The following is a 70,838-nucleotide window of genomic DNA, read 5'->3' on the forward strand; positions in this document are numbered from 1 at the left end:
GTGTGGGGGAGGGACGGAGAGAAGGGTCTGTGTGTTTGGAGGCGGGGTGAGTGGTGTGTCCCTGTGGTTCCATTTCGTGGTCATTTTGGGGTTGTTTGGGCCTTTCGGGGGTTGCTTTGGTTTTGGGCTGCATTGGAGTCATTTTAGGGCTCTTTTGGAGTTATGTTGTAGGCAAAACCGTCGTGCAGTGGGTGAGCAACTGGCTGGCGGGTCGAGCACAGAGGAGCAGTCAGTGGGGTTCCGTCCAGCGGGGGGTCTCTGCCGGGCTCCCTTCTAGGGCCGGTTCTTTTCAGTGTCTTTATAAATGGCGTGGTTGGACAGGAAGGCGTTCTGAGCAAGTTTGGTGACAGTGCTTAATATGGAGGGGAGAAGCAGAGGAGGCTGAATGGCAGCCTCATAACTTTTGTGTATGGGTAGGACCCCAAATGAATGCAAACCCCCCCAAACAAAAGGCACCAAAAAAGGCCCCAAATGGGATCAAAATGGTCCCAACAGACTCAAAACTATCCCTGAATGACCCCCCAGCAGCCCCAAGTTAACCTCAAAGTGGTCCCAGATAGCACCAAATTGCCCACAAACAGCCCCAAGTAACACCAAACAACCCTCAAAAGGGACCTCAGATGGCCCTAAAATTATCTCAAAAACCAGCTTGAAATCACCCCAAATGAACCCAAAATCAGCCCTAAGATGGCCCAGATGGATCCAAAATGACCTCAAAAGCACCCTTCAAGGTAAAACCAAAATGATCCCCTGCCAGAAAAGCTCCGAAATGGTCCCCAAATTCCACCTCCCCCTCCCACCCCAGCGGGGCAAAGCAGAACTCTTTTCCCCCCCCCCCAAGTGCCACCTCCAGGATCCAAAAGTGGGTGTCAGCACCCATGGCAGGGGCAGGGCCCCCATAGGGTCCAATAAGGTGAGTCCATCCCACCAGGTGCAGCAGTTCCTGCAGAGTTGAGAGCAGCTCAGAGCTGGGGGTTCCTTCCAGGAGAGTGAAAGAAGACATGAGGAGGCTGAAGTGTCCCAGAGACCCTTCTTTGAAAAAAAAAAAGGTGGGGAGAGACCTCCCCACAGAAACCAATAACCAATATATGTAGGGGTCCATTTCCCCACCCCTCAAATAAAAAAAGAAATGAGGAGACTCTCCCCAGGAATCCCAATATGTGTAGGGACCCCTTCCAGGAGCTCCAAAACAGGGGAGGCCTCCCTTGATGACACCAGTAACCAAAGGAATCCCCCCAAAAAACTGAGAAGACCCCGCAGGGTCCCTATTATCTGTAGGGACCTCCCTTAATTACTCCAATTAAACATGAGGCCTTTCCCCCCATGGACTACAAAACCTGTAAGGACCCTTCCCTCCCCCCCCTCAGGGACCCTGATAAGACTCTTCCCCTCAGCATCCACTGCCTGTGCTGTCTGCTGCCACCACAGCTCCTCCAGCAGCCAGCGTGTGCTCTACTGCCCCAGGTCCATGGGATGCGACTGCTCCAAATCTACTCCAGGGGGCCTGAGGGAGGACAAAATAACCCCAAAACACTAGTAGGATCCCCCTTCCCCCTCTAAAAAAAGAGCAACTAGGAGCTGGAGGCACCCCAAAAGTGGTGTGTCCATACACTCCTCCAGTAACACAGACTTCTGGGGCTGCTCCCCCCTACATAAAGACTGCCCCTCCCCAAAAAAGGACCCTATGGGAAGTGGGAAGGTCACATAGGAGCCTATGGGAGTTCCCTAGATGTCCCCCACCCCAGAAGGGGTTTCAAGGACTCCATAGGATTCCCTATGTGCCCCCCTAAAAGTAGACCCCCCATTGCCCCACATGGCAAAAAGAACCCCATCAGAGTGGAAGTCCCACAGTGGGCTAAGCTGATCCCCCAAGTGCCTCCCAGCCCAAAAAGGACACCATGGGGTGGGGATTTTACAAAGGTCTGGGGGGGTTCCCCAGATGCCCCCCAAACCAAAAAGAAATCCATGGGAGAGGATGCCAAAGGTGTCTAAGCATTGTCCAAGTGCACCCCACCCCAAAAGGATCCCTTGAGGGGGGAGGTCCACAGGGCTCCATGGAGATTCCCTGGGCGCCCTCCAGCCCAAAAGGAGGCCATGTTCCCCCACCCCTTTCCCATGGGAGTTGACGGCTCCCTTTGGGGCCTATGGGGGCTCTCCAGATGCCCCCCTCCACCATGACAACCCCCTATAAAGCCCCCCATCGTTCTATATTGACCTTCTCTTTTTTTGGGGGGGAGGGAGGTAGGGGTGGGGTGCGTCCCACTGCTCCCACTCTTGAGAAGGAAGAGCAGCTCAGCAGCATGTCCTTGGGGTAGGGAGTGTCTGGGAGGGGTGAGGGTAGCAGCCTCAGGAGATTTCTCACCCAGCAGCAGCGCCGTGAAGGTATGATGCCCCAGATCTATGTGGTCACCTGGTGGGGGCTGAGGAGGTGACATTCTGGGGGAGGATTTGGGACATTTGTTTGGTTGGCGTTTTTTTTTTTTTGTGTGTGTGTGTGTGTGTGTGCTTTTGGGGTCTTTGTGTATTTTGGGGGTCTTAGGGGGCCTTTTGGATGAGTTGGGGGTTATTTTGGGAGTTTGGGCATTATTTGGAGGAATCTGAGGGGGGCTTTAGAGGTCATTTTGGGGTATTTGGGGATATTTTGGGATTATTATGGGGGAATTGGGGCAATTTGGGGGAGTTTGGGGGCACTTAAAGTTTACATTAGAAAGGGCTGGGGTGATTTGAGTTTGTTGCAGTAATTCGGGGAGATTTGGGGGCGTTAGGGGTATTCTGGCATATTTACGAGGCAATTTCAGGGTTATTTTAGGGGTTTTTATGACATTTGTGGGTGATTTTAGGGGGTTTGAGGCCATTTTCATGTTATTTTGTTGGGATTTGGGGCATTTGGAAGTTATTTAGGAGGACATGGGCATTTTGGAATAGACTTGGAGGGGGCTGAGGCATTTGGGAATTATTTGGGGGCTTTTGGATTATTTGGGGGCATTTTTTGAGTTATTTGGGGAGGAATTATGGACGATTTGGGGGGGTATCTGGAGGTGTTTTGTGGGGTGGGAGGGCTGTACCTACAGGATGAGCTCCAGCACATTGTGGGGCCGGGGGGGGGGAGGGGGGGTGCAGACCACCACCATCCACCTGAGGACCAGTGCCATCAGCCCTGCCACCAACTGTGCCACACACTGCTCAGGGGAGATGGGGGGGTTGGCACAGGGGGCTCCCCCCTCACAGCCCTGTGTGTCCCCCCAAGATGTCTCCATATCCTCTATGTCTCCCAGTGACCCCATGCCCCCCCTGACGTCTCCATGTACCCACCCTTACCTCCAGGGCCCCTTTATGTCCACCAGACCACCCTCACGTGCCCAGAGCCTCCCTCCCGCTCATGTCCCCCACTGTTCCCATACTCCCCCAGGAGACCCCCCACACGCATCTCTGGGACTGCTCCAGGTCTCCCAATATCCCATTTGCCTTCACTTCAGGCCTGCCCAGGTCACCTGATGACCCCTCCCCTTCCCCTACCTGGACCACTCATTCCCCACGGAACCCCCTAGACCTTCATGGCTCCTCTATTTTACTTTGGGGCCCTCCATGCCCCCCCATAGCCTCCGCACCCATCCCTTTGGCTCCCTACTAGCCCTTCCTCACCTCTGGCCCCCTTGACCTGTATGACCCTCCCACGCCCTGCACCCCTTGCCCCGTCTCCCCCCCCTTGCCTCTGCCCTTTGCTGCCCTGTCCTCCTGCAGGAGAGGAGGGTGGGATGGTGTGCTGCACGCAGTGCCTGCAGGAGCTGTTGGGCCACCATGGAAGTGGCTGGTTCCAATGTAAAGCACAGTGTTGTCTTTGAGTCTCTACATCCAATAAAGAAGAGGGAACCGCCCATGGGGCAAGAGGTGCACTCTGTACCCACCCAACACGGTGTCTGGGGCCAAACCTGAAGGTTCGGTTCGTTCCAAACCCCTTCTACACATACCCATTGGTTTGCTCCGTTCTGATCCCCCCACACCCAATGGTTCCCTCCATTCTGCATACACCCAGTGACTCACTCCATTCTGACCCCTCCCACCCAATGTTATGTTCCATTCTGACCCCCCTGCACCCAGTGGTTCACTTCATTCTGATCCCTGCCCCCCCCCCCCCCCCCCCCCCCCCCCCCCCCCCCTTCCTCACACACACACGGTGGTTTGCTCCATTCTGGCTCCCTCCACTCTCAAGCCATTCTATGACTTCTATGAAATTGGGGACTATGGGGGGGCGGAGGGGGACGACTGGGGCTTAAGTGGACAGTTTAGAGTCGGAGGGGGGAAACTCAGGGGTCAGCTGAAGGTTTAGGGGCGATCCTGGGGGTCGCAGGGGTCTCCTACTGCCCCGCCGCCGCGGAGCTGCCCATGCGCGAGGCGCTGTCCTGGTGCTGAAACGCGCGGCCGCCGCCGCGGCGCTGTTGGGCTCCTGTTGATGTTCGCCGATTAATGTCAACGAGCCGGGTTTGTTGTTATTGTTCTTTTGTTTGGTTTTGTTTGGTTTTGTTGTTTGTTTGCTTGTTTGTTTGTTTCTTCATGGAGGAATTCCGTTCCACATCTCTGCTTCTGATGTCTTCTCAAAGTGTTCATCAGAGAGTGGTGGTGAAATTTTGCTGTTCCTGCATTTCATCCTTGAAAACAGTTGTTCACAGATGTGCATACTGCCAAAAAGCAACGGCAGGAGAATGGCATGACTGTGAAGCAGGGGATCTTGTTCTCTGGCAAGACAGGTGTTTTGCAATTCTGATGAAGAGGCACGATCCCTGTTCTGAGTTGAAAATCTGATTGCAATTCAATATGTTCCATTTGAAGATTGGCAGGTGATATATTTATGGTGACTGGAAATTACCCGTTCCACTGCATGTCCTGTGCATCTATGCAACTTCACACCTGGGAGGGATCAGGACCGCATGTTGTCCTGCTTCACACTCACACAGTGATTAAAGTGAAAGGAGTCTACTTAGCTGGAATCAGTAACTCTGTTCTCTGCACTTGCACACTGCATTCTTCCTTGCATTTCCATTCCAGGGAACAGAGAACCTTAGTGTGGCAGTTTAACAGCAGCAGGGAGCTCAGCACCCTGCTCACCCCTGGCCCCTTCAAAACAGAATGGGGAGAAAATATGATGAAAAGCTGACAGCCTGCAAAGTAAGTTAAGGACAGGGGAGCAAATGCACTGGCATGCACTGAGCACTGGCAAAAGAGGCGCAGCAAAGGGACGGTTAGCTTACAGCTTTTTGACAGCAGGTGGGAAGCCTGGGCTAGCTTTGGAGCTGGATCTTACTTCAAACATGGTGCTTTTTGAGGAGGGAGTCAGTAGGACACAGCAAGGAGCAGCAGCTCCTGAAGGCTTGAGAAGCCAAAAACAATAACTCAGGCATAGGCCAGCAGCCATGGATCCATCCCCGTGGTCCCTGCACATGGGGAGCACAATGGGTTCCATTTCTCAGGAGGGGCAATAGGAGTTGAGAAAGAGCCCAAGCAGCATGCATGTCTGCAAAGTCCAGTCCAGACTCCTTTCTGCAAGGAGCACACGCTGAAAAGTCCTCCAGATGTGAATACAGTCTGCATGTGAAAATGAAGAAGAAATCGATGGTGGGGAAGTTGGGAAATGTAAATGCCAAAGCATTGTTGATGAAGATGAGTTCAGCTGGCATGCATGCAGCAAGAGCCTTCAGGCCTGTACTGTTGGTTGGTATGGGCAGAGGGCTTGCTGTCACACTTCATTTTTAGGCACATCTCAGTTGGCCCTCAGCAGTGGAGGCCAGGAGTCTGCCCCAAGTTTGAGACACATTTTGTGTCTATGATCTGTTTTGGTGAGAGTGGTTTGAGTTGGGTTATTTATATAGAAACATTTAGATTTGGTGGGAAATTTTGGTGGTAGGTGAACAGTGGGTCTGGATAATCTTGGAGCTCTTTTCAACCTTGGTGATTCTGTGATTTGTCTTTGACAATTTGTGTCAACGTTTCATGTACAATACAGTGATAAGCAATAGATAGAACAATGTTAGAGTTAGTAGAATCAAAACTAGGTGAAGCGTGGAATTAAAAGCTCTTGTTGCCATTGATGACATCCTTCTTCACTCTTCCTGGACATGGTGTATCTCTTCTGTCATGAGGAATGGTGATTACAGGTTTTTCTCCATTATTTCAGATGCATTCTAGCAGTTGGCACAGGTCATCATAGCAGTAGCTAGTTCACTAATATAAGATTCGTTCTGATGGGACTGAAAGGGGTTGGCATCAAATACTCAATATATAGTTAGACTGAAGCAGTTGATATGATGTAACTGGAGCTGAATCATTCAAGTTGTATCCCATAATTTTAGTAAAACTGTTACCAAAAATCATAGCCAAGAACACTCCAAACCAAATGAGGGTTTAGAAAGCCAACATCAGTTTATTGCAGTGCTGGGTGCATGGAGGATTCCTCTCCTAGCATGCAGGCCAAGGGATGAAAGCAAGCTCATTATATACACTAAAAAATGAATATTCTCACAGTTCTGGAGAAGTGCTTGCCTATTTCCAGGAAGTCTAATGCATGTTCTAAGACATTGCAAAACTGCCTCCAGCAAGGTGCTGAATTGGGGGAAGGGTCTCAGGTGAGCTCTCTCTTTGCCTGTGTATAGAACTGATGTTGAGAAACATCCTTTTTTTTTTTTTTTTTTTTTCTTTTTTTTTTGTCTTCCCCAGGAATATTTCTCTTTGGAGCCTCTTTGGTGCCCAGCCTTGCTTATCTTGTCTGCCCTTGCCCAGCTCTCCTGGGGCTGCCAGCCCTCTGGCTCCAGTCAGAGCTGTCTGCGTTGAGGACAGAGCAGTGCTTCCCCTGTGCTTCCTGCCAGGAGGAGCAGCTCTGCTGCCATAGGCAGCTCTCCACACGCTGGGGTTACCTGACGGCCTCGTCCCAGGGACGCTGCCTCAACTTGGAAGCAGCTGAAGAACAAAGCTTTTACCGCCTCTTCTTGTCAACGGGACCTTCAGACTGAGCTTCCTTCTTTGCAGCGCTGCCCTGCGCCTTCTTAGCCCTGGATAAAGCCTCACGGGGCACAGAGAAGCAACAACCTCTTCAATAAAAGCACAAAGTTAAACCAACCCAGCACAAACGTGCTGTTTGGAAGTGAGAGTATTTTGGAGCTGCTTTTATTTCCCAATATCCTTGTCTGAGCAAAGAGCCTCTGTAGAGGCAGAGCAGTCTCAGTGCCAAGGCAGGAAACAGCTGGAAGGCAGAGAGCACTGCCCGGCCAGCGTGATCCTGGGGGCATCGCAGGGTGCCAGGGAAGGGGATGGGGGTGCTTTGCTCCAGGGCTCCCTTTGTCACTTAGCCCAGGAGGCATCAGCTCCGGATGGCATCAGGCAGCTGCTCTGGATTTTGCCATGAGATGGAAGCGCTTTCCCTGCCCCTGGATAAGGAGGATTAAACAGTGAAAACCCACACGGACCCCATTGCAGTTGGGTTGCTGCTCAATTCCCACCCCTTTCTGCCCTGCTCTCCCCATGGGGAAGCACAACCATTCCTCCAGTGCCAGGAGAGACCACAGCACAGACGTCACGAGCTGGCAGACACACAAAGATGTCACAATTACACGTGGGCACATTTTATTCTCTTGATGCACCATTTCTGCTCAACAGCCAAAGCTTTATGGATTCAAAACCAGTAGCCTTCTCCCCCTCCCACTCACCCACCCACATTTTTTTGCCTGCATATCCCCTTTAGCACCTCTCACCCACTCTTAGATTTCTAATTTGAGTATTATATCTGTTTGGAGTCTGTTTTCTCAGAAGAAGCCAACAGACAACTCATTCTTTTTTTCTTTTTTTTTTTTTTTTTCCTCCCAAGAACCATATAAATTACATGCAAAACATTGTACATAGAGATTAATATCAAAATGCAATACAGATCAGGTGCACTTTAAGCTGGACTCTAGGATATGGCAAACACACCAGGGTACATAGTTTTGAAACCACCTTTTTTTTTTTTCTTCTTTTTTTTAATGTCATGCATACCACATAATATTCAGTCTTTTGTTTTATATTTTTCTGTTTTTATACAAAAATACCAGTGCTTATTATACTAGTTACTGGAAAAGAAAAAAAACTCAGCTCTGAGTGCCCTCTTCAAATGAAAATTTTGTCATGAGAGCGCTGGATAAATATATATATACACACACAAATGTTGTTTTAATACTGTATATATATATATATATATATATATAAATATATATATACACACACATACATATATATAAATATATATATATATAATTAAGGGTAGGAAATAAACTAAAGGCAGTTCTAGCCATGGGCTTCTTCGAACAAAAACCGGTTTTCTTTTCATTGAGCAGGACGATGAGGGAGGCAGGGAACAGCCCTGGCAAAGAGGCGGCGGGTAGGAAGAGCTGCGTGCCACAAACGGCCCCTGTGCTCCGGGGTGACGATGGCACGGCGGCCGGACACAGCGGCGAGGAGCAGCTGCTGGTGCTAGGAGCTTCCTTCCCCGCAGGGACGCGCGGTGGAGCTGCTCCGTCCCCGCAGCCCCCGGCACGGAAGTGCGCTCCCTGGGGCTGGGAGGGGGCTTTCCTTCCCCTTGGCCCCGAGTCCTGGCGCAGCAAGCAGCAGTCCTAGAGGGGTTGAGCACTGCAGGACTCGGCCACGGAAAGCCAGAGGCTGCCTATGCTAAAATTCAGTTTATTTATTTTTTCCCTTCTTGAGACTGTTTCAAAATTCTCCTCGATGCTTATTGCACAAAACCTTTGAAAATTAAGTACAGCCCCTGTGTAAATCAAAGAAAACCTCATCACAGAATGCAAATGCCTATGAATGGCTGTTCGGCACTGCACACAGGACGTGATGTAATGTCTTTGGTACCAATCTGCCCATTTACTTCATGGAAAACACCACCACCAGAGACCCTGTCATTAAGAACTGGATGCAAAATTATGTTCAGAGTGTTTTAATAACGAAGCATTCCAAGGCAAGTTAACACAGATCACAGGGTATGATTTCAGTTCCTGTCTGGCAATGGCACTCATCGCAGTTCAAACAAAGCGAAAAACAAAATCTCCCCCTCTTCCAAGGCATGTCGCAGAGTCCCCACAGTCCATGCTGCTGCCCATGCCTCTCCAGCAGAGCACCCATCTCCCCAAATGTTTGTTTGTTTTTATAATGTCCTCAATAACTTAACCCAATAATCGTCTGCTGCCAGTATATCATTGAAACCAAATAAGAAAAAAATACTTTACATGAAAGATGTATGCACAATAAATGGCTTACCTTAAGCAACCAGCCATACCAACATGATTTTTATATATATATATGCACACACACACACATATATATATATAAAAACTTGTCCTCCAACTAACATCTAGTATAAAGATGGCTGCTCAGAGAAAAGGAGGCTGACTGGCATCAATGGCAACACGCCGGCACTTGGAATTGCCATCGCAGTCAGCAGCCACTGCAGATGCAGGACCCTAAGATTTTTATTATTATTATTTTTTATTTTTTTTTACTTTAAACAAAATACATATGGCTGACGTAAAAATATCAGTTTCTGATCTAAAGAAAACTAGACTTCTTTTTTTGCATAATATTTATCTATAATGATTTCTCCCCTCCTCCTAATATGGAAACTAGGACAACAATAAAGTATCAACTAACAAACAACCAGACCCCTATGGCAACCTGCTGGTCACAGGCCTCTGGGAGGGAATTAAGCACCTCCAGAGTTGGCTTTGTGTTGTTTTTCATTGGTTTAAGTCTTTTTTTTTTTTGGTTCTCCTGTTTGTTTTTAAATAGGTCTGAGGTAATTAAAAAGAAAGGAAAAAGAAAAAAAAAAAAATAGCACCCTCCCTCCCCCAACACATATAATAAATATTTATGTAAGCCTCTAAGATTTTTTTTTTTGCAAGCACTTAAAATAGAAAAAAAAAGTGATCTTTCGAGCAATGTCACCTTCAGTACGGAACCAAACCCCACGAGCCGCACACCGCGAACCTTCCCCACACCGCCGCACAGCGGCACGCTGCGCCTTCCTGCCCACAGCATTTGTTCATCTCGCATGCAGAGGAAGGGGAGGACAACAACGGGTTTGTCTGCGCGGGCAGGGCTGGTGTCTCAACACTGAATTTGCAACTGAGATGGGCAGTGGTGGCAATTCCTCCTCGCTGCTGGCAGTGAACTGAACCCAGCCTTCACGCCCCCCTTGGCAGCGCTGGGCAGGGCAGCAGGGCCTGACCTCGGTGCCTGGGTCCTTCCCTGCTTCCACCCCAAGGGATGGCTCAGCGCTGGGCTGGAAACAAAACAAAGACACTTGGTTTTTGCTGTTGTCATTAAGGAACACTTATTTCTTGGCAAAGTAGTGGGCCCTCGCGTGGCAGGCGGTGCTGCAGGCAGTGCTCGGAGAAGGCACGGGAGATTCTGCTGTGCGTTCTTAACGGAAAAGGAAAGAATAAACCAGCCAGAGCACCCCTCACAGATACCTACAGGGACAGAGGCCGGGCAGACAGCACAGCTAGTTACAGCCATGTTCTCTCTGCTTCCAATCAAACCTACTGGGACAAGGGACAGAAGGCAGCAGAGCTCTATTCAGCCCTGCATACTAGTGGACAACGACCAAGGGACCGCACTCACGGGGAAAGAAATCAAGCCCAAGCAAAGCAAAAATCCTGCCTCCTGCCCACTCTTGGCTTGGCAAGATGGCTAGAGCCAGGACACACAGGACACAACCTACAGCTGCCGCCCTGCAGAGGAACAGTTACTATAGACCAAGGAGAGGCAGGACGCAGGGTGAGGAGAGAACCTCCAGCAAGCAAGGCCCACAGCACTTCCGGAAGAGCTGCAGCCGACCAACAAACCCAGCACCAACATCAGCTGCAGGAGTGCTGTGGAAACCAACAGGTCTCCCCACAGCCACAGAGATCCTTTTCCTTCTAGGGCACAACTCAACTTGTTCTTATGATCTGAGAGCCACCCCAGCCACACCAACAACATTTATTCTCCATTCACACTTAAGAAGTGACACGCAGAACCAGTGGGTCCAGCTGGAGCATCCCCTGGGTTCCTCCTCACCTGACACAGCTTTCACTGCGAGGCTGATGATTACTCAGCCCAGGAGGAGTACAGACAATCCAAAGCAGGCAAAAGTCCCTCTGCTCCTGACAGTGGGAACTGCTAAAGCTCCCCAGAGCTCTCGCCAAAACGCTGCACAGGTGATCACGAGCAAAAGAGACGCAGCTCCTCTAACAGAAAGCACCCCGTTTCTCACTGTTTCTTCTTCACCATGCTTGACCTGCCATTCACCTCCACCTTACTTCATGGCGGGGAGAAAAAGGAAAAAAAAGAAAAAATAAAATCAAGCCCTCACAACCAAACCAAGCCACCTTCATTCCTTGTCTACCAGAGACTGCTTTGGAAACAGACAGCAATGTGTGCACACAAGAGGAGGAGCTGTAAAGGCTGGGTACCATTTGTCAAGGTGGAAGACTGGTGTACATCCCTGTCTGAGCAACCTGTGAGTAAACACCTTCCTCCCGACTGTTTTTTTTTTTTTTTCTTTTTTTCTTTTTTTTTTTGCTTTTGTTTTATTTTTAGGCTTTTTGCACTACAGTGCTAACTCCCCCAACTTCCCACTGTGAAGTAACTGGGGGCAAATCCCACAAGCAAAGAACAAACCCCCAACACTGGAAGAAAACCTTAAAAACCACAAGTGAAAAAGAAAGTCACAAGTGCACCTCAGCCCTCAGGCAGGGACTGTGCATGTAAGACTACAACAATTTGAGCTTCCTTGGAACATGCATTTTTCAACGTGAAAACCCCCTGCAGGCACATGGAGCCCAACTCTCAGAGAGGAAATAACCTGGCTGTTTCACTTGGGCAAGTACCACTGAAAACTAGGGGCGAAGATGCACGATGTCCCCTCTTCTAATTCTCAGCATCATGGTACTCTGGTTCCCACAGCTAAATCATAGAAAAAAAAAAAAACAAAAAAAAACAAAAAAAAAAAACCCCAAATGATATACTTATGAGCAGTTTGACACAAAGTGACTGCAGCTTGTGATCAGTTACTGATGGCAACATCACGCTGGACGTGGGGCGAAGGTGGAGGAGGGCGGTGGGAGGGGGGTTGAAGTTCTAAGGTCAAACCGATGTCTCCAAGCTGTGAAAGAGGCTTTCAGGCTCCACAAAGTTGACCTCGGTTTGATCACTGTCCACTGCGTTGTTATTTCTGTTGAGGGATGAAGATCCACCCAGGCTGCCCCCACCTCGCTTTTTGAGTCCGTCGGTCTCGGGGTCATCTTCGGCGCTGTCAAGGAATGGTGTTCGAGGCTCATCTTCCTCCAGGATGAACTCCGGGTGTGTCATGAAGTTATGGATGGAGCTTCTGGACTCAGGTTTCTCGAGGCCTTCATACAAGGAGCTACGGAACGCGTTCACCACCTTGATCTGCCAGCAGGCGAGGGTGCAGAGCATGGGGATAAATAAAAGAGGGGTTAGTAGCAGCCATGAGGCTGGAGCTCCCGGGAGAAAATACAAAAAAAAAAAAAAAAAAAACAAAGGGACAGTAAAACAAAAAGGACAACAACAACGATCACCACCACGGAACAGACAGGTAAGTCAAAATGAGAGATCTATGGTGAACTAGGAGGGCCAACACGGACCAGACCAGGCACAAGGTGTGTGATGGGGAGTCAACTGACTTTCTTGCTTCAGAAGCTGCAAGAAAAGACAAAAAAAACCTCAAAAACAAACAAACAAAAAAAAAAAAACGAAACGAGATCATTTTGAATGAACAGAAGCCAAACTGCATTAGTTGTCATTATGTGTGCGCACGCATATCTGTGTGTGTAAACAAGGACAAAAAAGTGGCACTACAACTCAAAAAAGAGGTGGGTTAGACAAACAGTGGGTTTGCTTCAAGGCAAAAAAAAAAAAAAAAAACCTACTGTGGGAGCAATGTGTTTGTTCTATCTCTGTTTTTAGACCTACAGAAAGGAACGGGCTTTAACAAGGTGTCTAACAAGGTGTCACAAACTTTCCAAGCCCACGTGAAGCTGTAGGTCCAAATAGATGCCATGAGTAGCAAAATAGGACCCAATGAAACATGCAAGGAGGAAGCCAGATGCACGTGAGCTTCCCTGCACTGCAGCCAGAGATCCCAGGCTGGAGCTCCGCATCCTGCCCTGCATGTGCCAAAGAGGTCTCAGCAATCCCCCAAGGCAGATACAGCTGTTCTTTTTGGAGCTCTGCATACACAAGAAATCCAAAACCTCGCTAGAAAGCTTGGCCATTTGCTGCCCTGTGAAACCACTGGGTTTCCATTGCTGCCAAAAAGCAAGGCATGACAAGCAAGAGATCCAGAGCCCAATTTGCATAGCTGGGGTCCTGCTGTGCTGCACTGGGGAGGGAGGGAGAGCCCTGGAAATGAGCCAGGACACGGCCAGCACCAAATTCACTGCTCTTGCCAGCTCCTCTGCAAGTGCAGCCTTGTGCTCTTCCAGTCCCTCCCTGCATGACAGGTGACAAGCATCAGATCCTAGGGGTGAGGGGGCACTGCTGCGGGCTCAGCAGGCAGCTCTCCCTGCAGCCCCGCGCCCACACACCATGCACAGGGCAACCAATGCATGCACCGGCAGGGCTCCAGCTCTTGCAGATGACTGGGGGCTGCAATCACTCAGAAGATGTCAAAAGACAAACTGAATGAACGCTGCAGTATGCAGGCTGACAAACAGCTGAAGGCTCCCAAGTTAAGAAAGACCCGGTGAAACCACACTCCCTGCTTTGCCTTTTTATCACAAAGCCAAGAGCCGTGCAGCACACAGGGCTCCTCCAAAGCGGCTCTTGGATGACTCCGTGGCAGCTCCCACAGATACTCTGCTTGCTGCTTCTCCCCCAGTGCTCCCACCTTGCTGGGGCTCACACCAGCATCCTGCTGGCTCGTGTCACTGCCACTGGGAACTGCCTTAGCCATCAGTGACCCCTCCCCACAGCAGCACCGCTACTCTTGCTCCATCTCCAGGCACACAGAAGAAGAAAGCAGCTCCAGCACCTAAGGAACTCTATTAACTCCCTTCCATATCCCCTGGGGAACAAATGGAAGCAGAGCTGTAGATCACACAGAACAGATATTTCTCTAAAGCATCTTCATGCTGCAACCCTTGCAGCCTCCCCATCACACAGCAGGGGAAGCAGAGAGCTCGAAGAGCTGCTAGAGGAGAATGAGCTATGCAGCCCCTTGCAAGCTGATGCTGAAAGTGTATGTTGCCACTTCTTCAGGAACCATTAGAGGCTGGGAAGCACATCAAACCCAGCACAGCTAGAGGGAGCCTCCGGGGATAATTGGCTTCAGCTTTAATAGCACTGACAGAAGCAAACCAGAGAAATTACTCAAACACAATTCTTATGCCTGAAACTCAGGAGGTTTACCTGCACAATGCTCCAGGGTTCCCTCAGCACAGGGGATGCGCTTTTGATCCGCTCCGCATCAGGCTCAGAATGACGCTGATACCCCACACCAGGGCATCCCCACAGATGCAGCACATCCTAGCTAGAAGTAAACAAACCTGCTCGGAGCCCACGAGCTGGATGTCAGACACTCAAGAGGAAGTACCACCATGAAGCTGGAGCACCAGCTGTCCTGTGACAACTGAAAGTTTCCATGACTGGGAAAAGGGATTCAGAGCCGTTTGCTGCACAAGCGAACACAGCAACATCCTAGATAAAGTCAGGATTTAATGTGAGTGCACAAGACAAGGCAGACCGCTGAGCAGACCACCTGGTACTGAGACCAACAGTGCAGCACTTCATCAGCACCTCAAGAAGAGCAACTGCAAGTGCTGACTGCCCTGACGTGGTGTACAAAAGCCACAGAGAACCAGCCTAACCCACCTAGACAGTGCCTCGGTGCCTGCCAGCACAGCAGGGAGTGCAGCACGAGTTCTGGAGCAGTCGCACAGCTCTCCCTTCCCCACCACTTGCAGCACAGGTGAGCCCAGACCCCACCTGTCATCCCACACCATCTGCTCTGCCAGAGCAGCAGCTTTTTCCATATACTTGTTGATTCAACCATCTCTTGAACCACTGTTGCAAGATTAATCCAAGAAGCTGTTCCTTCGTTAAAATAACTTCACATAAGCTTTACAGTTCACTCTCATTTTGCACCATCACCACTGCAGAACCACTGTGCACAACGAGGTGGAAGTGACATCTCCTGCACCACGACCGCTGAACCCCACCGCCCCAAACCAGGTCCGACCAGACACGAGGTGAGCTCTGCCAACCACCTCTTGGAGGGCCCTCCCGAGATCTCCCTTTCCTCCATTGGCTCCAACAGAGCACACAGGGCTGCTGAGGTCCAGCCCTGGAAAACTCATCCCAGAAATGAAGTGGAAGACAGCAGGACACTGTTAATCTGTAGAGGGAACTGGAGCTCAGAGCAAGGGAAGGAAAGCAGCAAAGGGAATAGAGAAACATCTAGACAGAAAACAGAGGGAAGACTTAGCAGCTTGGGTTAGCTGTTGGTGAAGTTGTTTGCTGCCTGGAAGGACACTTGCTATCCAAAATACCCCCTGCTGCAGAACAGGGAGAAAATTAATCCACAGACTGAAAAAAAACTGCATTGTGATTTTGCCCATCCAAACGCCCTGCCCTGAGACCCCTCTAATAGGTTTTCTTCCAGTCAGAACGTCTCGGTGCAGAGATGACCAGAAGGCAGCTGTGCTGCTTCAGAAACACTGGGGTTAAACAAAACTCAGGTATCAGTGTTGACTAAAGAGAGAGGAAACAAAATTATACAAAAGTTCTCTCTTCTCCACCACACTGTGTAAACATTGGAGACTGAAAGCTGCTCAAAAAGTCACTCAGGGTATTTCTTTAATAAGAACAGAAGAAGGTAAAATGACTGTGCAATAAAAAAGCCAATTATCTGAGAAAGATGCACTACCTACTGACAGCCCTGCAGACAGAATCCTCACTCACGTGCTCGTGGGCCATTACTCTGCTCGTAACAAACACAGGGCACCATAACAGAGCAAGATTTGCTTTGCTCTGGAAATCTATTGCTAGATGCAAGATCCAGCTTCGTCCAGCCATGATTTCCGTCCCATTTGCATGCGGAAAGCTGTGGGCACAGAATACAACAGCCAGCCCTGCTGAGCTGCTGCACAGGGCAGCGATGCTCCGGGGCCACCAGGGGACCAGCAGAGCCCCCATGCCACCCTTGCAGAGCAGGGGACACACTTAGGTGTGCTCCTCGCCACGGCATCATTTACACTTCTGCCGAGCTGCCGCACATTTGCACAGCCCAAGGTTTTCTCCAGCCTCAGGGCTGGGCTCTGTGGGACCCTGGGGGTGTGAGTACTCCAGGCTGGGCACGAAGCCCTCCACCCTATCCCACAAGGCATGCAGGTTAACCCTGGGACAGGGAGGTTGCTTGCTGAACAGGTGGGCCTGGTTGTGGGTGAGTGAGGCAGAGCACCCAGCTGCTCCTGCACTGCTGAGCATGGTAGGGTGCAAACCCCACTGTCACTCACACACACACACACGTGGCAAGAGCAGAGAGCATGCAGGCAGCATGGCCCTGCGGCCCAGCCAGCCCCAACAGTGTGCTGACTGCTGTGGGAAGGGCCGAGAGGTTGTTTTGCTTCCATGTGAAGGGCTCTGGAAAAGCAACCTCTCCAGCAGCTCCTGGGGCTGTGCAGGGCCCCACTGCAAAGAACTGGCAGTGTCTGGGCACAAACAGCACTCCCTTCTCACAGCGGTGCTCTGAATTGCTCAGAAATTAGCATGGTTCTTTCAGCCAGAACCACCAATTTGGCACCTGCCCCTTCTCCCCTCCTCCCCCCTCCCATCAGGAGGGGGGACTCACATGTCAGTCCTGCAAAGGAGAAGAGGTGAAAAAAACAAGGAAGCAACAAGGAATGGGGTGAGGGAAGGACCAAAAAGTATCACCAACTTATTAAGGATTCAGCACCTTTTTTTTTTTTTTTTTTTAATAAATAAACAAACAAACACCATCTCCCACCCCATCCTTCACTTTAGAAAACAGTGGGTCAGAGGGAAAAGAGAGCAGGCTGGGTCAGGTTGTGCAGTGCTCTGTGGTTATTAGAAGTCATGCATTGTAATAGACTATCACTCACTGCCCGCAGGAGGAGATGCAGCAGCAGCAACAGCAGAAGTGGTGGGAGTGGAATTGACGGAGGAAAGAGCTACATGGGTTGGGCTAGAAACATTTTTTACATCGTGGTGCTGGCTCACGATGGAAGGCTGTCTCCTGAGGGCTCCCTGCAAAGAGGAGGCGCCGGTCTGGAATGTGTAAACTACGTCCATCTGCAAAGAATCAGAGAATGAGATAGCATCGTCCCAGCCAGAAACAGAGACAGGGGTCAGGGACAGAGGGAACGGGGTTGGGGCAGACACACAGGGATAGGAAGGAAGAAGGATGGAGAGGTGGAAGAGGAAGGATGAGAGAGCCAACACCACCCAGCCCTCACTCCCACAAACCCACACGGGTTTGGTCAGTGCACGGGGGCAGAGGGGAGGTAGGCTTCCAGTCCTTGAGGGTGCAAGAGGTGCAGGGTTCGTTCCACCACCGAGAGATGAGGCGAGGGGGAGCGGCACGAGGAGCAGCCCAGGTCATCCCCAGAGCTGCAGGAGGAGCAGAGACAGAGAGAGAGCAGCGGAGGTGTGAGCTGGCAGCCTGGAAAACTGTACTGAGGAAGAGTTCATGGTCCCTTGGCCCCACGGGGCTGCGTCCTGGAGTGCAGCAGGTATACAGGACCATAGCGTTCTATGCATTCCACAGCCTCTCCCCCAGAAGAACACAGGGCCCAGAAGCAGAGCTGGTAGAGCAGGCAGGGAAGCCACCAAGATGCTGCACCCATGGCACACTCCGGGCAGGAGGGACCGAGCAGCGCTCAGAAGCTTCCCTGACTCATGTCCCCTCGGCTGCCCCCTGCCCTGTGCCGACCCCTCGCTGCTCCCCTGGGGAAAGGACACTTTCTCCAGATTGCATGCAGCTCTCATACCCTGCTTTGCTCCTTGCCCAGTCTGACATTCATCAGGGACACACCCTGCCCTGGCACGCCAGGCTGGCCACAAGGAACACGGCCTATTTAAGGCATGCCATCTGGGCACTGACTCCCCTGAAATGCTCAGGTCTGACCTGCTGTTGCTCCACTTGACATATGGGGCACCACAGCCAGAAAAAACATGCTTGAGAGGCCTCAAGATTTGCCAGCAGTTGCAGAGGGGAACAATGCTCCTAGGCACTGCAACAGGTCCATCACAGCTCACAGGACATAGAATCCAGAGCCATGGGCACAAATACAGGCACAGAGCCAGAAGCACACCTGACTTTTGGCTGCCCACACCTATCAGGACATCGGGATTGCTTCCTGACCTGACCCGGGGCTCCCAGAGGCAGCTCAGCCCCTGCCAGCGTTGCCCTTCACCTTGAAACCCTCAAGGCAACATCTCAAAGAGAAGCCAAGCTAACCCAGCCCAAGACAGCTGCCATGCTAGCTCCAGTTCCTGCACTTGGGCCACTTCAGTTGACTTGGTTTGTTGCAAGGCCTGAGAAGTGGGAACAAAGGGTGATACATGAGCCCCAAGCCCCAAGCTTCGCTCCATAAGGCAGCTCTGTCCTAGGCCTCAAGGGAAGAAGGACAGCTCCTCACTGCAGGGACTCCCCCTGCCCCAAACAGCCAACCACTGCGGAGGCAGGGCAGGAAAAAAAACACGAGGACAACAAACACCTTTCAGGGGAAAAAAAAAAAAAAAAAGTCAGAGAAACAATTGATGCAAAAACCATATTAACCAATTCTCTTCCCTCTCCCTGCTGCAGGGCCAAGAGCAGCAGACACAGAGCAGGAGAGCTGGCAAGGAGGATGGCGAGAACCCTCCGAGGGCAGCAGGAGGTGATGCTCATCCACAGCCATCCCCTTGGAGCAGGGCTCTGCTCGAGGACTGAGGGAGCCAGGCTCAGCCTGAGGCCCTGAGCTCAGAGAGCACAGTCAGCTCCTGGAAGCACCAGCAACCATCTGGCAAGGGGAAGACGCCTTCCCCAGACACCTCAGACTGCCTATGGCTGATACCAGCTCACATCAGCCTGGAGTGGAAGACAGCCCTGCTGTAAGAGCCCCAAGGGAGAGAGCTCAGTGCTCCACGCTGCAGCTCCACTGGGCTGATCCCTGCCAGGATCGCTACAGCTCCAGCACTGCTCTGCTACCAGTGAGGTGGCCATCGGCCACATTCTGTGTCAAAACAGAACTCATACCACCCCCTGCCCACCCCAGGCTGTCCCAGAAAGTCAGACTATCCTGGTTTCCGAAAACCAGAACAGACCCAGAAAGGCACAGGTGGTGGGAGAAGTCTAGCCCAGGAGGTGATGGCATCCTCTGAGCAGTGGCTGTCACATCTTTCCAGACGGAGCCCTGGAAAGAAAGGGAAAAGGAGAAAGAGAGAGAAGAAGGGCCCACAGGACCCACTGCCCCACATTACCTGCGTTTGTATCCTGTTGAGACCTCTGAACCACAGGATCTGCCCACGCCGCAGCTCCATCTCAGCATGGTCGATCTCATCCACATCCTCTGGCAGCTCTTCCTCTGGGATCTCCTCCTTGGTGATGCCGTGCCCAGCTTCCTTGAGGAATTTCAGGTGGCTGGTAGGGACTGTGCAGATCAGCTAGGGAGAGGCAAGGAGAGCAGCTCAGCTGAGACAACCCACACCTCAGGCAAGCAGGGTGAGAGCAAGGAATCTACCAGCAGCTTCCTCTCTGGTGGTATGGGGTTGGGATGGAGCATCACCATCCCCAGCTTTGAGCAAAGAGAATCTAGGGAGAATCTGAGCACTGAAGCGGTGGGAAAAGGAAAGGCGGGCTTGGCTAGGGTTACAGCTGGGCAAGGAGGAACAGCTGTTTAGTTTTCATATAGGCTGGCTCTTACCTGGCCCCAGAGGAGCTCTCCCACTCCAATAAATATACACCAGAACCACTGGCTCAGGGTGAGCCCGGAGCAGCTGAATGGCTTCCCACCAAACTCCACAATGATGATCTACAGCACAGGAGAGTACAAGTCACACAGTGGAAACTTAGAGGGATACAAAGATCAGTAGTCATGGGAAGAAAAGGTCTTCCAGACCCACAGATCATAAGATAAGCATTGGAGCCTCCCATCTAGACCAGTAAGACCACCTGAGATGCGTGCTGGCTAGCCAGCCCCAGAACCTCCCAAGCCACTCCAGACCCCAGATGTCAGGTTTGGAGTCATTGAGAAGCTGCTGGAGAAGAGCAAGGTAAAAGAACAGAGTCGTGGTGAGGAAGTGCAGCACATACTTGCCCTCCCCGCATCACTGTCCCCTCCCAGTTCCACCACCCATCCTTTTCCCCCCCACGCTGCTCCCACACACCCTCACCTGGGCTGCAAACGTCCCCAGCACCACTGTGCAGAAGATGGGATTGCGGTAGATGGCCTCAAAGACATTCCTCTCCCCATGGATCTTGCGCGCATTGATCTCATTGAATAACTGCATCATGACGAAGGTGTTGAAGACAATGGTGTAGTGCTCGGTGGGTGGGGAATGCAACGGGGCGTTCCGGCCACTGTCAATGTCAAACAGTTTCTCCCCTAAGCAGACAAGGGGTTTGGGGTGGGACACAGGCAGGGAGAAAAGAAACAGGATCTCATCTTCTCTGCACTGGCGGAGGTGGAATTGGAGTCCAAGGTTCTCAGTGAAAATCCCCTGACCCAGCTGGACTCCCCGACACCAGCCCAAATCAACCATCATTTCCTTAAAAAGGCCATAAAAATTTGGAAAATATGCTTCCCTGGCTGGAACCACCAGCCACTGATGTACAAAACAAACCCATGCACTCAGCATAAGTACTCGTAATTATCATACCACCACCTCCCACCCATTAAAGGAGCTCTGTGCTGCCTTGGGGGTTACTGGGTGACAGCTCAGAACAGCCCCTAACACCAGTAAGAAACTGGGGGCAGTCCGCCCCTTCCCTCCACCCTCTCCCCCCAGTTTCTTGGGGGTCTCAGAGCTCACCCACAAAAAGCAGTGTGAAAATGATAGTCAGCTGGTACACAGCGTGCCCCAGGATGTTCTTCATCATGGTGCGGGAGATGAGCGGCTTGTTGCGGCCATACGGCTTGCGGAGCAGCAGGGATTCAGATGGGGGCTCCGTTGCCAGGGCTAAGGAGGCAAAGGTGTCCATGATGAGGTTCACCCACAGCATCTGCACGGCTTTCAGGGGAGAATCCTGCAGGGAGAGCGCGGACAACATGACATAGCGACTAAACCAGCCCATTTTCACCTCTGTTTTAAAAGGTGCTCCGCTCTCCTCCTGCCGAGAGCAGCAGCTCCATACCTGCGTGATGCAGGCGCCCGTGAAAGCCACGATGACAGCCACCACGTTAACTGTCAGCTGGAACTGCAGGAACTTGGAGATGCTGTCATAGACGTTGCGACCCCACATCACTGCCTTGACGATGCTGGTGAAGTTGTCATCCGTCAGGATGATGTCTGAAGCCTCCTTTGCAACATCAGTGCCTGCAATGCCCTTAAGGGCCAGGGAGGAAGTGGGCAGGGGTAAGTGACAGGACAAGCTCCACGCCCAGCTTTACAAAGCTGCTTCTTCCCAGAAAATGCAGTGTTATCAAACACACCCTGCAATGCCCTGCAAGGAGACAGTTCCCCAGTGCTTTCCCTTCTTTCCCTTCTCTTGAGACTTGCAAGACCTGTCTTGGATGGGAATGCCTGACTTTTGCAGGGCACGAGCTTCAGAGAGAAGCTGGGCAGAGCAGCACAAGGTTACTGTTTGATTGCTGCTCTGGGGGGATGCAAGCAAAGCCCAGCGGTCAGGGTCTGATCCCACACACGGGGGCACAGAGCATCGCTGCACAATTATCAAGGAAGACAGCCTTCTGCTGTCCCCCCACAGGCTCCTGCTGTGTCCTGCGTGGGCAAGCATCAGGCTCTGTCCAGCAGCTGGCTCATGCTTGGAGATGTAAACTAACAATTCAGTGGAAAGCAGTTACACTCCTCAGCTATTGTTTGTTGCCTCCTTCAGGCAGGGTAAAGAAAAGCAGCGAGGCAGATCGGGGCTCCTTCAGTGCAAATCAACTCCAGGCAAGCACCAGCACTGTGCCTGGATTCTGACTTGTCCATTATGAGCCTGGTGCACAGCTGTGGAGCTGAACCAATGCACAGTGAGCTCTGTCCCAGGATGGCTCTGTGCAAAGCTCTGGTGCTGCACCAGCACCTTGCCAACTTCAGCCTCACACTGTCCCCCCTGCAGTGCGTCAGAGAAACCCACCCCTAACCCAGGCTATTGGAGCACTGTTTTCCAATCACTTGCTAGCAGTCCTAGAAGGTTCCTGAGAACTCGCACCAACCTCTGGATAGGTTTATTTCTCCATTTTAAGCCCTTAAGGAAGATCTGAAAAAAGAGTTTCACCGCTGCAGAGAGAATTTAAGTGCTCATAACAATCAAGTAGATCCTCAGATCCTCTCCCTGAAAAGCAAAGGCCACCCCCATAGCCAGGGAGCACCTGCTGGCAAACCCACTGCTCTTCTGTACCATAGCAAATCCAACGTCAGCTTTCTTCAGAGCTGGGCCATCATTGGTCCCATCCCCGGTGACAGCCACCACCTGCCGCTGGTCACCAACAGTGCTGTCAATAATTCCTGCAACAGGGGGGCAAGGAGCACAGAAAAAGTTAGCTCTGAGGGCAGGCTCCAGCAGAGATCATGCTGCAAAAAGCAGCTGGGCAGAGCTGCCCAGGGCACTGGGGGGAGAGGTGGTGAGCACCAGGAGCAGGCACGCACCCACCTTTGACAAGCGTGTGCTTATCTGTTGGGGACGAGCGGGCCAGCACACGCAGCTTGGGCCAGATCTTGTCCAGCTGCTCCTGTTCCACCTGCAGGACAGGGTGGGTGTGAGGAGGCACAGGGCCCCCCGGACACCTTTTGCCTCACCAGAATGTGACCCTCAAAGCACCCAGCCACCCACAGCAGGGCCCCACGCCGCTCCCCCACCTCGCCCTTCTCGTTGCGGATAAGCCGGTTGAACTCCTTCCCTTCCAGGCACAGGAAGTCCTCTCCAGGCAGCAGGATGCCACACTTGGTGGCGATGGCACGGGCAGTGTTGATGTTGTCCCCAGTCACCATGCGGACAGTGATGCCCGCACGCTGGCACTTCAGGATGGCATCTGGCACCTGGTGACGGGGACAGGCGAGGGGTGGGCAGAGCACTCAGGCCATGGTCCCAGGGGGATCACAAGCCATTTACATCCACCCTTAGCTCAGGGACAAGATGCTGAACCAACACATCCCACCCAGAACCAGCTCAGCTCCTTATCTGTGAGGGATGGAGAAATCTCTAGGGAACAGAGCACCCTGCTCCTGCCCTTGCAGCCCTGTTCGGAGCAGCCCCCCCAACCCCTGCCCCAAGGGAAGAGAACCTCATTGCCCATCATGAAGCACAGCCAGGCAGCCCACCTGAACAGGGGCATTCCTCCTGCCCCTGCATTGCTCTGGAAGCATGTTGCTGCACTAATGGATTTATCTATTACAGAGCAGTGGGGGAAGAGGATATTGGTGAGAAATCTGCAAATTGAATCACAACCTCCAGAGTCCGTGCAGACAGGACATCTGTAATGCAATTCCCAGACCCAGATACTTGAACATCTAATAAGGAAAGATGCAAGCAAGGCAGAAGCGTAGGGGCAAACTCCAAAATGCAATTAAGAGGCAGGTAGCAGAAGGTTTATTGCATTAGGTCAGCTGCCTGCCTGGCACACTGTGATGGAGGCAAATGGGGGCAGTAAGCTGCAAGGTGAAGGAACCAGCTGGTCAGTCCTGCCCTCTCCAGCATTCTCATCACTCCTGACTGGTGCAGAAGTGCTGCCTGCCTCCCTGCACCTGACAATTGCACACGGAACCTGTCGGGCTTCTGCAAAGGGCCGTGGAGCAACAAGGGAGGGAAGTCTGAGTGGAAGCAGGCTGCCACCAGGTCCTTCTGCCTGTGCACGCAAGGGCAATGCCAGCACACAGTAGCATGTTGGTAGTTTTGTAAGGGGCTCATACTCTTAAGCATCAAGAAGAGAGGGTCCTGGGCCAGGAGCATGGTTGGGTGATGGGCTGTCAGGGCCACAGTACCTCTGGCCGCACTGGGTCCTCTATTCCCACCACAGCAATGCAGGTCAAGTCAGACAGGATCTCATTCTCACTGTCCCAGTCAGGCTCAGTGTCAGCAGGGAAGTCACGGAAGGCCAGGCAGATGGTCCGCAGCCCATGGCATGCCATGGGCTCAATCACCTTCTTCACCATCTCATCCCGATCCTTCACTTTGAACACCCGGGGGTCACCATTCTTGTCCAGGATCTTGGTGCACCTAACACAGGACCAGGACAGGAGGGTAAAGGAGGCTGCCTGTGGCTGTTCAACAATCCATCACCCAGTTTCCCCATCTGTAAAATGAGCACAACCCTCTCACCCAGTACCCTTACAGCCTTACCAAAGACACCTTAAGAAGAGTTAGAACTTTGCACAGCAGCACCTGTTGATGCTCACCCTTTCCCCTTCCCCCTTCTCAAGTGCTGGGTCCCCTTTACCCCACAGCCCCCCAGAATAGCTTAACAGTGCATTGAGAGCTCAAAGCCCATGGGACAACTGGGCTGGGGAGAGGACCCAGACAGCATGGGGGACAGTTACTTGCGGAGGATGATCTCAGAGGCTCCCTTGCTGTACATGCGGAAGCTGTTGTCGCTGTTCTTGAGCACCGTACTCATGGACTTGCGCACCGAATTGAAGGTGTAGACCTTGTACAGCTTCTCCTCTGGCACCTCATTCCGCACAGCCTGGTAATCCTGCTTCAGGTCCAGCACGAAGCCCAGCAAGGCACACTCTGTCTTGTTCCCCACTTGCCGGGGTAGCCCCCCTTCCTTCTCTGGTGGCTGGAGGAGAAAGGAGGAAAAGCAATATAAACCTGGGCACTGCAGAACACAGTGGGATGGAAACAGCAGGGATAGCCAACTGTGGGAACGTAAGGCTGCGGTTCTGAAGAGCTGACTCACCAGGATCTTGGATGTGTAGGCAGAGTTGATGGCAACACCATTGACAATGAGGTCCAGGATCTTGGGCAGGATGGCTTCGGGGTCAGGGATCTGGCGGTAGTGGGTGTCCCCCACGTAGGCCTGCACCACAGTCATTCGGTTCATAGTGAGCGTGCCAGTCTTGTCTGAGCAGATGGCAGTGGCGTTACCCATGGTCTCACAAGCATCCAAGTGCCTCACAAGGTTGTTGTCCTTCATCATTTTCTGCAGCAGACCAAGAAGGTTAAAGCCAAAAGCCTGAATTCTCCCATCACACTTCTCCATACCCGCCACTCGTCCTCACGGGCCTCACCTTCACTGAGTAGGCCAAGGAGATGGTGACTGCCAGGGGGAGCCCTTCAGGCACAGCCACCACCAGCACGGTGACACCGATGATGAAGAACTTGACGAAGTACTGGATGTAGATGGGGGTGCACTCCGCCAGCCAGGGCCGACGCTGCACCCCAAAGGTATCGATGACAAAGTACAGTACCAAGATGATCACCGTGATGGCCGACATGATCAGCCCTGGGGGAAGATGCCGAGCAGCAGGTGAGGGGACACGGGGATGGCAGGCAGGGGACAGCCCCCTCCCACTGTCCCACTTCCAGTGAGAACCCCCGGTGACGGCTCACCTGCCTTCCCAATCTGGACCGCCAGGCGCGTCAGCTTCCCCTGGAGCACAGACTTCTCCTTCTTAGGCACCTTCACCTTCTTCTTCTCCTTCTCCTCATTTTCCACCCCTTCCTGGCTCTTCAGGGGTTGGATCTCTAAGGCCACACCATCCTGAGTTTTAGCTACAGCCCCAGGGCAAAATAAGACACCACATGTGAGTAGGAGAGAGACCAGGGAGACCTGCAGGACACCGCTGAGAAATATGGTGGTGGGAAAGAGAGAAAACCCAGAGCACAAACCATTCTCCATGACACACACATCCGAGCACATGGAAATCCCTTGTCCCAGGGCCCTGTTGCCTCTCTATGGGACAGTCTTGACATCCACCCCATGTCCCAGCCCTGTGCAGAAAGGGTCCTGGGGCTGATGCTGGCTACGGGTCACAGCAGTGCAGCCAGAGATCCCCAGCCTGGCTGCTGGGCACAGGCAGGATGTCTCCAAGCTCTTCACAGCTGCTTCACACCCTGCAGCACAAGAAAAGCTCGCTGGGTTTGCCCCAAAGCAGCTCCAGTGCACCAGCAGACCCCATCCCAGCCGCAGCACAGCAGGCCGAGCTTGGAGAGAGCTTCTCTCTGCTCTGTACCCCTCTTCTGTGCTTTGATGCCCTTTTTAAAGCCCTTCTGGTGGCTCAGCAGGAATCCATTTCACAGAGGAGCACTGAAAGGGGGGGATGAAGGGGGAGGTTAGGCATTCCAACGGAACTGGAAGAGGAGTGAACCAGCTCCCGCAATCCCAGCCCCAAGCTGTTCATTATGTTTTTAAGACCCAAGAAGGCCAGACCCAGCTCCATGGCCTCCCTCAGCTGAAAATCCCAGCTGGGCTGGGAGGCATGGAGTGGTATGATGGAGCAAAGGCTGAGAGCTGCTGGGCTGGGGGAGCAGCGGGAGCACCCCACAGCAGCCCCAGGACCCATTCCCTCCTGGAGCTGCTGCTCAATGGTCAGAGACAGCCCCAAGCTGCCCTGACAACCTCCACAGTTACAACAGCACAGACAAAACAAGCACCCAGACACATCTGACGGGAAGGAGAGCAAAACTCAAACTGCTGAGAGGAAAGAAAGAGAGAAAGGGGTGGAGAAAGAGGTGCAGAAATGGGCTTCCTCCACAGCCTGCAAAGAACAGGGTGAGAAACACTGGCGAGGAGACGCTCACGGAGTCTAGGCCATGGGAGGAGAGGGTGCAACCATCACACGAGCCAGGTCTCACGGGAGATTTATCCCAGGAGGATGTGACCCATGTCTCTTGCCCCACCATGCCCAAACACACACCCTGCAGGAAAGCAGCACAAATGCTTCAGAGCCATAAGGTCATGTCAACGGGGACTTGCTCTGGACCAAGGGATGCTGTGCCAGCAGTCCAGACTGTCAGGAAGAGGCCTATCCTCCCTGCACAAAGACTCTGCCCCAAGCAAAGGCTACAGGGCATTGATCCCGTTGTGCCGGAGCTCTGGGACCATTGCACCCTCTCCCAGGACGAGGCGAGAGTCCCGCCAGAGCAGCAAAGAGCACAGACTCATGAGAAGAAGGAAGGAGGAATGCTTGGTAGTTAGTGTGGTGCTGGTTCAAAGGATGGAGAGGCTGGTTACCTTTGTTGCGATTTTCAGGGACTCCGGTTTTTTTACCTGTTCAAAGAGAGAAAGGGTGCAGGGCTGAGCACACAGACCAGACAGAGGGATGGGAAGGGTCAGCCCTCCTCCAAGGGGCTGCACACACTGCTCCAGCAGCACCCGTGCTGTGGGCTCACCGCCACAGGGCACTGAATGTGGGACCCCAGACAGCTCACCTCACCTGCCAGAGGTAATCCTGCATCCCAGCACAGCAAGGAGCTGGAGTTCCCCAGCACCCTGACCTCACCGCTTCAGACGTTCCCTGAAATCATCCCTGCAAGGCACCCACTATAAATCCCACTAGAGCTCCACGGGGTGCCAAGGGCATCTCAGACCTCCAAGGAGAAGACACAAGCAGAGCCTGATCTCTGCACAGCAGATCATTCACACATCTCCCCCAGCTACGGGCAGTGCTACACTGCGCAGATCCCCCCAGGTCTGCAGCAGGCAAGGTCCCCATTTTGGGGTCCCCCAATGGGTCACCATAATATTGGAAGCGTAGGGCTGCTGTTACCTAAACAAGCAGCACACGACAAAGGAGTTTATATATCAGAGACCTGGTTTCTCCCTCCCTCCCTTCCCCTCAGCAGCACAGCAAGAGATGAGTCAGGGCAGCACTCCCTTTCCCAAGTTATGCTCCCAAATTAAGGGCTGCAAGGTCTCAGCACTGGACACATAGCTAGGTTTGCTCTGGGATCAAGTGACAGAGCCTGAGGACGAGGAAAACACCAAGCACCATGCATGGACCTCAAACACACTGCTGTTAGCTTTAACAGCTTTCTCTCCTCATGATCCCATCTCCAAGCTAGGCTACACCCCAGCCGCCCCAGCCTGGATCACAGCAACACCAGCTTGGGATCCTTTGTGATCAAGAAGCTCTGAGATGGAGCAGCAAAAGGGCAGAGCTGAGGCAGGAAAGAGTTCACATTCCAGTACAATCAGGGACATCTCAAGCTGGTCCCTCTCCTCTTCCACACCCACCAGGCACAGATCTCTCCTCGCCCTCTTCCCATTCCCTGTGCTTCACCTCTCAGCCCAGTCAACTCAGGGATGCCAACCAAAAATCCTGATGGCACAGCATGTGCTGCTGGCATCCTGCAGGCAGCCAGAACTCACCCTACAACCAAAGGGTGGCTGATGAGTTCCCTACAAAGAACCAACAACATCACTCTCAGTCCCATTCCTCTCTGGTCCTTGACTCCCGCCCAGCCTCCAACTCCAGGCTGCAGCTGGCTGAATGAGAGAGACAGAGATGTGACCGAAAAGAGCAGGAGAGCTGAGATCTGGGTGCACAAAGGGCTTTTCTCTTGCAGCACATCCCACGTTGGCCTGAGAGCTCATCATACCTGTCTGTGTCACACGCACTATCACACAGCCACATTCCATTGCTGTGGATGGGGCTTGTTGCACACCAGCAGGTGCTTCCCAGGGAAGGGAGAAAGGCAACAGATGGGAAGAAGCAGATTTAGGAGATCTCCTTACCTTTCTTCACCTTCTTTTCCTCATCTCCTTCTCCTGCACCCAAAAGAGTGAAGATGATTCCTGTCTGGGAGTTGATTCCCACTGCGGTCACCACCATCCGCCCAGAGCCCTCCATCACGTGGGTACCTGGCACAGCAGGAAGGCATGGTGAGAAAGGACACAGTACAGGGCTCCCACTACCCCCAGAACCTCATGTCAGCTAAGGTTCTCTCCCTGGGACATCTGCAGCCTCAGCAGACACCACAGCAGCCCTTGTGACATGGGGACCAGGCAAAGGCCCTGCTGCCATCCCAACATCTCTCGCAGTACAGAGCTGCTCCAGGGCTGGGAGCCACAACTCAGCTGCAAAACGATGGTGAGGATCCCATCCCAATCAATTCAGCAATTCTGAATACCACGCTGACAGCTTTGGGACTTCCAGTGGAGGAGCAGCCTCACCTGACAGCAGCATGGGGTCTTTATCAAGTGATTTTTTAACTTGGTCGGACTCTCCAGTCAGCGAGCTCTCATCTATTTTCAGGTCATTCCCTTGGATCAGAATGCCATCCGCTGGCAAGAGGTCACCTGGGAGAGGAGCAGAGAGATGGGGTTGGTCCCAGTCCAGTTGGCTGCAGCATCCCTGTCTGCTGCACCCAAGGAAAAACTCTGAGTTAGCAACAGGGCTCAAGAAATTCATCCCAATTTAGAGAAGGCTGGGGATTAAGCTGATCTCCAATAGCTCACTGATGTATAAAAGCATTGCATAAAAGCATTGAGGCCTTTCACTCCATCAGGCAGTGCTCCCCCTGTGTCTACTTTTAATGAATCGACATCCCACCTTCCCAAAGCCTCAATGCTTCCAAACCACTGCAGGAACACACAGCTGCAGGGGCAAGAGAAAGCTCCAAGTAAGAGTCAGCCCCACACAAGAAAACCCTCATTCCTGATGGAAGCTGCAGGAAACGAGCGCTGGGTGAGCAAGGAGCAGGGCCTCACTTTGCCCAAGGGCTGCATCTAGGACACCCCTTGCTAGGGAGATGATCTCTAACAAGGACACGGTCAGTGCTGGAGCAGCCCAAAGCCACGTGCTGACCTCAGTTCCAATCACCCTGCTGAAACTCCAGAACTCCGTCCCATTGCTCCCAACCTCCGTGTGCCATGGGGCAGAACCGGGCCGCCCTCACCCCACTCACCGTACTTGATCTGTGCAATGTCTCCCACCACGATCTCTGCCACAGGAATCTGGATCACCTGCCCTTTGCGGATCACTGTGAACTTCTGCTCTTGTTCAATGCGGCTCTGGAGGCCACGGAATTGCTTCTCTTTGCTCCAGTCGTTGAAGGCAGTCACCAGCACTACGATGATGACTGAAAACAGGATGGCTGCCCCCTCGATCCAGCCGGCCTGTGCCTCACCCTCGTCCTCCACGCCACCTGACGACTGCCCACACACTGCCATCAGAGAGGAGAACACGTTGTACCGAGGGGAAAAAGGGAACTGCCCTATGGCGTGGCTCAGCCACCTGGCATCGCGGCTGTGAGGAGCACTGCCAGATCTGCCAGGGCTGAGCTGCTGGAGAGGAGCTCTGTGGAGAAGGATCCAAGGGGTCCTGGGGGCCAACAGCGTGACCACAAGCCCACGGCATGCTCTGGTTACCAAGAAGGCCAGTGGCACCCTGGCTGACCAACAGCTGACCGTGCGCCATCAGTGTGCCCTGGTGGCCAAGACAGCCAGCGGTCCCTGCGGCGTACAGCACAGAGCACGGCCACCCTGGTGAGGGGCTGTCACATCTCAGCATGGGGAGGCTACATCTGGAATGCTGCACCTAGTGCTGCACTCCCAGTTCCAGGCAGACATGGAACTGCTGGAGAGAGCCCAGTGGAGGGCGACAAAGAAGATTTTAAAGGGCCTGGAGCATCTCTAGTACGAGAAAAGGCTGGAGCTGTTCAGCCTGGAGGAAGGAAGGCTGAGAGGGGAATCTCATCACTGTTTATAAATATCCAAAGAGTGGGAGTCAAGTTGATAGGGATGGACTCTTCAGTGGCGAGCAGCAATAGAAGAAGGGGCAACGGGCAGAATGGAGCACAGGAAATTCCATATTAACATAAGGCAGAACTACTTCACGGTCAGAGTGAAAGAGCACGAGAACAGGCTGCCCTAAAAGGTTATGGAGTCTCCTTCCTACCTGTGTGACCTGTCATAGAGAACCTGCTTTGGCAGGGGGGTTGGACTGGATGATCTTTAAAGGTCCCTGCCAGCCCCTGTGATACTGTGACCCTGTGATCTGGGCAGGCGCTCATGAACAGCCAGCCCCATCCCTCTGTGCGCCAAACCACAAAACATCGCGTGGGGTTGGGCCACCAGACCCCTGGTCTCTGAGCATCCATGGGAACCAGCCAGGAGCAGCCCTGAGCAAGCTGCAGTGACGCTGCACCCAGACACTTGTCAGTGCCCATCCCTTACACGGATGGGAAGGGAGAAGCCACCATCAAAGGCGAGAAGGAACAGGACGGCCCAAAGGTGCTGCAGCTTACCCCACAGGTCCCCTGATTTTGTCCCACCACTCACGTTCATTGTCACCACCCGGGGGATGGTAGAACGACAGCCCCAGGGAGATTATGGCTGCTATTTCCAAGATGATCAGGGTGACGTCCTGGAGTGCCTCCCACACTAACTGCAGGAACGTCTTGGCTTTCTTGGGAGGAATGAAGTTCTGGCCGAACACCTGCCTCCTCTTCTCCAGGTCAGTCGGATTCCCAGACAGACCTGGGGACGGGACAGGGCAAGATGTGACCAAACAGAAATGCAGCCGCCACGTTCCCTCCACTGCTGAGCAGAGCAGAGCCCCTGCACAGCACAGGCAGGGACACCTGGGGTGCACACAGAGCCATGCCAGTTGGCACTGGCCGGCTTGTTTACACACCGCATCAAATTAACCGTAAATCTGGCACTGGGAGCAGCGCCCGGAGCCACCTGAGCCTTGCCAGCTCGGGGGGAGCAGTGCAGAGAGTGGCTGCGGGCCACGTGGGAGCAGCCCCATCCCCACACCCAGCTCCATGCTCTCCACCTTAAGCACACCCCGGGGCTGCTGCCAGCTCCAAAAACAGCAGGCACGCAGCTGTAACGCCCAGCCCCGCTGCACCCCATGGAGGAAGCAGCAGGAGGAGCTCCGCCTGCACGCACCCCTTCTTCCCTGTGACTAACCCTGCATTCCCACCCAGGGCTCAGAGCGGGATCTCCCAGCCCCGCGGCCCCAGCCAGCCCTGCCCATGCGGCGGGGATGGAAAATCTCGCTAAGAGCCACGCTTGACTCATTGCAGCGTCAGGGCTGGAGGCCGCGGGGCCAGGAGGGCGCGCACATGGATCCTCCAAACCTACCTGCAAGAGCCTCCTCCAGAGCTGCCCCACATCCTCCCGATAGGGCAGACAGAGCCCACCAGCTTTCAGCTTTTTTCCTCTCTCTCTCTTTTTTTTTTTTTTTTCCCCCCCTCCTTTTTTTAGGAGCTGTGATCCCTACCCAGGAGGAGAGCTGTGTGCAGGACATCTCCACAAAGCAGGAGGAAAGCAGAGCCATCCTCCTCACTAGGAGCCCCCCAAAGCAGACTTGGGGTGGGGGCCAAGGAGGCAGTAGCTGCCAGAGCTGCTCCAAGCGCTGTGTGTGAGGCAGTGTCTGCTGACACCCAGCAAGAGATGCTCCGACTGATGACTCAGCCATGCTCCCGTCCCACTCCTCTTCTCCACCACCTCTGCCTGACTAGGGATGCCTATCAGCAGGGATGGGGCTGGCGCAGCTGCTGCCCTATATGGGGAGAAGGGGAACAGCACACCTGCAAGCTCTCTCTGGAGTTCTGGGGGTCTGCTGGCACCTCTTAGGGCAACGGACAGAGAGAAGGCCTCCACGCTGGAGACCCAGCACAGTGGGAACCGAGCACCCCACTCAGGTGTGAACAGACAGCAGCTCTCTTCCTACACAACCTTAGCTCATAGGAAATCACCTTTCTTCCCTCTCCAAGCTCAGCAGGACAGACAATAAAGATCACCTCCAAGCAAGGAGAGGACGGGACCACACCTGAGGCATAAAATACAGTGATGTGAACACAGCCAACAGCCTCATGCGGAGGCAGGGGCTCAGGCCTGGAAGCTGCCCTTGGGATCAAGCAGTGCCCGTTCCTTATGCAAGCTCCAAGGCCAGGGCAGAGCCCCTTGGGTTCATTTCCCACCTCCCTTCCCACTCCCAAAAGCGCACTCACCTTTTGGCATGGCCAAAGCACATTGTTTTGTCATCTGGACTTGGTATTTCCACTGAGACTCCCCTCCTCCTCTAATGACATCCCGGGATTGTCTCCCCTTCCCGGTGCAGCTCACAGCTGGGAAATGCGCTAACCCAGTTCACAGCACCAGCAAACCACACAGCCCCATCCCACAGCCCCACAGGGCCGCATCCTGCCCACGCCATTCCCACAGCCCTCAGTGCTGTGAGCAGGGCGTTTCTCCCTCCATGCCCCTTTCAAAACCATGGAAAAGGCTCAAAGCTACCCCGTACCAGGGCCACAGCACCACATTGGGGGGGGGGGGGGGGGGGGGGGGCCAAAAACTCCACCCCACACCAAGGGGAGAGGTAACATCTGGTGACATCCTTCCACCACAACTTTCCAGAAGTCAGCCAGCACCAAACCCACCACCACGCTCCATCCTATGGCGCTCAGAACGACTCAGTCACATTCCCAGCTCCCACGGCTGCTTGAGAAGCCCTAAATCAGCAGGAAGACAGCGCATCTCCCCATCCCCATCAGCACTTTGAGTTGAGATGCTCACACCAAAAGAACAACCAACACCCCACACAGCCCCACTGCAAATCACTGCAAGGCCAGTGCCACACGTGGGGCAATAGCAGGGCAGGGAGAGGAGCCTCAGCCCCACCGGCCACCCCTCATTCTTCAATATACTGCATCCCTCAAAGCTCACAGCAGACATGCAGTGCAATGGAACCACGCTTGAAGCTCCACCAGCAGTTGGGTGAGCAGCATCACGCCGGCTGCTTGGGAGCCCTCTGGCTTGAGCTCCGTGCACATCCCATCTGGCCAAGGGGCCGCTTACCTTCAACCGGCGACGTCTTCAGCCTCTTGCAGACACTCTGCACGCCGCCATAGGAGTCGTTAATCCGGGCGACTGCCTCGGCACTCCGTAGCTCCATGAGATTCCTGAGCTCCACCACGGAGCAACCAAAGTCCCCCTCATGGTTGCCTTCAGCAACCGAGTTCCCAGGGTGGTGGTCGGCCACGTTGTTCGTCATCTCGCCAAGGACAGAGCCACGAAGGCTTGCTTTCAAGGGGAGCTGGGGGCAGCCCCACAGATGTCCCTGTCCCTTGGGGTGGGCTGGGTGCAGCGGTACCTCTAGCCGAGCCTGAGTCCTCCGGATGAAGGTGTAAACAGGATGTGCATGTTACCGCGGAGGCAACCTTAGCAACGGCCGGCGTGCATCTCCTGCCGGAGGAGGAGGGCTCCCTGGATACCACAGCAACTGGAGCTGCGGAAAAAGATGGCAAAATGAGGAGATGGTCATGGGGAGGGCTGTGAAGAAACACGCATTGTGGGGATGGCAGATGGAAATAGGAGGTGGTGGGGTTTGGGGACATGCACCAGCCACGCTTGCTCTCCCGGCCCCACAGAACATCAGGGTTTGGCTTTATTTGAGCAAAACTTCGTGTTGTGCAGGGCTGGGGGCAGGAAGGGCAGCCAGGTGGTTCTCCACTCAGCCCGCAGCTGGGCAGCCCAGAATGAGCTGGATTTAAAAATACATCTCAGCAGTGGAAAGCAGCTGTTTCCTCCCTACACTGCGGTCCCCCAGCAGGAGCGCCTGGTCAGAGCAAGTACAGAAAGCATCCCAGGTGTCTGACAGGAGGGGGCTCACAGTGCCAAGCTGGTTTCTGATTGCTAGTAAGAGTTGACAGGAAATGACAGAAACTCCCCCATCTCTCTAGCACAGAAGTTGGTGCATTAAGGACATCTCTCAAAGCCCCCAAATGCTGCTGGACAGACAATGGCTGAGTCCTGCAGCAAGGGCAGAACCCCAGACCTGCTCCAGGCAGCAACCTCCCCTGGGCACAGCATCCCCTACCCTGGCATCTGGAGCAGGAAAGAGCAACACTGGTGGCAGCCTGGGAGATGGAGCAGAATAGCAGCACAGCAAGAGCCAGGGGAAAGAAGGACCTTCTCCCCCAAGAAGACACCCTCTGGCTCTGCTCCCCTGCTCAGCTCCAGCACAAGGGATGCTAACCCTAACCCCAACCCTGCAGGAAAGGCTCTGCAGAAGGACAATAAAGCCCCTTCTTAAAGAGGAGTAATAAAAGAGGTATGTGCTCTTGTATGAGCACCCAGAGGCTCAGAACATGCAGCCAAAGCCCAGCAGAGGGGAAAAAAATAAAATAAAATAAAATCAATGCAAGCATACAGACATGCACAGCCCTTAGCAAATCCACCAGAGCAGCCCTGGACATCTCAGCACCATCCTCACACCTAACTCAGCCCAATCACAGCAGTTTGGCACCCCACCGAGGCAGCAGGACCTGCAGAAAGCAGCCCCCCTCTTGCTGCCCCATGGCCTGACCCCAACTCCTGCCCCGGCAACTGCAAAGCTATCAGCAGGCACCAAGCAGCCTGCAATGCCACACCAATGAAGAGTCCCATGCAAAGGCATGGCTGTGTGGGGTCACCACTGCTGCACGGGTGCTGTGGTTCTGTCTTCTGCGCCCCGTAGAAGGACAAAAACTGAAGCACCAGCACCCCATAGCTGAGAGGGTGAAGGAAGGGCAGGTAATTCATATCGCAGTGCCTAACTTTTAATTACCCCCTGAAGGAGCCCACAGGTGCTCAGTCCCAGCAGTAATACCAGCCCCACGGACTCACTCTGGCGGTCAGGAATAAAGGAGGACCTTGGCCAGGACTAGGGCTTCCCCAGAAGCCAACACTCTAATGAGTTCCTAATGACTCCAGCAGCGCTCAGGGCTGCCCATCACTCTGTAATGAGTTTCCAGAGCCTCCAGGTGCTGGAGATGAAGGAGTGCTGTCTCCTCTGCTGGAGGACAAGGCGCTGGGTGCCTGCATCCTGCAAAGCAAGTGAACACAGTGCTGGCAGGAGCACGCAGCTGGGGAGCCCAGACCAGCAGCACGGTGTCACCTCCTGAGCAGTGTTCCCAGACCAGAAGCCAGCAGCAGGAAGGACACCCAGGAACAGAGCCGAGGAGCGAGCATGCAGGTGGCAGAGAGGAGGCAGCCGTGGATCCGATGCAGTGCTGCAGACAAACCTGCCCGGAATAATAAGCGGCTGCATTACACCTCCGTCCTGGCTGGGAGAGCGGCTGCATGCCAGCACAGCCTCAGCACACAGCGAGGCACCAGGCAGAAAGCAGCCACTGGCACAAGGGCAGGAACCCATCTGCTGTCAGATGTGGGGAAAGGAAAGAGGGCAGCAGGGAGAGGAACATGGCTGCAGGATGCAGACTGTGTCCATGGGCACCGGAGCAGCCCCACAATCACACAGCTTCTCCGTGGCACAAGCAGTGCAAGCACCCAGGGCTTACTGCTTCTTCCCTAAGGATGCAAAGCCACGCAGGAAAAAAAACTGGCTGCATGACACCGGCTGGACATTTCCCACACAACTCCTTCATGCCAAGGCACCAGAGCTGTGCCTGCAATGCCAGCAACACTGCAGCCCCGGCACAACACAACCTGCAGCTGCTGCTCAGGCAGCAGGGATGCAGACCTGCACGGAGATCCCCATTCCCATGCTGCCAGATGCCACCACATGCTCCTGGGACAGCAACAGCAGTGCTTCCTGTGTCCTCTGCTGTGCTTTAAAGCAAACCCTCCTCACCTCCACTTGGAGAAAGCAGACAGACAGCAAACACAAAGCCAGCCCAGCACTGCACCCAGCAGCCAACCCAGCCCAGCGCAGCTGTTCCTTTACCCATGACAGATGGGGAAATCAGCACTCCGGCTCAGCATCTTCCTGCATTTAGCACGAGAAAGCCCTGATCATCTCCCAGCCACAGCAAGGAGAACAAGCCTCAGTTGGGGCACGCAGGATACAGCCCCCTAAGCAGACACAGGCCCCATTCATGGAGCTCCTCGCCCCCAACCCTCCCCACCCCTGACCCCTGCAGCTGCCCTGTCCCAGCCCTGCTGAGGGCCATCCCTTCCCCAGCTTCAGCAACAGGGGCTAAAAAAACTGCTCCTGGAGGTTGCCATGGAAAAGTCAATGTAAAGCTGCGGCAGGGATGCTGTTTACATTGCCAAATCGGGAGAAAAAAGGAAAAAAAATGAAAAAGCATCCAATGAGAGAGCACAATGGTTCCCCCAGCGCAGACCCCCATGGAGCCACATCCACTGCGATGAGAGGGGAGGAGGGAACAGCTCCCTGGGCTGCAGCCCCTCAGCAAGGATAGAGTGCTGCAAGTGGATGATCCGCACCTCACGCAGTCCCCAATCCCCCCCGACCCCAGAGCAAGGGAGCCCCAGGCCCCTCCCTGCACACTCACCAAACTGCAATGTGCAGATGGCAGCAGCTCCACTCCTGGTTCCCAGCAACACCCATGGGCTGCCTGCCCCTCACTGTGCTTAACCCCTCCCGTGCTGGGACGCCCAGCAAGCCCCAGGGCATGTTAACTCATGCAATTGAAAAAAAAATAAGCACAGAAGCAGCTTGCAGCTCACAGCTGTGAACCACACACTCCATAGGGGCAGTGCATGGCTCCCAAAGGGACACTGCCCACGGGACGTCACCTCCTCACCTCTGCCCCCAGCTGCAGCATCATCTGCTGCCTTTGCTTCCTTTGGTGCTGCTTTGGGGCTGCCAGAGCCCCAAGGAGATGACAGCACCATGCAGTATTTCTGCATGGGGAAACCCTGAGTGCCACTGACAGCCACCTGACTCGCTGGGAGCTGAGGCATGTGGCATGGGGACAGCTCCAGCACTGAGCAAAGCACAAGAGTCAAAGTCCAGTGCAGACTCTAACAAGTTGGCAAGTGCCCTTCTTTCCTTCACAGTTGGGAAGAATCTCCCAGCCTTCATCTTGCAAGAGAGGGGCACTGAGCACGGCACAAGGGGCTCAGCTGCAGGAAGCAGCCAGCCCAGCAGTACAGCTGAGCAGCAGCCTCCGCACACAGAGACTGCCACTGCACCACAGCAACTCCAGCAGCACAGGGCTGCCACCACTTGGAACACAAGCTGCAGGGTCAGGAGGGGCTCTGAGCTGCTCCAACCTGGGCTGCCCCACGCTCAGGGCTGCCAGCAGCACGTGCAGCACCCAGCACACAGAAATCGCCTGCAAGCACAGGGCAGGACTCACAGCCCTCAGAGCTGTCACCCTGCTGCATCCCCATGGCACCGTGCGGCTGGAGCTACACAGTGCCCCACTGCCCTCCCACATCTGAAGCAGCCCAGGATGAGCCATCTCCAACGACTGCATCCCTGCCAATACACCCACAAAACCCACACTTGTGGAGATGGAAGACGGGCAGCAGCCACCCCACGGAGACACACGCTGTATGGCCATGGCACCAGCAGGCACAGCAGCAGCACCCCATGCCCACAACACTGCACATCTTCCTTTTCCTCTCCCCACCACAGGGCTGAGGGAAGCAGGGGTGGACTGCACTGAGATGAAAGGAGGACCAGCGCAGATGAAGGGCAGCTCACCTTGCACATCACTCCACAGGGAGCCAGCAGCTGCCAGCAGCCCACTAATTAACGTTGCTCACTTCATGCCTGTACTGCCTCTTGTGAACTAAGGTAGGAAAACTTTTTTCCACACGCCCAAGGCAGCAATCAGCCCTTGCAAAAGAGCAGCAGGCGCACCGCAGCAGCGCGCACCACACTCAGACACCACCACAGCTCCCCAAAATCCTCCGTGCCCAGAGTGGGGCTCCTGCATGGCACATCCATGCGGGACCAGGAGCCCTGTGCTGGGGGCTCAGGAATGTGCCCACGCAATGGGGCTTCCCCGCAGCTGCAGGACACAGAGCAGAGGAATTTCAGGGGGGTGGAAAAAAGAAAACGGAGGGAGTCTCCAGGCAAGCTGTCAAGGGGAATGTTTCCATCTAAGGCCTTGGTATTTCTCTCCCGGCGCCTGCACTAAGTCACCCGAGCTCCTCTCATTATTCTTTTGTGCTTTACAAGGTAGCACAGGCAGCAGGGTTGGTGGAGGAACGCAGGAATGCACACGAAGCAGCCCCTCCTGCACCAGCAGCACCCGGAACCCCACCACAGGGCAGCATCTCCCACAGCTCTGGGACCGCCGGGCTTCACAGCCCCATGGGCACAGGGATGGGGCAGGACAGCCTTTGCCCTCTGCTTCTCCATCCCACTCAGCACCAGGGAACAGGTTCCTCCTGCCCCAGCACCGCGCGTGGTGATACGGCACCAGCCGGCTGCCTGTTGGGCAACCCTTCACTCCTGTGGCTTTTTGCCCATCCAGATCCATCTGTTAGGCAGTTCCCTCGTGGTGAGAGGCAGACAGCTCTGACTCCGCTGAGGTTTGGGCTCCAACTACAGCAGCACTCAGAAAGCTGAGCTCCCCACATTGCATTTCCCAAGTGCTCCCCACAATGCAGCAACATCCCGGAGCAGCACCGCTCCCCCGCAGCGCACACCGCTGGGGGAACCGAGGCAGCCCCACCATCGCCCTGCACAGGGAACAGGCTAACAGCTCCACTTAAAATAAAACAAGAAGCGGCAGGCGGGCACCGACCTGCAGAGCACGAGGGTGTCTCACGGGCAAAACAACACCCGGAGAAGGAGAGCGATCAGCTGGGGCCACATGGGCACAGTCGTGGTATTTTTAGCAGTATTACACAGGGACAGGGGATTCCTACCCTGAACATCCCCGGGGGTTTAAAATAGGCCCCGGCACTTCCTCCTGTGAGCAGAGGAATAAGCAGCAGTGCTGTGAGCACCCCATCCCCCCCAGAACCCACAGCAGGGGTCCTGCAGCATCCTAGGCCGGAGGGACCTATCCCCATCCCACCAGAGCAATGCTGCAGCACTGACCTGTGTCAGCACGATGCAATGCTTCTGCCTACACCCTCAGCAGAAAGAGAAAGTGCACGCAAGAAACAAAATAAAATAGCCACAATTAAAAAAAAAAATAATAATCCCTCTTGATGACAGCAGGAGAAAATGAGGCAGGAGACACAACACTTAGCATACACCACAGGATGAGCAGAGCATTTCCCAAAACATGGGGCGCATCTCAGCACAGGGCACCTCCAGCACTGGGAACACAGAGAGACATCCATGCTCCGCCACTCCAGACACCGAGCAGACAGAGGGGCTTTGAGGGGGGGGCTATGAGCCCCCCTCCCAAAGGGTTAAAAAGCAAAGCCGGCAGCAGCAAGAGGAAAAACACACCGCTCCCCGGCTGCTCGCCACTTCCCTTCCCAACATGCCCCGCTCCTGGGAAAGTGTAGGCTGTTTTCCATATATAACTGCAAACTGTTCCATGCAGTAAGAAGTCTAATTAAAGGGAATGAGGGAGAGAAGGAGAGATGCAGAAAACCAAAAAACAACATTTATGTGAAGGAAGAAAGGCTGCAGCCCAGGCACCAAATTAGACCCTTTGCGGAGCGCAGCTCTGTGATATCATCGAGAGAGATCACAGCGAGGCAGAGCGGCAGCTTTGCGGAAGAGGCAAATCAGAGCCTGGAAAGCACATACCAATAAGTGAGAGTCAGATGGGCCACGGGAGGGGCAGGAAGGAGCAGCCCACCCCTGCTCAGGATAACGCACCACACCGCAGGGGTTTGCATGCACACCGCAGGGTCCCCACATTCTGCAGGGGGGAAGAAGAGCTACTGAAGCAAAACCACAGCAAAGAATGGGAAACTGATGTTTGGGGCACCCCCTCCTCCCGCATCCCCCATCCAGCCGTAGGCTGAGTAGGGAAGAAACCCACACATCTGTGCCCCAAAGCCCCCAGCAAGCTGCGCCCCTGCAAGCTCAGATCCAGCTACCAAACACTGCTCTGTGACCGCAGGGTCACACGAGGTGACAGCCAGGCACGGACTGCGCTGTGCTCACCAGACTGTGGCCAGCACCCACCCCCACAGACAGCCATACCGGTGGGCTCCAACCCAGGAAAAGCAGTGAGAGGGCAGAAGACTGCTGCAGCAGCAGGCACAAAGCAGCCTAGAACAAAGCAGGCAGCTCCGTGAGCATGATACTGGGGTGCATGAGGCATCCTTGTCCTCCTCACTGCCCTTCTGCGTGCAGACAGGCTCTGGGCAGCGTGCTTCCCTGGGTCCCTTCTTGGCAGCAGGATGTCAGGAGATACTGCAGGGCTGAGGAACAGCGAGGCTGCTCCATGCAGACAGCTGCATCCAGAGAAGCGGCAGGAGGAAGGGAGGATCCCTCAGTGTTCTTTCCAAAGGGAAAAGGGACATCCCCTGAAGCAAAGCATCAGACGGCACGGGAAGCACCACAAGCCCTGCAGCGTCTGCCTGGGGAGTGCAGCACAAGTTCCCCCTGCGCTGCAGCAGCACAAGCTGCAGCATCTCATGTGGATGTGATGCATTTCACGTCCAACTGCAGGAGTTAGAGAAACCCCTGCCTGCTGCCCTGCAGAGCAACGGGCAGATGCTGCGGGAAGGAGAAACAAAGGGATGCCACCCACCTGCACCTCCAACCTGGTGCACATGGGGTAGGATGCCTGGATGAGGTGACACCAGGGGGCACAGAGCATCCCAAGCACACAGAAACGGGCAATGGGATGGGGAAGAATTCCCCATGGGTTGCACAGTCCAGCACTCTCCGACTAGGCAATGCTGCTGGAGTGCAGTCAGCTGCTTCGGCCCCTTCGCTTTTGGCTGGTCCCATTGGGATCAGCATTACAAGCAATTCGTCATTTGGGAAATAACAACACCTCACCCCTCCTCCCTCAAATAAAACTCAAAAGACATCATTTAGCCAAGCTGAGTCCTGACACCTAAAAATAGCTGGCACCATCACCCTGCAGAGCACAGCCAGGCAGCTTCACAGCTTGCAGCACAGCCTGGGACACGGCAGCTTCGGGTCACGGGGACAGCCCATGCAATGCGAGGAGCAGCAGCAGCCCTGCGTGACTTCCAGCGCTGACACAGAACCACATCTGCACAAAGACACCCAAGACAGTGCACACAATCCATCAGGTGCTCAAGAACAGAGCCATCCCCACGCCGGTCCTCACATCCCACTGCCCACAGCAATGACAGCCTGAGCAACAGCATGAGCACCAGAGCAGCTTTCCCACCATCAGCTGAAAGCATCAGCGAGCTGCAGCCAGAGATCTGCTTGGAACAAACGAAGCGCTCTGACAACGCAGGGTAACTCCAGAGCAGCTTGCAAGGAGGTGGGAAGAGGGATTTCAACAGCAGGGATAGCACTCTGCCTGCAGGAGGGCTGGGACAGGACATGGGCATTTCAGATGGAGCAAACAGAGCCTTGTGCGAGCCCCGGCTGCAGAGCCAGGAGCAGAGCGGAAGGGACAGCTAAGCTCAGGGTCCCTAACGATCATCACAGGAAACCGCGCTGAAAATCAGACACCTTCCCGAAATCTGAGCCTGGAGCTGCAAACCTGACCAGCGGATCCAGCGTTCAAAGAGCAAAGGTCGCAGTGAGCCCCAGCCAGACCCCCCAGCGGGGCTGATCCATCCCGCAGCCCCCCCGGCCCCACCAGCTTATTTTTAGCCTAAGGAAAGCTGGAGCATTGCTGCCGGTTCCCAGTCAGAACGAGCCTGAATGGATCCCCTCAGCTCCCACCCAAACCTCAGCACGGCTCAGCACCGAGCCTTCCTTTGCCTACGGAGGAGGAGGAGGATGATGCTGGGGTCAGGACCTGCAGAACAGCGCTCTGCTGCACTGCCAGCTCTGGGCGCCGCACTGACCTTTGTGCATCCAAGAAGACAGCAGCAGCCTGGGAGGTGGCAGAGCAGCGTGGACAGGAGTGGGACAGCGCTGTACCACGCTTGGGAGGGAGCAGGCAAGGATCCCTCCTCCCTGCAGGACAGACTCTTACAGGTAGGGCTTCCACCCACTGCTCACCCCATTCAGATCATTCAGTAGGTGGGAATACACACTTTGGGCATTGAAAATAATAAAGGGACAGATTTCCACTCTGTCAGCCTGCGGATGCCAGAGCTCTGCTGGTTCCCAGCCCACTGCCGACTCATCCCTGCCACAGAAGGAAAAGTTTCCCCATCAGCACAAACCACAGCCAAACCTCCACGCCCCGCACACCACAACGCCACCCCTGCGTCCCTCTGCATGTGCTATAGGGATGCCCCTGCCCCACAACCCCTCCCTGCCCCACGACCCACACCTCAGCCTCCTGCAGGTGAAGCTCAGCAGCTCCCCAGGGCAGCAGGACACAGCACAGCCTCTACTCGGTGAGCTCAGTGAGTGTCAGGGAGTCCCGGTGAGCGACACAGGTGGGTGACACACCAGCAGTGTCATGCACTCCACAAGTGCCAGGCGTTTCCTTTCTTCCCTTTTTTTTTCTTTTCCCCTTCCCTCCCCCTTTTCCAATGAGTAAATATAGGAGTAAGGATTTATAAGACCATGGAAACTCTATTATCCTTCTGCATTAAAGCCAAAAGCAACTCATTAAAACATCAAAGTGGGATGTCTCATCAGCTCAGGAAGCTCCAGCAGGAGGTGGCAGGGATGCAGCTCCTGCACAGCCCCACACCAGGCACAAAGAGCCAGGAGCCCCAGGCTGGGGCTTCAATCCCTCCTTGCTGCAGGAGCTCTGCACACACCAATCCTGCAAGCAGGGATGTAGAGACGTATCCCATCCTCCTCCTACTTAAGCCCAAAGCCGCTTACCCCAGGCGCATCTCCATTACCACAACACCAGAAGCACACGACGGGTCCTCATCGCCTTGGTGAAAGAGGGATGCACTCCATCTCCCTGCTCACCCAGACCCATTTATTTCCCCTTCCATGCACCTGTACAACAGAAGAGACACCACTGCCTCCATCCACCTCAACATCAGGCATCAGCATCCTGTGCTCACACCGCATCTCCGGGATCCAATCCAGAAGCCTCCAACAAGGCGGAGGAATTTGGGAGGCAGCATCACCTCCTTGCACTGCAGCAGCCACCCCTATAGACCTGCATCCACTGCCCCAGCCATGCTGAGCAGCGCAGCTTCCAGAGAGCAGCAAGGATTTGCAGAACACAGCAGGGAGGGATCCGGACTGGAGCAAGCCCTGGAGTGAAGCTGTAGAAGGGGAGCAGCCAGCAGCAGCGGTGCCTGCAGCACAGGGCAGCAGATCCCTGCGGGCTGCTCACAGCACTGCAGCAACAGGCAGTGGAAATGCTACGAGCAAACTGTGCTCACGGCATAGCAAGGAGAAAATAAATTATATACATGCATACACACGCGGATGTATTTATATACACGTCGATTAATTAAAAAAAAAAAAAAGAGGGAGAGACAATCAGCGAGAATGCAGCGAACTAAGGGAAGCTGAGAGTGTGCAAGCAGCTCCCGGGGCATCTCAGCAGCCAGGGAAGGCCTCGGGGAAGGGGGAATTCCTCACACACGACTCCACCCCACCGCTTTCTGCCGCACAACAATGGCAGAGCAAAGCAGTCCCTCCCCGCAGCCGCTCAGCACGGGGCCGGAGCGCCGCACGAGCGGATACGGCGATGCTCAGCGCAGAGCGCCGCGGAGCGCAGAGCCCCGCACGGCGGCGGGCGACTCGGGGCGAGGCAGCACCCCGCGGGGCAGCGCTCGGGGACGGACACCGCAGGACGGCGCCGGGCTGGGAGCGGGGGGAGGCGGGGGTGTCAGCCCCTCCCGGTCGCTGTTTAACGATTCAGGTGCGTTTCGGCGCTCACGTTGAGCGCAGCGGACGCAGCATCCGACGCGAGCGCTTACCGGGAGAGCTGCGCCCGTTTGGGGGCGGGGGGAGAATGCAGAGAGGTGCCCCCGCCCCGCCCCGCGGCGCAAACAGGTCTGCGAGCCGAGCACCCCCCCCGCCCTCAGGTCTCCGGAGATAAGAGGACAATAACCCATTGTCCCTCCCCCCGCTCCCTCCCCGCCCGCATCCAGAACGACCAGGAAGAGGGGGGCCGTGCAGCCCCGCGGCCCGGGCCGTGACCGCAACCCGCGCCCCACCCGGCGCTGCCGCAGGCTGGGAGCGGCTCCTGCCCCGGGCTGAGGGGGAGCCGCCCCTGCGGTACCTCCCGGCGCTGCCTTCGGGCTGCCGCAAGGCGCTCCCCCCTCCAGCCCCGCAGCCCGCGTTGCTCTGCCCTTCCCTCCGGCCGCGGCCGCGTCCACGAGCCGTGCCTGCCCCCTCCCCTTCCACCCCCCCACGCCGCTCTGCCACGCGGGAACGCCGCGGCAGCAACCCCCCCGCTCCCCCTTTCCCCAGGGGCAGCAACAAGTGGCGGCGGCGGTTACAGCCGGAGCGCTCCCCCTTCCTCACCGACCCCTCCGGGTTCGCACAGACCCAGGGTGTCACGGCGGCCCCCCAAACCGCTCCGCGCTCCACTCGAATCTGGGGTATGCGCGCGGCCCCCGCGCTCCCCAAGTTCCGATGGGAGAAGGATCCCCAGTCCCCGCCGCTCCCTCCCACCTGCCGCACCGCTCCCGTGCACCCAACCGACGGCCCTTCCCCCCCCCCCCCCCCCCCCCCCCTCCAACAAACGACCCCGCAGCAGCTGCGGCGTTATGGAAGGCGAAAGCCGCACGCTCCTTCCGCGGGCCGCCCCCCCAAACGGAACATCGAAGGCAGCACGGCCGCCTCCGCCCGCCCCACTCGAGGGGGCACCAGGGAACAAACTCCCCCCGCTACGGTCCCGCACTCACCGGCGCGGCGCCCCGTCCCGGCTGTCGGCGGAGCCCCTGCGGGCGGCCATAAGGAGGGCGGTGACGGCTGCGGAGCTAGCGGGAGAAAATGCTTGTCATGGCAACCCGCGCCGGGCCGGGCCTGCCGGGGGAGGGGCTGCCTTAAGGTGGCGGCCCGCCCCGTCCGCTGCTTAAGGGGGACGGGAGGCGGCGGGCGGGGCTGTGTCCCCCGGGCGCTGCGGTGCGGGAGCCCCCTCGGGCGATATCGGTGTACCCCGCGGACACCGCCCCTCTCCCCCAGGAACCCCCGTCGGGTAGTACAGGTGAACCCCGGTGTTGGTACGTGTACCTCCATACGTTGTGGGCCTCCCCAGAAGCACCACCCCTTCCCCCAACCCTCCCCCCCCCCGAGCAGCCCAGATGTACCCCCAGGAGGTGCGTGTCTGTGCAGTGCCACCCTTGTGGAGCAGCCACAAGCGCACCGCATCCTTGGGGACAGTGGACCTCCCCTCCAAGCACTGTGGTCCGTGCGTGCCCCCCACCTCGAGCTGTAGAGGTGTACCTCCAGGAGGAGCAGCTGCAGGGCAGCACTGCATGCACTCCCAGCACTGTGGGTCCCCCCTTGGGTGGTGTGTCCCCAAGCACTCTATGCCCCACCCCTGGCATTGCGAGTGCAGAACAGTGCCTGCACCCCCAAAATCTGTGTATCCCCCTTCTGCTTGTGCTGCAACCCCTGCTGGGGTGGTGCAAATTCCCTCAAGCAGTATAGGTTGCTCCCCATGATGCATGCAGCTGGGACCTCCTCTGGTAGTGTGGTCACTGCAAAACAGGATGCACAAAAAGTCCTCCCTGCCCCGAGCATGGAGCACAAAATCCCTGGAGCAGAACTCGGGGTTCCTCGTGATCACTGTGTTTGGTGACACGTGCTGGGGACGTCTGCCCCACCTTGCGACTCAGGACACAGCCACTGCTGTCCCTGCAGTGTGGGGTGGTGGTGAAACCCAGGACTACAGCTGCTCCTTGAGCTGCAGAGCATGAATCACAGCCCCTCTCCCAGGAAAAGCCACCACTCCCCCTTTTTATTATAGAAGCAAAGAGGAAAGTATGCACTGAAACTCAATGGAAGCCCTTGAAACACAGTGGCTGTAAGGAAAACGAACACGGCATCGATGCAGCCCTGCTGGTGTAACACTGGGTGTAGGCAACCTTAAGTCAGCACTAATCCTGTTGTTTGGGCATGCAACCCAGTTCAAGTCAAACCAGTGTAACATCTGTGCACAAGCCCTTATTTAACGCTTGTAACGTTTCCCCCTGCCTTGAGGGCCTGCACCTCAATAACTGCATTCCTGAACAGTCCAGGGGGGGGGGGGGGGGGGGTTCCTCTTTGGGCCTTTAGCAAGGGGATTCCTCCCTGCGTGCTTTGTCTGTTTGCTGAGCTCTCAGGGCAGTGCTCTGCAAGCAGACTGTACAGCTGCATGCAGCAGTGGGCACCCTGCAGCCCTGCAGCCACCCCAGGTTGCAATGCAGGGACAGTTATCCAAAATCAGCAGAACGACTGCAGAGCATCAGGCATGGTACAGACAGTGTCTCACTGGGACTTTACACAGAAGGCACCGAACTGCTCCAATGCTCTGCAGCAGGACAGGGGAAAGGGGCCTGGGCTCATCACTGATGTTTTCTTTGGTGCTGGTTGTTCCTTACTACGAAATCTGGGCATTGTCACAGCAAAAGCAAGTCTCGTATCTCAAAGTAAACTCAGCCATCCTCCATTCCTGAGCACACAGGGCTGCATTGACCGTGTTTGGTCCGAGTGACTGCAGAACAGCTTGAAAATTGGATGGAGGGACAGTGCTTCCAAAAGGATGGGATGCAGAATGGCTGTTGAGACATACTGGCCTTTTAAAACAGGTTTTCTGATCTTGGAAGGAATCTCTGACCATCTGGATTTGGACTCTGCAAAGGAAATCAGCCTTCCTGCCCCGGGGAACCTGTTGAATTTGCAGCCCCGTTGGGCTCCATCTGAAATTGAGGGAAGGCTCTTCCAGCTTGCACACAGCTGAAGGAACCAGCCAAAATCCATTGGAAAACGTGTCAGCCCGCAATCACAGCACTGGTGCTCAGCAGCTCCTGCCTGGTGCTTTTCCATTACATCAAGAGCAACCATAAACACTGAGGCTGAAAGCCCCTTCCATTTTACATTTAAGGAAAAGCACATGGAGGAAAGTCAGACAGCCCCACAGAGAAGTGAGCAGAGTGCGTATGCAGGGCAAGCAGAGAGTTCCTGCAGAGAGCTTCGGGGTCATCCAAGCCCTGGGCTGGTGCTGAGCCAACCCCACTGCGAGGTGCGGGCGCTGCCTGGACAGTGCCTGTGCTCTGCTCCCTCTTCTCGTCACCTCCTTCTCTCCCCATCCTTCAGCCCTCCTTGCTGTCCCGCTCACAGCTGAGGGACTGCATCAGGTTTCAGGACCAGGACTGTCTCCTAAACCCTCTCCTGCTGGGAGCCCTGCTGGGCTGGCATCCTCTGCTCTTAGCCATGATTTGGTGACAAGGACAGAGCGCTGCTCCTTGGCCATACATTCTGTGAGCAAAGGAGAAAGCGATCCTGAGCGGTGTGTAGCCTAAAAGTACCCTGAAATAGAAAGGATCAGTCTGCCAGGTTCTTCTGTAAAAATTAGGCTTAAGTGATAATTTTCCTTTACAAAGTGTATGAAACTTCATAATAATTTGTCTTTAATGTCTCCCAGGCTGGGAACTTGTAGGTGGAGTTTTAGCCCAAAATGAACTGAATCAGCCAAGTTGTATCCGCCAAGATACAAACCCATCAAAACCCGAGGCCAGATCCTGATCTCATCTCTGAGGGTACAAATCCAGCGTGGCTGTGCTGGAGTCAGCAGGGAAGGTTTTGTCACTGTGCCGGGAGGCAGCGAGCAGGATTGGACCCCAGGGTTTCTAATGGAAACACTGACTGAGCCTTGAGCACCAGCAGAGCGTCTGTGAAAATCTTTCTCCATTCAGAGCTAAATATAGGGAGAGAGAGAGAGAGCAATTCAGCTTTCAGTGCTCACGGATAAATAAACCCCCAGCACTGTTCTGCTGTGAGCTGCTGGCGGTCGGGTCCTGAGGGACGCGGGGCTGCCCGGGTGCTGCTGCAGTATGGGGCTGCAGAATGCTCCCATTCTGGTCCCATCCTGGGCACAGGGTTGCTCCCCTTCAGCTGCCTGTATTTTGCTTAGCTACGGCATGAGCTTCCCACTTGCTGCAGGGGGCAGCCAGAAAAATCCCAGAGCCTCTCTGGCACGCTATTGCCAAAGCTCTCCTGGACCATCTCTGCTGCCAACTGCTCTAGCAGCACGGTTGCTTTGTAACTGAGCAGCCACTTTGTTGGGAGGGGGCTGCAAATAAAAACCAGGTGGAACAGGAGGGATTTGGGCCCAGTTCTCCTTTATGAGTGCAATTAAGAGACAAAGTTGTTTGCTCACCTAAGGAACTCATTCCCAAAGTGCTTCCGGGCTGCCCTCCACACTGAGCTCAGGGCTGCCCTCAGCCCCGGGAGCTCAGGGACTGATGTCGCTTTTCCTTTCCCCAACCTTCACCTTCCCACTTGTAGCCAGAGAGGACAGCAGGCCCTGAATCGATGAAACCCCAATTATCTGCTACAGCTGAGGGAGAGCTGCCCCTTCCCAGACACCTGTGGGCAGGGTAACAGGATGCCGTGTTCGGAGCCATGGTGATGCCCAGGGGGATCTGCATGGCACTGGTGAGTGCAACTCAAAGGCCACCTCTTGGGGCCCTGGGGATACCCCTGTCCCCTCCCCAGGAAGTCAGAGGGAGATAGGGAGATCCTCTGCTCCACCTCAAAATGAACATTTTTCCCCCCCGGTTCTGACCTTGTTTCATTCGTCACATCGAGGAGGAACCTCGCACTCGGTGTTTGCATCACAGTAACACCTCCGGGACCTCGGTGGGACTGAGGAAAGTCCTGCTGCTGGGAATGACAACGTGGTGGGTAGTGTTGAAAGGGAGGAGGGAGAGTGACAGCACGGGAGAGCCGCTCGCATCACTGTCACTTGCAAGCTGTCACTCCTGGGGAGCGGGGAGTGGAGGAGTCCCTGCTCTCCAAGTCCTATTTCAGTGCCTTCCTCCAGGGATGGGGAACAGTGCTGTGCCAGCAGCTCTGACCAGGGCAGAGTGCCTTTGTGACACCTCACAGCCCCCTGTGGTGCTGCAGTGTCAGGAGCAGGCAGCTGAGAAGAAGGGCCCTCCCCAAAACAATGCCTCCAGAGCTCTAGGAATGGCTGGGCAGAGAGCCGTGGGCTCCTACTGGCATTGGCTAGCATAGGTGTTTGCAGGCGTTTCTCCACTCCATGTGCTTTGCACCGAGCTCCAGTGTGCAGTGACCAAACCCCTCTTTCCCCTCTCCCTGCACTGATTGTCAGCTTCCCAGCAATGCACTGCTGGTATTTTCCAGTGAGAAGAAGAGGATGGAAAGCATAGATCGCTCTGCAGCCCCAGCAGCACCGGGCAGAGCTCAGCCCTGCAGCCCCCCAGCATGAGCTGCAGAGAGGCAGCAGAGGCAGAACGCATACGAGATGAAAGGTGACCTCTTCCAGAAATGGAGAAAGAGAGAAGAAATCCATAAACACTGCCAACTGCGTCCACGGGAAAACAAGCAATGACTGTTTTATTTGAATAATAACCATCAATAATACATTGCTTAGAAGCTGCAGATGACTGCAATTAAAAAAAGCACTGCATTCCCTGAGCGAAATCTAAATTATTCTTCACAGCTTCCCCGCTCTCTAAGTTATATGAAAATGAAGTGGTTCCTGGTGTGGCTCAGCAGAGCCGGGAGCCCGGGTGGAAGGCATAAAAGGAGCAAAAAGAGGCGAGGAGAAAGGAGAGCCCTACTGTGGGGGTTATAAAAATATTTCACAGCCGAAGAGAGTGGGGAGCTACCGATACAGATGCGATTGCGGGCGTCCATGGTGGGAGGGAGGAATTAATCACAGGAACGGAGGAGAAAGTTCTCTCAAGGAGCCTGTGAGCCCACCCACAGCCAAAGCACCTCTGGGGGCTCCTGGGCGCTGGGCCTCTTGACGTGGGGTGGGCTGGAGGCTGCTCCAGAAGGTGCCTCGGTGCTGCTGGCTGTGCCTGGCCAGGCACTGTGTGATACCAACTCCGCACACGGGTGCTCTGATGGATGGTACTGTGAGGCCCTTAGGGCACTGTGTCCCCTGGGAACAGCCCCACTATGTGCACCTTGCACCCTGTTGTCTGCAGAGCAAGCACCAGCTGCAGTCTTCCTATCGCTATCCAAATAGCGGCTCTGCTACCCAAACAGCAAACATACCCAGGTGCTGGGTTGACCACACTGTGCTTGTCCTGGTCACAATTGGTGGAGGGAAGGGAGCAAGGCACCGTGCAGCAGCCCTGCAGCAAACATCCCCCTCCACACTGCTGTCTCCTGGCTGGCAGCAAACAGTTCCCTGAGGAAGCTCTCCCTTCCCAGGGCTGAGGATAAAGCCATTCAGCTGGGGCCATTCCCACCCATCCCAAACGTCTCTGTACCTGGAGTCGAGTGATAGCAGCATGGGGCACTGCTGCTTATCAGGCACTGTGCTGTGTGGCAGGGCAGGGAGTGCTCCCAAGGCCAAGCTGTTTTCTTTTCTCCCCTCTTGCTCTCAGCCAATTTTTCCCATCCATCTCAGGCACTCTGGGGATGTCCCTGTCCTCTCTGCCCACTTCCTGAGCAGCCGGGACAGAGGAACAATCATGCTCCTCCTCCCCAACTCTGAGCATAGGCTCCCCCTGCTCCTTCTGTCCCAGCTCACTCTGGGTACAAGAAGAGCACAAGAGGACTCTGGGCGCAATGCCACTGGCCACAGCCATTCTCCTCCCCTGTCCCCATCAACACTGATTGGAAAAGCTCAGCTGCACCTGCTGGGAGCCTCTGCAGGTATTAAAACCTCTGTGCCTAAGAGTACCTCTTTAAAAATTAAAGCCTCAGTGAGAAAGAAATGAGTCGTGACAGGGAGAGATGAAGTTCATGGCATCTGCAAATCACTGTTGAAATGAAAGCCAGTGCCAGGCACCGTCTGGAGTCGTGACCATCTTTGATGCACTGGCGAGAAGGATAGAGATTAAGTGCAAAGCAGCTGAGGCACAGGACACCTGCAGACATCAACCCCCAGCTCAGCATCCAGGCACACCAGGTCTGGGCATACAGCTCCTCTCTGTGTAGCATCTGGGTCCCCAAAGCTGGGAGGACACCAAGGGCTGCACTCCTGCAGCACAATCAACCTCCTGCGTGGTCACGAGACCCTGTGGGCACAGGAGTTACTTCGAATCCCAAGTGCCGACAGTACTGCATTGCCTAACACTAACGTGCTGCTGGAATAGCTTGTGCTGCAAATATGGCACAGATACATCTCTTCTGCAAGACGTGTCTCACATTGGCGGTGATGCCAGCAACTTATTTCCCTGCTGACTGCTGGGATGGCTGATCAGCTCTTTCTCATCTGCGATGTGGGATCTTGCCCTTAATTTCCACTGGCACTAATAGATTTACTTTCTCCCCTCCCTGCCAGCCCCCGTTTGCTCCATGTGGGATGTGACAGGCAGCGATGCATCTCCCTGAATGATGCTGGTGTCCCTGAACCCAAAACTGGCACATACTGGCCTCCCAAGGAGCAATCAGCTAACAGAGGCCAGAGCTGGCAGCTCATGGTGAGCCCAGATCGTGCATGATACATGCTGTGTGTAAAGGATAAGTGTGTTTGACACTAGAGCAGAGCTTCCAGCAAAAACCAGCAGTCGCTTTGGGAAGCAGCATTTTTGCCAATAGAATGCAGTGTGTAGGTAGGAGCATGAGTATGTGCTTGTCCCTAAAGCTGAGCATGTGGCTGCCAATGGATATCACTGCAGAGAGGACAACTGCAGGCACCTCTGCAAGACTGCACTTCTGTGTGCATGGTCACAGGTGTGTGTGTGCATGCTTTGCCCGAGGGATGCATGGCAGCACTCTGTGCTCAGGGCAGGGACAGCTGCGTGCCAGCCCCACTCAGTGCTGCAGCTGCCACTGTTGTGTGCCCTGTGATCTGGCAGCAGTGGGGCTTTGTGCACTTGTTTGTAAACACATCAAGCCCACAATTTGCAGAGAAAAGCAAGAGCCAAGTGTCTGCAATTGTCTGCACGGGAGTGTAACCTTTGGGAAGCAGAGTTTTCTGCTCTCTTTGCTATGCTCAACAAGATTGTTCTGCTCTGTCGAGCTGGAAATTGGCTGTGGATATCAGCATCCAAACATCAGGTCTGAAGAATAGATTCCCATCTCAGTCATTAGCTGCGGGCAACAATGCAGGTGGACAGGGAGCAGGGAAATGGCTGGGACTGGTGCAGCTCAATTCTCTCTCTCAAACAAAGTGAAGAGATGCGGGCAGCGGGGCTAGAGAGGAGGCCTGTATGCTGCTGGGAAGCAGCTGGGATGGTTTGAGCCCTCCAGCCATGCTGGTCCTGTTATCCTTTGTCCCAGTCTCTCTGACTGATTTCCTTCCTCCCTTTCCTCGTCATCCTGCCCTCCTGCCTCCCACCTCCGCCCCATGGCACCAGCAGGGCTGTGCTGCAGCATGAAGCAGCTCTGTGGGACTGGGGCTGGCGTGGCACAGTGACCTGCCCACAATGACTAACTCGCTCCTAACACACCCTCTGCTTTGGTGGCAGGAACCACCAGCAGAAAGCAGAAGCTGGTTCCTTCCCTCTTGCTCCTCACTAAGATTTTCCAGTGACCGATGTTTCTGCAGCGCTAACGGAAAGTTGCCCAGTCCCTGTCTTTTTCTTGGGTGTTTGTGTTTTGTTTCAGCTGTGTCTTAGCATCATCTGTCCCAAACAGACTGCCCTTGCAGGATGAGCATCATCCCCAGCATTGTACTGTTCCCTGCAATCAGGAGGCTTGTTTGCTTTCATTCTAAGCACACCCCATCACGGGTGATTTGCAGGGACGAGTGCTCTCTTCTCAAGCCCAATGTGGGCATGGGTCATTGGGTGCATACAGCTCCTGCTGAAGGGGAGATGCTACTGGCCACAGAGCCATATAAACAACAGCTCACAGCAGCATCTGGGGTTGCTGCAGCATTTATAGGCTCAGCTCTGCTGAGGATGGGCTCCAGAGATGCTACAGCAGCCAGAGAGAGCAGGAGGGGAAGGACACAACCCCGCAGTGAAATGGACGAAGCTGCTACCCCCAATGCTCCCACACTCAGATACATGTGAGCTGAGTGAATTAACCAGGACACAGTACCTCGGGCTGGAGCCCTTTCCAAGGGGGCAAAACATGCCAACCCAAGGACAGGCTGCACAGTTTGGGTGCTTGAGCTCATTCTGGGAGCCTGAACCCAGCTGGCTTAAGCCCCATACCCAGTGATGGGAGCCCTGCTTCATCTCCCACACTGTACTGCATGGCTTTGCGGCACCCTCACACAACTGCTCTTTGACAGCAAAATGACCCTGAGCCCCTGTGCACTAATTCAGCATTAATCAGCCCCTCAGTTATTAATTAAAAAGCCCTACAGACCAGAATTCCTTGTGTACGCTGAACTAGAGACAGCCAGCAGTCCAAGAGCTCTCCTAGTGCTCAATCCCTAAATCTGTTCCTAATTAGGAGTGGACTTACCCCTGCAATTACTTGCTAGTCATTCATTAGTGACTAGATATCACAGCAGGTCTGTTTGGAAGAGGAGGCAGCAGAGTGGCTAATCAATGCGTAACGACGAGTGAAAGCACCAGAGATGAGCCTCTGTGCCTGGCCAGGGGACAGCAGAGCCTGCTGGCTTCCAGCAGAAAGCTTTGGGACAAGGGGATGGGTTTGGGTTTTGCACCAAGCAGGGAGAGCCCCTCACCTAGAGCTGGGGCTGAATCAACTCCTCCCAAGGAATTAATCCTTTGCTGGGGTGCAGAAGCCCATTTTGTCCCAGAGCCTGACACAGGGTTTTCTCTGTGCATTTGGCACTGCAGGCCTGGGAATTGGCTCACATAGCCTAGCATATAGCATGGGCACACGACATCCCCCATTGTGCCTCATCACAGGGGACAGCAGTGTGACACAGTGGGACACAAAGGGCAGAAACCCTTTCCTAAGCCCTTCCTAACCAAGTCTCAATCTCCTATGGTAGAGTTTCTTTGGCTGCCACTCGGAATCACCACGAAGAGTCCTGAGTGCTATTCTTGGCTTTAAGGGAAGTGAAAGCATTTCTGTGCCTCAGCAACGAATTTTTCCTCCTAATACAACCTGTGTGGAAACAAGTTCACCCCACTCTGGGACTCACCATCCTGCACTGGGGACACCGCCAGCACTGCAGCCCCCGCTGCACCCCCAGCACCCTCAGCACCCACCACCTCCCCTAATTCCAGATGGGGATGCAGGTGGCCCTGGGGCTGCCCCACTGATCCAGACCTGGCAGCCACTGGCAGCAGCAGCTCATACAATGTGGTTCAGACTGTTTTTCAGTAGTTTTACTTTTTTTTTTTTCTTTCTTTTAGCAGTTTTGCCATCCTCGGGGCATTCGGGTGGTGTGTGAGCTCTGCACTCCCTTCTGCTTCTGCCAGGTCACCCGGAAGGGACGGAGCCTTCTGTGCTGTCAAATGGTTTGTTGTGCCCTCAGTTGGAGATGATTAGGGAAAAAAAATGTGTTTAGTTACAGAGGAGTTAAGCTGCATTCTGGCTGCTAATGGCTGGTGAAATTACATTAGAAAAACTGGAACAAAACAAACCCTTGAAGGTATAAGACTGTAAACAGCAAGGGAAACTGGGACGCCACTCTTGAGTGGGAGAAGGTGTTCATTGCAGGCTGACGGGTGACTCACGCGGGTGATGGCCACCAGTTCCCAGAGCCCCTGGGGATGGGCTGGGATCTCGGTGCTGGGCCCTGGGACAGGGACTGCTGGCTGCTGGCTCTGCTCTTTACTTGGACAGATTTCTCATAAGGCAGCAGCAGTGGCTGTGGGCAGCCTCATAAAGCCACCTTTCTTTTTCCTCCACAGCTCCTCAACATCCAAACACTTCCTTGCCAGGAGGGGCTGAGCTGGTTACCTGGGGTCAAATATTCTCTGTGGTCCATCTCAGTGCCCCTGGAACTGTGCCTTTGTCCAAGGGAGCGCTACCTTCTGCTCCTGTCTGGATACCCCTATCCCCTCAAGTTCCCCTCCAGCCCCAGAGAGAGAATGGTTGGTAGGCGATGGATAAATCTGTACTGCAAGGAGAGCGATGGATACTGAATTGGGCAGCAGACAGACAGAAGTGGGCAGAGTGATGGATGCAAAGGGGCAGAGAGACAATTGCATAGCCACACAGACTGCATGGGTGGGGAGATGGAGGATGCAGAGTCCACAGGAGGCACGGTGGAGAGAAGGGTAAGATGAGGCTGAGTGCAAGGAGCACAGGTGCCCATGCTACCTCCAGAGCAAAAAGCAACCTGATGAACAATGACAATGAATAAATGTTTGTACCAGGCTCCACTTGGCTGGGGAATGTAGGCTGCTGTAGCCCTGCCTGCCCACTTCCTGCTCTGGCCTTGTGCTCCAGGCAGCCCTGAGTTCATTAACCTGCTTGCAACAGCAGCCAGCCACAAGTGGCATTTAGTCAGACTGTGCCCTTCTGAGTATCCCAATGGCTGCACAGCAGAGTCCCATAGCCAGAGCAATGCCAGAGGCTCATGGTCTCTGGTGCACCCCAAAATTTGCCCTGCAGCGCCCAGAGGATGGGATAGCTTCCAGCACCAGCGTGGCCCAGCACTGCTCCCACTGTAGCTGGGACACTGCCACAAGCCACGGGCAGAGGAGCTGGGCTGCGAGGAAAGCTGTGCATGGCCCAATGCCTGTGGAGCCCTGGGATTAGGGGGATTGCTCTTTCCTTCTCTTCGTTTGGATTCACAGCCTCTGGCTGCGGAGCTGTGTTCCTCCCACGGGCGCAGGTCCCCACGTGGGATCAGCACCCACCCTGCCCGGCTGTGACACACAGCACCCGTTCCTCAGTCCCTGCAGCAAACAGGACCCCCTTTTCCCCAGCTATTTTCTGCCACCCATGCCCAGCTCCGAGTGCCTATCAGGGGAACTTGGCAGCAGGTGCCAGCTCCTCACCGCCTAATCCTGCTCCCTGCCACCAGCCAAGGGCTGACGGGAATAAACACATCCGCAGCCGCTCTCGACGTGCCTTTCCATAAGGGGAGCGGACCTGCCGGCACCGCACGCTGCTGGCCGAGGTGCAGCCCGCTGCCGGCTCACTTCCAGCCCGCTCCCCTATGGGGCCAGCCAGGGGAGGGAGAGCTCTAACCCCAGTGTCCGCTGGGCACCCCCAGCAGCACGGCGCTTCTCCCCTCCAAATTTCTCAGCGGAAGCTGAACTGCTGGTCACAGCAGCACTGGAGCGGAGTGCGGAGAGGCTAACTGTATAAATGACTTCATGAGAGTGTTCATTGGAGATGAGGAGGCTCTGGGAAAGCAGGCAGCAGTGAGAGGAGCTGGCTGGAGTAACTCAGCAGGGCAGCTTTGCCTAAGGACCCTATTGTGGGCTTCCCATGCTGCAGCAGGGACAGAGCAGGGACGCAGTGGGGACACATGGGGACACGGTGGGGATGAAGCATGGGGTGGCTGAGCCCCCCACCTGATGCAGTGGGTTCCAGGTGCCTCTTCACCCATCAACAGGGATGCCCCTGTGAACGCAGTGCTCAAAGCATCACTTCCAATATCCGTCTGTTTTCCCATTCTGCCATGGAGACAGACTCCTTATATAAACCCTGTTAAGTAGGACGGCCTTTTATATCTTTCTCCCATCTTTGCTGGTAGCTGTGGAGGCTCCAGCCCTCCAAGCCATCTAGATTGCCTACTTGGCAGTGGTGGATAAGAGCAATCAGGGTGGGTGCAGCTGGGCAGCTCCTCGCTATGGCTGTGCAGCGCTGGAGGGGGCTGCACCAGGCACAACCACAGATCAGCTCTGCAGAGTCACCCAGAGGGCCATGAGGAGGCTCTGAGCTGGGACCAAGGGATGGGGAATTAATTAAAGCAACCGAGTTCCTGTAGTGCCTTCCCTGAGACAGGGTAGGCTGCAGCAGATTGCAAAGGGGGTGAATGCGAGGCCCGAACATTGCTGTGCTCAGATGCATCAGCACAGGGGATCCCATCTCCTGCAGCCCCCTCCCTGCCGACCCATCTGCCCACAACACCTTGGCACAACCCCATCCCCAATCTGTTATAGCTGTCTCTGGCCGAAGCATCTCCTCCCCGCTGCCTTTTCTCCAGACCTGTAAGACATATGGAATGACAGGTTTAACACAGGTAAATTTTTGATGAACAAGCTATTAAATATTTGTGGCCATTGCATGTGCTTTCAATTATTCAGTGCGAAGATGCAGGCAAGGTGCAGGCAGCATCCTGGGCTGTCACGCTCTCCTTGTGACAGCAAAGGACACAGCAGCCACATGGGACCCATGAGCCAGCTCAAAGCCTCCTGCAGGGAGAAACCTCAGGGGAAAAAGCCCCTTTGCCAGCAAAATCATCTCACAGGGAATACTTGCACTATTTCAGGCTGTGTTTGATGATCGACTTCAATGCAATGTGGAGGACAGCAGCTAATGCCTCATTCAATGTGTAGCGGAGGCAGAAGAAAGAAGCGCAGCTCCTGGGATCAGCAGAGCGATGAACTTGCAGCTCCAAAGCATGGTAGCACATGCGTGCCTGCTTGGAAGCAGCCTGCAGTGCTGCAGTGGTACCAAGTAGTGTCCCCCCACATATGTTTGAAAATGGCAATTGGAAATGATTTCTGAGTAACCCCTTTCTCATGAAAACTCTGAACTGCTACCTATGAGGATTTTCTTTGTGAGGCAAGCCAGGAGGAACTCTTGCGGAGCTGTCAGGTCTGGGGCTCTAATCCTCTTGCTGCCAGGGCTGCAGGAGCTGCAGGTGCAGGGAGCCAGCCCCAGGATGCCAACAGCTCCACTGTTTTCCCAGCTGACCACAGCATCCTGAGCACTGCTTGAATCTAAATCCCATTTTCAGATGTCATCATTTCCCACAAAAGAGATGTGGAACTCAGACTGGCTCGAGCCTGGGAACACCCCATTGTTTGCAGAGGCAAGGGCATCCTCACCTACATCTTGGGGCACGCTCCATCTCGGGGATTCCTAATTTGCCTTCTGAAGCTGCTCCTTGCATTTCTTTCCTGCAGTGTGCAGTGATGCACAGGAGGATATTTCACAGCTGCTGCATCTCACCCTGCATCCGCCTGCTTTCAGCTCTTGGCAGGGGGCTGCCAGCATCCAATGCTCTCAGTGCAGATTTCTCCCACTGTGCTGCTTGGGAAGCAGAGATGCTGAGTGAGGGGTTCCGTGGCATGTTGGCTCCTGAGCTACTGCTGGTGGCACAGCCACCAAGCCCATACCCCACTGAACCTGCATGCGTGCTTTGATTATTCTCATGCTTGGTGCTCTGCAATCAGACCATCCTGGAACATACCTGAGGGAAGCAGCCAAGAGGCATAAAATCCCCTCTGAGCCTCTGCCAGCCAAGGGAGCAGCGATTAAAACAAAATGATTAATCACAAACAGTCAGTGGCTATAAAACTTTCCAGTAATAGGAGTGAGCCTTGAATGAGCAGCTCTGTGGAAGCTCCTGGCTGCAGTGGGAAAGCAGTTGTGTGTGCCCCATGAGGTGGATGGTGCCTGGTTGTTCACCAAGTGCTCAGCTCCATCCTGGCTTCAGAGAGGGGAGACACATGGCTGGAGATGTTCATCTGCCCAGGAGACAAAGATACTTGCCGGGCTGGGTGTTTTTGCCCCATTTCCCACCACACTGCTGTCTGTTGGTGCCTTGGACTGCTCTGCTTTGGCTGGGATGAAGGGAAAAGCCAATGGTCTGGGCCCTCCAGCACATGAAGGATGTAGAGCTGTTGGAGGAGAGCCATGAAGATGCTTGGAGAGGCTGCAGTATTTCTTCTGTGGGGACAGGCTGAGGGAGGGGCTGGGGCTAGGAGGGCTGTAAGGTCCCTTCCAACCCAGCCGCTGTACAGTCCTATGAACTTCAAAGGCCATTCCAAACCAAGTGTTTTATGATTCTATGATTTCTACTTGCAGCCAGCGACAGATGCTTGGGCAGGATGCATTTAGACTCTTCTTTCCCCAAGCATCATGTTGTCTACATCCACCTCCAGTTTAATCCCCATTTGCAGTCTGCTCAGAGCATCCCGTGACCAGCTGGTGCTGCATTCACTCATCCCACCCGCGATAGGGAAGGCAGGGATGCGCTGACATACAAGGCAGGGATATACTGCAAATAAATAATCAGTGATCACAAAGGGATCGCTCACTGCCTGGTGGGGATGGAGAAGCTCTCCCTCTCCTCCAGAAGGACTCGTTTTCATCAGCGCGTGGGAGGACTGGCAGCACTGAGATGAAAGCACCCGCAGGGCTGCTCCCTCCCGCAGGCAGGTACCCACCCCACGGCGCTGCAAACTTTCTTCCCTTTGAGGAAAGGCAACCCAAGGATTAGCCGGGCTCTTTCATTGCCATGACAACTCTAAAACATTTATCGGCAGTAATCGTCAAGTGGACGGATTCTGGCTTACTCCAGGCACAACGCTGCAGTGGGGCTCTTTCTGCCTCACTGCTTCCCTTGCTCTTCACGCCTGCATCTTCTGAGTGCTTCTGGCCTATGCAGCTCAGCTAGAAATTGCAAGCAGAGGTGGGGGGCACTCCCTGGGCACCATCCTGCCCCCAGTAATGGGCCCATGCTTTAATGCCAAGGGCATTCTCTCTCCCCAAACTTACCCACGATTGATCTGCATTACCATGGTGAGAAGGAAAATCCATTTCCTAGACCTCATTACCCTTAGCACTGATTTAAAATATTGTCTTAAAATGGTGGTGCTGACCTTGGCACAGGGTGTGTGCTCACACTCAGCATCATTTGGGGTAAATGGGGTTTTTGGCTTCATCTCAAGTCATTAACTCCTCCCAGGCAGTCATTAATCCCCAGGAAATGGTCTGTGACTTGGATCATTGCTGCTTAATTAATACAAGCTCCCAATCCTGAAGTCATCATGTGCGTAGCTTCCCCTTGGATCTGGGAGCTGCAGTGCCAGAAGGAGCTGAGCCAGCGACGGGAGTGTGGGTGCAGAGGGATGCGGGGATGCCGGCACTATGGGACGGGGATGCTGTAGGACGTGGGATGTGGGCACTGCAGACACCAGCAGATGATTCCCCGCAGACTGAAGCCACGACCATTGCTTTCACAGGGTTTGTACAGCACCAAGTACCTTGCCATGAGTGGCCAAGACAACTTCTCCAAGGCACAAGCATCGCCCTGAGAAGTGCAATACGCTGTCCTGATAATGCAGAACCGTATGGGAAGCCCAAGGTATGGGGTGTGTTGGTAGGAGAGGTGCTGGAGGCCAGGCATGGTTACTGAAGCCCTTACTCACACGCACACACTCATGCTCCCTCCATCCCCAGCAAGGGACACACAGCAAACTCCTGTTTCAAAGATCTCTCATGCAGTCAGCTTTATCCTCCTTAACTTGTCAAAAATTGAAAATGTAACACCTCCTCTTCCCCAGCCTCTCCTCCGCTCTGGTTTTCCACGATCTCTCTTAAAAGAGAAATAAAACCCCATTCATCACAATAATGATTTTTATTTCTAATCATTGCCAGTGATTTGTGGCCCTGCTTCCTGAAGCTGCTCTCTCCGGTGGCAGAAATGGATGAACGCGTTTGAGATGGGCTGGGGCTGCCGGTGGGAGTGCAGGGAGCGGGGCACGCAGTGCTGACAAGGCTGGGCAGGACTTACAGTGCAGTGGGTGAGGTGCTGCCATCCAACGAGCCGCGTGCCCTGCAGATGCAGGAGCACCACGCTCTGTGGGTATGGAGCGGCACCCATCCCTGGTGGCATTTGAGGCTGTGTCGACAAATCAGGCAGTAAAAGCCCTGGCGATGCAAGGCCATAAATCCCCCGCATGGAGAAAGGTCACTGTGCCTGGCATTTCCCACCGAGGTAATTGCGGGTGGGCAGAGATGGCTCAGAGCTTAAATATCAGCAGGATTTATGCTGGGGGCTGACAGCACTGCTGTCAGTCCTGTGCTGTGGAGGGAACGGTGGCCCCAGCACAGCAAAGCACTGCTGGCTTCCACAGTCCTGTGGAGGGACAAACAACAGGGAGTCCATCAGGGTTGCACACCCTAGCTCTGCTTTTGGGATGGCAGATTCTGGGAGGCAAACATGCTGGGTGATGTGTCCCATCTGTGCTCCTCCAAAACCTGGGGGGCAAATACTCTGGAGGATTCATCCTTGAGCAAAGTAGGCAGAAAGAAACCCCCGCAGCCCTGCAGGCCACCAAAAGCCATTGGCAAGCTCCAGTGCCAATGCTTCCAAACCTGGACCCTTCCCAAGACCACTGGACTGTTTGCAAAATTAGGCTGCCAATATATTTATTTTTGCCTGTGTTTATTTGCCTGCATTTTTTTTTTCCTGTTTGTCTGAAGTTATGGCTCAATTTCAGGAGTTAAAGAAAACTCCGTTTATAAATAGTTTGCTCAAAGCTCCACTTTCCAGAAACGACAGCAAGTTGGCTCCCAGCAAGCGCTGCTTCCCCAAGGGAGGGTCACAGCCAGGGGATGTGGGGTGCAGTGTTCCCACATCGCCTCCTCAAACAGCATCCACCCTTCCTGAGAGCTGGGGAAGGGCGTTCGGGGTGGCTGCTCCCCTGTGCCGGCGTCACAGCCAGCAGGATTTGCTTCTCCAAGAGGAATGGCGGGGCTGTGGTTGCAGGGGACCGCCTGAGCAAAGCAGAGCAGAGCAGAGCAGAGCAGCATCACCTCCGTGCAACACCAGCGCCAGGCGCACGTCTCTGCCTGGAGTTGCGGAGACGTGCCTGAGCTGGCATGTGAGAGTGATGCTGGGAAAAGGGAGGAGAAAAGAGGAAATTGCCAGGGAATTGTCACCGTGGGGAATTACCATTGCTGGCAGCGCCATCCTGCCCCTGGCACCCATAGGAACAAGCCAGGAGAGGGCCGGCTGCTCTTGCCCTGCTTTATTTCTCTTTCGCTGTTTTGTTTCTCTTCTCCTTTATGGCCCAGCAAAGACAAACAGGTGCATCATTCCCAAATTCCTGGGGCAGTGGGGAATGACTGAGGAAAGGTCACATCACTTGGATCAGTTTTTAAGGATGCAGCTCATCAGGGCTGTACAGAGACGATGAGAGACAGCGTTTTGTCCAAAAGGAATTTATGCCAGTGTGACTATCGGGGCAATAAGGAGGGCGTTCAGGATGAACCATTTAGCAGGAGGGGACCAAGGGAGGAACCTCAAGGGGAGATTTTGGAGAAACCAAAATGCTGAGGCCAGTGATCTTCAACATCTTTGTCAATGATGACTGTGGAACTGAGTGCACCCCCAGCATGCTTGCAGACAACACACAGCTGAGTGGTGGAGGAAGGGATGCTGTTAGCAGGCCACCAGCACCGCCCCACACTGCCCTACAGAAGGCTGCAGAGAGGATTCCTGGATAGAGGTTCTGTCCTGAAAATCTGCGGGTTGAAAATCCTAGTGCTATTCATAGCTGCCCCAGAGCAAGAATGTCTCATCACTCTGATGGTGCAGAGAGAGGAAGCACCGTGGGACAGGGACTGTCACTTCCAATGTGCATCCAGACCCCCAGAGCAACAACACTGCTGCCGGCAAAACATTGGACCTGAGCTCTGTTGGTGGTTCCAAGCTGACCTCCCAGAAGCACAACCCAAAAGGAAGCACTTGGTGCCCATCTCTCCTTGTTCAATATTTCTCCAAAGCCCAGCATCCTGAGATGTCATGGGGACCATCAGCTTTTAAACCACATTTCTGCCTTTTTGGCCCTGGCAGCAAGCAAGCCAGGAAAGCCTTGCACACTGATGTGGCAATAACCCCAAAGCACCCGAATTCAGAGGCGCCCCGCGCCCCTCACTCCACCGCTCGAGCAGAACTAAACCAACGTTTGCACAACTCTGATATCCAGCTCAGCAGCACATGCATCTGCGCCTGCACACTTCTCCAAGTACCCTGCCTTGTTCCAAAAGGAAGTAGATGAGGGAAAGGAAGCAATGCTTGATTTTGCTGCCCTTTTTTTTCCTTTGTCTTTTTTTTTTTTTTTTTTTTTTTAAGTGGAGGGTTTACTTCTCCCTCTCTCTTTCTGTTCCTGCTCAGCATGGAAACTTTTGCTTCAGCTCGCCCTTGTGACTGGAAAAAGAGCCAGTTGGTCACAGCAGAACAAGGGGGCTGTTTCTTCTTTCTTTTTTTATTCCAGAGTTCTTAGGAAAGTGTTTTTGCAGGAAGGCTGCAGGGGAAAGGCAGTAGTGGGGTCTCAGGGGACATCCTTGGCACACACAGGGGCAGAGGAGGGAGGAGGGCAGAAATATGGGGGGGGTTCAGCTCAGTGGGCTCAGGGAGGGCTACGAAAGAGAGAGGAGCAGCTTGCTTGGGCACAGACACTGCTAGCAGCAGCTGCTCCATCCCTTGATACCCAGTCAGGTCCTTATCCTCCTCCACAGCTCTCTTCCCTCACATTTCCCAGCTCTTTCTGCCTCCTGGATTCCTCCCTTGCACCCACCCTGAGGCCTCCAGGCTGTCATGAATCCCAGAAGAACCCAAGCAGAAGCAGGATTTGCAGCAGGGCTGCACCACCAGGCTCCCAGCATTCAGCTTCATGGTGACAGAGGGATGTGGGAGGCAGAGACAGCACATCCACCACATCCACCTCTCCTGAGCCCGAGGGGCTCCTTCCAGGCCAGGCAGGGATTTCTGTCCCCTGTTTGTGACCGCTCAGCGCATCTCGGGGCCAGCAGCCAGCTCCCTGCTGTGTGCACAGATGCTCCGGCCTCAGGTTCCCTCCTTTGCAGACTCAGAGATGGTGGTGGCAGCAGGAGCTGGCACTGGCTGCCGCACGGGGACCCCGGGGGACGGTGACACATCTGCGTCACGGATGACAGCGCGGAGCTGCCGCAGCATCACTCTTCAGGTCCACCGGGAAACACCCGGACGGCTGCTCCATCCGCACCAGGCTGCTGGTGCTGCCAGGAAAGAGGCACAACAGACACTTGGAAAACCCCATTATTTGCCCATTGCAGACCCTGCTCCTCCTTCTGGCTGTATCCCAAGTGTTGAACACTTCTGCCTGACTCCAGCAAGGCGTATTCTCCGTTATCAGGCTCACTTCCAAGCCTTCTAGGCAATGGATGCATTCACCATCCTCCCCCACCAGCTCTGCAAGATCCAGCCTTGCCCTGGGTGCACTGAGGCACATAACAAGTCAGTGCTTTTCCAGCAAGGAGGGAGCAAGCCAGCCAGCTGCAATTATCAAATCTAACAGCAAAAGCTGAAAAGGAACAGAAGAACACTGCAAAGCCTGTCAGGGCTCAGAGAACCAGCCGAGCAGGATGCCTTCATGCCCACTCCTCTTCCTTCCCCCTCCAGCCACATTAGCATCAAAGGGATTTCCCTGCACGGGGCAGGGTGACAATTTGCTCCCATGCTGCGTGCTCTGAGCATCGCTGGCACAGCTCCCTGCAAAGCATTTGTTAGCACTGAAACCGGAGCTGTGTGAGGAAGGGGGTGGCACAGGGAGCTGAAATAGCTCCTGGCTTTTTCCTGCATCTCTCCACAAGCCTTCCCCAGCTGGGAACTGGATATCCCACTGCCAGCCCATCGGGTACTCTCCAGCAGATGCATTGATGTGCTTGCTATAATTTTAGGTTTCCGTTTCCAAAGGAGGCATCAAGCTTCAAAGCCACTGAAGTCCATATGGACACCAAAACACCACCCTTGGCGAGCTACAAAGTGTGCAGCCCAATTCATGAGCTCTTCCATCCCACAGAGCTTAGCAGGGAAGTGGCTCCCACTGCCACATGCCCTGGGCATTGCTGCACACCCCTGCCCCAGCCTAAGCATGGCCACTGGCTCCAGCTCCAGCTCAACTGCACCCTTCCCCAGAGCACAGCTGGGGTGAAGCTGATGTGTGCAGGGCTCCCTGCTCCAGTTCCTTTTGTCCCCAAAGAAAAGAAAGCAGGGAACGCACTTGGAGCCAGGAGAAGTTTGCAAACAGTCCAGGCACATTCTCTGAATCCTTTCCAGCTCTAGAGGCATTGAAGCATTTGATTAAAGAGCTGCACAAGATTTCCAAGCAGATATAATAAAGAGAAAAGCAGGTCAGATTTTGGCTGCTCACCAACACAGTCACTGCTTGCTATGTCAAGATTTGAGCACATTTTCTCCATTCTGGGGGTCCCAACCTCAAACCCCTCCAATGCTGGAAAGGCTTTGGGCAGGGCAGAAGGGGCTGATGTGCTCTAGGCATATGGCTTTTCCAGCAGGAAGCCTGGGGAGGAGCTGGCATGGAACGTTGGGGTCCATACTGAGCCATGCCAGGGGGGTGCTGCAGGCAGGAGGGGTCTTGGCACCAATATCAGGGTGGGAAATACCTTGGATCCCTGCACCTGGAAGCACGCTCTGCGTTGCACAGCACTGAATCACCCCAACAGATGTTAATTGATCAGATGTTTCTCTGCAAGACGCAGCAGCAGACTGGTTTGGAGAGGTAATGATGGATGCTTTCATCTCCTGCAGAAATCACTGGAGGCATCCATCTGGGCTGGGAGCTGCCGCAGGGCTGTGGCCAAGCTGGCGTTTCTCCTGTGGGAGGTGACAAGCTCCTTTCATAGCCACAATTGGTCTCAACTGTAGTTCACAAATAAGAAAACCTCTGCCTTTGCCCCAGTCCCAGAAGCAAAGCTGATTTCTCCAGCTGCACTGGTGCTTCTGATGAGTGCTTGCACATGCAAGGGTGCAGCGCATGTGCTGCGGGCGAGGGGAAACTAAAATCTGCAACTGAGCCATTAGCTGGATTAATAACTCAGGGGTGATCAATGGAGATGTTTGTTTTATTAACGGAATGCATCTTGTTTGCGTGTTTTATTCAATTGATGAGGCCTGCAATGGCTCGGAAAGGGGCAGAGCAGCACCAGTGGAAGTGGTGCTGGGCTGAGAGGGCACCGATGTGGTGCTGCTGGGCACTGTTGCTGGGCTGGTGCCATCAGCAGCCTTTGCAGCAGTGTGGCAGCAGAGCAATCGCACCCACTGTGGGGAAATGCCTGCAGCAGGGCCAGGGCAACCACAAGCATCCTGTCCCCAAGTGAGTGAAACTGCTGCAAAGTAGGGTAAATGGGAGGAAAAACAGCACAGAAAGGAGCAGCTGTGCCCTGTGTTCTGCCAGCCCTTAAAACCTGACGCCTGGAGATGAAGTAATCTTCATACCAAGGAGAAAACACCGGCATTAACCATGCTGCAGCAGGATGCAAAGCGGCATCGAAAGGAAAGGAGAGGGAACGGGTCTGAAAACGCAGAGCCCAGGCTGGAAGGAGTTAACCTGCCACCAAGATCCTCCCTGGCTGCTCCAGCGGGATTCCAGCCCCTTTTCAAAAGGGGATTTTGCAATACATTTACTTACATTTCAAAATGAAAAGTAATTTGGAGGCGAGAAAAGGATTATGTTCTACTGAGAAAGTGGTCAAGTGGGGTCTTTTGGCGAAAGCTTTCTTTTTTTTCCCCAAAAAAGCATTTTGAAATAGAAATGTGTAGAAATTGATGTTTCCCTATAAACATACTGCATTTCAACAAACTTCTGTTTTTCGAGCAAGAAAATAACTTGTCGGGAAATTCCCCGCTGGGTCCAGGTAGGGCTGCTCCCTTCCCATGAAAGGTGGTTGGGAGCACGGATGCCCCCTACACGTGCTGGTGCCAGCAGCTTTTAGGGCGTGGGGTTTTCTGGTGGCCACCTCTCAGCCAGGTGACATTTGGAGGGCAGGGAGCATCACTCCTGCATTCATAGAAGCCTCAGCAAGAAATGATAACAGCAACAGCCCCGTGACCACTCCAACCCTCCCTGTCCCGCTGCTCTATTTTGGGTTTATTTAAGGAAAACTCATACAGTTTTCACTTGAAAAGCATTTGACATCCTTTAGTACTCCCAGTGCAAAGGGCTCCCACTGCTGGGGCTCTCTCATCTGTGACTGTGAAATGTGATCAAAACGCAGCGGACAGCCACAGCATCGGAGCCATGGATCAATGGGGACAGAATTACGTATCGATCTTTTTCCTCTGGGCAGCTGCTTTAATGCGATCGGCATCCCCTCCCTCCCAGCCCCCAGAACTCCCATTCTGCATAAGACAAGCGAGCAGGATGGGTTGGGGCAGGAATTTCTCCACTCGATAACATCAGTCTTCACTTTTCCTTTGAGCTTTGGGGCAGGATTGCCATTCCCTTGGCTGCATCGAGCCCTCTGCCACACTGAGTACAGGGGACACGAGCAGCATTCATTTCAGAATACCAATAAGAGATGTTACAAAGCCAAATTTCCAAGCTGGGGTATGCAAGACACGAGAGCAGCAGAAGCAGAAGGCTACAGCCCTGTCCCCACCACTTGCAGTGAGGATGCTGCAGCTGCAACGGACCGAAGCAGATTCATGCCATTACCATATTAGCAGCCCCGCTCTCTCTGCCACCCATTTGTTACCCTAATGGGGATTATTATACTTATTACAGTCTCAGCTGCCAACACTTATTGATTGTGACACCATAGCAAGTTTAATCAGGGATCTAAAAGATGTTATTATCGGTGCCAAGGGGTCACCAAAGTGCAAACAGAACCACAATGACAAGCACAAAAATAACCTCCCCCAGGCAGAAAGCAATGCCGGGCGGATGGGAAACCTGCTGGCACTGTGTTTGTGCATCCCAGAGCCTGGCAAAGGCTGTTGGCAGAGCCAGGGAGCACAGCTGGATGGGGAGCACCAGAGAGCATGGCACCGTGCACCTCCACCCCCGTGTGCCTCGCTCCTCCCAGACCTGGTGAGTCACAATTACACAACTGTGGGAGAAGGCTCTCGCCGCAACAATAACGCCATGGGAATGACACACGCCAGCCAGCACTTCCAGTCAGAAATTACGCACATCCCTCTTTACAGAACGTGCCTCTGATCCCAGCCCCTCCAGCACAGCGGCAAGCCGCTCTCTGTAGCAGCCCCCTCCCCACCAATCACCTGATCTCTGTTTAAAGCAGCTCCGTGAGGAAATGGAAAAGAACTACAGTGAAAGCATGAACAAATAGAGAGGTGGAAGGCACTGCAGCAGGACGCCCGCAGCCCTTCCCGCGCTCCCACTGCTGGTGTTCATTATCAGTACAGCAGTCGTAGGGCAGGCTGCATCGATCTGCTGAGCAATCGATAATTCGGAAGCACAACCATTGATTTTTCTGCATGGCCTCTTGCAAGTTTCAGCAGTGCGGCCACGTGAGCGCCTACCACGTGGGAAGGCACAAACCTGACCCCAGAGCAGCTCTCATCCTAATGACCCCCCCGTACAGCCATCTACAACCCACTGGAAACCATAGGTGCTTCTGCTTCTCCACCCCCTTACCCACATGGCGCCCACCCGTCCTTGTGTCCCTCTGTCCCCAGCCAGCAGTGCAGAGGACACATGCGTGTCTCTCTCGTAGGTACAGGGCAGACATCCTCCAGGTGGGAGGTTCAAACACTGTGTTTGAACAGCCAAAGGAGGATGTAAGCAGACATGTGAGGCCCCAACCCAAGTGAGCCCTACCCAAACCCTCACCATGGTCTCTGCACTCCTGCGCTGTGCTTCAGTCAACATGAAAGCGACTTCCCAGATCAGGTGAAGCTGCCCTCACACACACACACAGCTTACCAAGCCCTCAGGAAATATCCTTTTCCCTCCATGCCTCAGTTTCCTTCACTTACAGGGATCTTCTCTCTGTAAGCTAACAGCAAGAGCAGACCAGAACCATCAGCCACAGGTTTGGGTGCGCACCTCAGAGCCCTTAAAAGCTCCGATTCTTCTTTCCCTGATGCAGGTAAAACAGAATAACCCGTTGGAGTTGGAAGAAACTCCACGAGAAAAATCCCTCCCCGGGCTGCCCCCTCCCAGCCCCCGCTGCAGGCAGAGCGCTCACATTGTGAATGCCCTCTACCTGCTGCAGCCCAGCCCCTGGCGGAGGAGCCGTCTGGCAGCTCCCCGGAGCCACTTGAGATGCAGAGCCATCCTGCCTCTCGCTGGCGTCGTTTTTCTCTCTGCTTGGCTGCCCCGTGCAAACGGCCACTGCTCTGTCTGCGGCGCATGGCAAGTGCTGGGTGAAGTCGTGCAGGTGCAACTGATGCAGAGTGAGGGCATGGTTGGATCAAGATGGAGCTGCCCCTTGTTCCCAGATTGGGGTGGGGGTAAGCGGACTTGTTACCTCCTGGTGACAGCTGATGCCATGAGAAGAGCTGAATGCTGGGGGCGGGAGGAGGGGACAAGCATGGAGGCAGCCAGAGAGGATGAAGAGGTGTGGAAGAGAGGGAAAGCAATCCATATGTGATGTGCATCGATTTCTAATGTCCCCAAACACTGCCTGGCTCTTCAGGGAAGCGTTAGGAGACAACACTTAGAACAGCTATCTACAGTCCATTGCAGCTGCCTCAATGTGTGGTGTGGAGGCGCAGGGATGCTGCACCTGCAGGGAGCCCAGGGGCCGGGGAGAGGAGGCACAGGGCTGGGCAGCCCCAGACGGCAGCTGAAGCAGCCAGCACCCCTCCCAGCCACGGCTGGTCTGCCAAACCTCAGCCATCCTGCTCACAGACAAAGGAGGAAATCTCAGCATCCTGGCCCCTTGCTTGGTCTTTCCCCATGGGTCTCTCTGCCCAGGATGGTGCTGCCCTCTCTGCAAGGGCAAAGATGTCCTTGGATGCAGACACCCGAATCCCCTACCCCCGTTCTTCTCTCCCCACATGCAGCAAAACGTCTGATGGCCCCTTCCCAGGTGCCACAGGCAAAAGGCAGAGGGACGGGTGTTCTAGCCTCGGGTGGGATGGCAGCTACTCCCAGAGCCTTTCAGGCAAGTGCCTCCAGCCCCTGCCTCCCCACGGGGCAGCCCAGCTATTCAGGGAGCCCAGCAGCTCTGCAAAAAAGCTTTTTCTCTTAAGCAGAGAGGCAAGGGAAAGCAAAACCTCCCCATTCAGCTGAAAGCACCAGGGGAGTGACAGGTATGTAGAGATAATTACTCAAATTGGAATTTGGGGTAATTACGTTCTGCCTTCCTGC

General features: G+C 54.5%; 1 protein-coding gene across 2 annotated transcripts; it reads right to left on the reverse strand.

Moving 5' to 3' along the window:
• Positions 1 to 12,153: 12,153 nt before the first annotated feature.
• ATP2B4 (ATPase plasma membrane Ca2+ transporting 4) lies at positions 12,154 to 34,146 on the reverse strand (the record flags this gene model as incomplete). Of its 2 annotated transcripts, XM_079546516.1 has the most annotated exons (21): positions 12,154 to 12,459; positions 17,251 to 17,340; positions 19,513 to 19,695; positions 19,956 to 20,063; positions 20,425 to 20,636; positions 21,064 to 21,277; positions 21,386 to 21,577; positions 22,598 to 22,704; positions 22,850 to 22,937; positions 23,056 to 23,235; positions 24,178 to 24,412; positions 24,733 to 24,974; positions 25,095 to 25,337; positions 25,426 to 25,640; positions 25,748 to 25,909; positions 27,372 to 27,407; positions 28,875 to 29,000; positions 29,313 to 29,438; positions 30,047 to 30,304; positions 31,422 to 31,619; positions 33,951 to 34,146. In XM_079546516.1, the coding sequence occupies 21 exons, from the start codon at positions 34,144 to 34,146 to the stop codon at positions 12,154 to 12,156; spliced, it is 3,717 nt and encodes a 1,238-aa protein (XP_079402642.1). The 2 variants fall into 2 exon arrangements, with proteins under 2 accessions (XP_079402642.1, XP_079402643.1); XM_079546517.1 differs by lacking the exon at positions 17,251 to 17,340.
• Positions 34,147 to 70,838: the final 36,692 nt, after the last annotated feature.

This window comes from Tetrao urogallus (genome assembly GCF_951394365.1).
Source record: "Tetrao urogallus genome assembly, chromosome: 24".
NCBI lineage: Eukaryota > Metazoa > Chordata > Aves > Galliformes > Phasianidae > Tetrao > Tetrao urogallus.